This window comes from Miscanthus floridulus, chromosome 9, assembly GCF_019320115.1.
Source record: "Miscanthus floridulus cultivar M001 chromosome 9, ASM1932011v1, whole genome shotgun sequence".
Taxonomy (NCBI): domain Eukaryota; kingdom Viridiplantae; phylum Streptophyta; class Magnoliopsida; order Poales; family Poaceae; genus Miscanthus; species Miscanthus floridulus.
Genome location: NC_089588.1, coordinates 15,249,011 through 15,321,099, shown reverse-complemented (window position 1 = coordinate 15,321,099; position 72,089 = coordinate 15,249,011). Strand labels below are relative to the sequence as shown.

The following is a 72,089-nucleotide window of genomic DNA, read 5'->3' as shown; positions in this document are numbered from 1 at the left end:
TTGCATTTGAAATTACCCCTGGATAATGTCTATCATATCTTGGTATAGTGCCCGCTCTTTTCTCAACGAGTCCAAGCTTACTAACCGACTTGAGTTTAACTCAATGACAATGAGTATCCAGTGAAACCTGCATTGGTTTATACACACACGTACATGCATATAAGTTGTATTGATATTACATAAAATGTGTAGACTACATTATTATTAACACTTACTCAAAGTTGTACGGGAAAAGTATTGTTGTCTTGTCGTGCTGCTTCACGAAGAACCTCGTGATATTCTTCTGTGCTTCAGATACCCACTGCTCCTTAACAATAATATCGGTTTTGAATACGATATAAGGATCAATGAAGCCAACACTGGTGTCTTGTATTCTTTGGAGCTCTGATATCTGGAATCTGTATATAAATATAAGTTACATGTGAAGATAATTATATACACGTATGCATGGAAGTGAGTTTATTAAATAAAAGTAAGAATCACTTACAAACAAAAGCAGCTAATGATTGATTTGTCCAGAGCGTCCATGTGGTATAGTTGATGCAATTCTTCGAAACTAATATGTAAGATGTCATCGCCACGGAAGTAATGATGGTCTCTAAATCTGACAAAGATCCACTCCTCACCCCTGCCACACGCCTGCATGTACCACTTGTTGAGCAAGTACATTTGCGTACCCAATTCATTCAGAGCCGTAGGGTTGTACAGACTTTTGCCAAATTTATAAGTCTTCCAGGTATCAACTTCCAGGTTCTGGATTGGAGCTTTGCCCGTCAATTGATCCAAGGTTAAACCAGTTAGTTCAAAAAAAGCATTAAGGTCTTGAACCGATACTTCTCCAGAGTTGTCTGGTCGATAGACTTATATGTTGGAACCATATTTATTAGCAACAACAAGATTTTGCATTGGTTGCTTCTGTTGTCCGAGTTGTGGGACATCCTTCCCTGATGCTCTTTTCCTTTTCTTATCTGCATCATGTGACTTTACGAGGGAGCGGTCATAGTCTGATAGTGGCGGAGGCTTACGAAGTTTAAGCATCTTTTTCTTGTGAGCTTCGACCTTCTGCCTCAGCAGATCTCATGGTATGTAAAAGTACGGCTTCTCCTTAAGCTTCGCTTGTCTCTGCTTTTGGATATCTATAAAAAAATCTTTCACTTTTTTGTCTTCTTCAGCTGCTATTTGCTCATCAGTCTTTTCAGGAAGTATTTCTTGAGAAATAACTCTTTTTTTGGGGTCTTCTTTGCCACCGGGACCTTAGACGTCTCTGTAGTGCGTCGTTGTGGAGGGGGTGGGGGTGGTGTTGGAGACCGGCGTGGAGGCGATGAGGCCGGTGTTGGAGACCGGCGTGGAGGCGTTGGAGATCGTTGTGGAGGCGGTGGGGCCGGTGTAGGAGTTGGAGATTGTTGTGGAGGCGATGGGGTCGGTGTAGGAGTTGGAGATCGCCGTGGGGATGAAGTCGTCTCGCCCCCCGCGACGCTGTGATGAGATGGGGAATGAATGATTGGGCTAGGCTGGGGGGAGACCCTGCTACAAAAACAAATTGTGAGTCAATTATTTTTTCAGCTAATATAAAATTAATGGAAAATAATATTTCATTCACTTTCATTCGTACCTAGGGTGAGGTAGGGGAAGCGGTGGCGCCCCAGGAATGATGATGAAGCGTTTGCGCCATTGAATAAATGTCTTCTCTGCTTCTCCTAGTGTCTTCTCCCCATCACCGCCTTCAATGTCAAGAGGAACATTGCTGTAACCTTTGAGCACTCTATCGACCGAGACGCTAGCATATCCAGGTTGAATAACTGACCCATGGATTTTTGGTGTCTTCGTTTGGTCTATTGGAGATACAACCCCGACAGCCACCATGATTGATGCATTATTACCATCTAGAATGTGCAGCTCACATGTTGTTAGAGGCTCGGTAATGTCATCAATAGAGAAGTGCAACCCAGCGTCATCTTGAATAATTGGCAGCTTCGTGGAAGCACAACTGCTTTTCATCTGACCAACAGGGCTAATGGTGACTCCCGGCGTTGATTGCGATTGTATTTGACTCATTGCTAGCTGCACTTGCCTCTTGATCTCCTCCTGCATTCTTGCCTCAAGAGATTTTTCTCATTCACATGATTCAAGCAATGCTTGTCGTGACTCATTAACAAATTGCTCCAATACACGGATTCGGTCTACCTCCTCATCCTTCTTTCTGTGGTGGCTTCTGTAGGTATCCTTGTCTGCTGGGAATGCTTGTAGCCACGGAACCGCCCCATAGCCTCTTGTTCGACCACCGTGTTCGGAATTCTCTAGGGCATATGTCAATTCATCCTTCTCTCTATTGGGCTTGAAAACACCACTATCAGCTTCTTCCCTAGCACGAGCTAGTCTCTGTGTTGCTCTCTCAATTTTTTGGCCGAAAATTAGCTTGCCAGTGTCTGGGTCTAGGCTTCCCCCATAAGCGTAGAACTAATTCTTTGCGCGTTGAGGCCAGTTCTTCTCTATTGTTTCAGGTATGATTTCCTTGGCAGTAATCTCTGCTTCTAGGTTCTGCCACTTGGGAATAGCACTCCTATAACCACCTGATCCCATGCGATGATGGTATTGCTTCTGTCGGGCATTCTGCTGATTCCTCATCACACGTTCCTCACTCTCTTGAGATATCTTGTATTGTACGAAGTCATCCCAATGGGACTCCAACTTGACAAACGCCTTAGCATTGAAATCCGGTGTATCATTCTTCAAGATAAACTTTTTATACAATGTCTTCTTCCAACTCTAGAACAATGTTGCCATCTTCTTCATTGTCCAATCCCTCACTAGCTCCTTCAAAGCATCATCTGCTTGTAATGTGAAATGCTGAGTGATATCTCTCCAAGCTAGGTTCTTGTCACGATCAGATACAAAACTAATATTAGGAGCGGATATCTTCTGCTTCCATTCACGAGCACTAACTGGGATCCTATCCCTTACAATGAACCCACATTGATTGACATATGTCTGAGCATGTGGTCTCAATGGTTTGCCGGTGTCGGTGTTGAATTCTGATATTATGAAATGGCCCTCTAATGGCTTTTTTGGCCCTCAGACTTTCCTACTCTTGCCGGTGGTTGATGTAGATCCAGAGACCGGCTATATGAGTAGATACACAACGATTAACAACAAATATACGTACGCATGCATCTATAAGAGATGATAGATAATCGAATATACCTCGCCAGTATTTTCTTGCGCGATAATTTGTTGATCTTCAACCACCGGGATATTCAGGATATTCTCATAATCAGCAAAGTACTGACTCGTGTCATCTACATCCGCATTGGTGTCGGCGTTGATAATATCCGCCAATATGTCATCATTCAAGTTATCATCCAGAGCAGCCATTTGTATCTTCAAGATAACACATAGATATAATTACTATAGCACATAACATAAGTACATGTGATAACACATATAGAATTACTAAATCCAATTAAATATAATAACACATAATATTTCATAAGGATAAATAATAATAAGGTATAGGCTTTGGAATCGAATCAAAAACACTTTCGATCCAAAAACATGGAAATAAGTACATGTATATATACACATAGAATGATACAATTTTCTCTCTCTCTCTCAACACATAGAAATAAGTGCATATGTATATATCTCTAGATATGCATGTGATAACACATAGAATGTCTCTTTAGATACAATTTTCTCTCTCTCTCAACACATGGAAATAAGTACATGTATATATACACATAGAAATAATTAAGTACATATGTATACATATAGAATCTCTCTAGATATGCATGTGATATAGATAGAATTACTAATAAAATATCCAAGTGATATATAGATAGAATTACTAAAATAAAATATGCATGTGATATAGAGATAGAATTACTAATAAAATATGCATGTGTCAATTACTAAAACAAAATTAAATCTAACATATATATAGAGAGATAGAATATAATTACTAAATTCAATTAAATAAAATAACACATATATATCTAGATAGAATTAATTACTAAATCTAATTAAACCTAACATATATACATAGATAGAATTACTAAATCAAAATTAAATCTAACACATATATAGAGAGAGATAGAATAATAATTACTAAATATATCAAAAACTATAATAAAAAACTATCTAAATAAAGTACTAATTAAATTTTAATACATTTAAATCTAATTAACATATATCAAAAACTATCTAAAAAACTAACTAAAAAACTAAGAATAAACTACTAATTAAATTTTAATACATTTTAATCTAACATATATATCAAAAACTATCTAAAAACTATCTAAATAAACTAGTAATTAAATTTAACATACATTTTAATCTAACATATATATCAAAAACAATCTAAAAAAACTAGAAACTTTGTAAAAAAAATATGGCCGAGAGCAGCTAGCTAGCAGGCTAGCTGGGCGGATGGCGGGCCATGCAGGGCGTGCTGGCCAGCCACGGGGCTCGACGACGAGGCCGGGCGGGGGTAGACGATGACGGCGGCGCGGCAGAGACGAGCTCGACGGCCGGACGCGGCAGAGACGAGATCGACGTGTAGATCAAAAAGTAGAAGATGAACAGAACAGGAACCGTTCGATATATATAGGTCGGGACCGGGACTAAAGGTCCAATGCCATTTAGTCCCGGCTGGTAAGCCGAACCGGGACTAAAGGTCCAACCCTTTAGTCCTGGCTCGACTTACCAGCCGGGACTAAAGGTGCTTTAGTCCCGGTTGGTGTTACCAGCCGAGACTAAAGGTATTTTTGGGCGGGCAATTCTGCCCACCCTTTAGTCTCGGTTCCTGGCCTGGGCCGGGACTAAAGGCCTGAAAATTTTGGCAGCCCACCAGAGTAATTGGAAAGGCCTGGGATTTTGATTTTGTTCTCCTTGTTTAATACTAGGTTAATCAATTAATTCTATAGCAACTTCAATACTTTGCAATATTTATTTTAAAAAATACTATTGATTAACTAATTATTTATTGTAAATAGGAAAATTTTGTAACCTAAAGTTTTTAATTTCTTTTATGAATATAGAATATAAATGTTACTAATACTAAGTATTTTGTTAATGCAAAAATATATTTGTAACTTAAAATTAATAAAACTAATATTATTCGATAGGAAATTTATTATCACATTATTGTAACGTCAATGTTTCAATTTTTTCTCGGTTTTTGACCAAAATGACAGGAAATTTTTGTTGAACCTATAAAAATAAAGAAAATGTAGTATTTGTGTTCTACAACTTTTTTAAATAAAAAAATGGCCTATATAAGGATTGTAGATCTTGATGAGTTGAACAAACTTAATATTCAAAACTTTTCAATTTGAGACAATCTAGGGTTCCGAAAACTAGTTTGTAGGCGTCGAAATTTAAAAATCACAAATTTGAACCATCTAAACTTTCTCAAATGGAAAGTTGACCAAAACAACAATTGTATATCGTGATGAGCTGAACAAACTTGGTATTCAATACTTTTCAATTGGAGACAATCTAGGGTTCCGCAAAACTAGTTTATAGGCATCGAAATTTACAAATCACAAATTTGAACCGTCCAAACTATCTCAAATGGAAAGTTGACCAAAACAACAATTGTAGATCTTGATGAGTTTAACAAACTTGGTATTCAAATGTTTTCAATTTAAAGTCATTTAGAGTTCATAATACTAGAGTCAAAGTGTTGTTTTTTCATTTGACCAAATTTGACTTGGTTAAACTTGCTCAAATGAGACACTAAATGACCTCAGATGAAAAATCTCTGAATACCAAGTTTGATCATCTCAGCAAGATCTACAATTGTTACATAGCTTATTTTCCCATTTGAGAAAGTTTTATCAAACACTAGTCACAAATTCTGGAATCTCATAGACTTTCTAAAACTATGTCACACATTTGTAAAATTTGAACTACATTTTGTTCAAACTTTCTCAAATGAAAAAATAGACTATATAAGGACTGTAGATCTTGATGAGATGAACAAACTTGGTATTGAAAACTTTTCAATTTGAGACAATCTAGGGTTCCGAAAACTAGTTTGTAGGCGTCAAAATTTAAAAATCACAAATTTGAACCATCCAAACTTTCTCAAATGGAAAGTTGACCAAAACAATAATTGTAGATCTTGATGAGTTTAACAAACTTGGTATTCAAAACTTTTCAATTTGAAGTCATTTAGAGTTCATAATACTAGAGTCAAAGTGTTGTTTTTTTTATTTGACCAAATTTGACTTGGTCAAACTTGCTCAAATGAGACACTAAATGACCTCAGATGAAAAATCTCTGAATACCAAGTTTGATCATCTCAGCAAGATCTACAATTGTTACATAGCTCATTTTCCTATTTGAGAAAGTTTTATCAAACACTAGTCATAAATTCTTGAATCTCAGACTTTCTAAAACTATGTCACACACTTGTGAAATTTAAACTACATTTTGTTCAAACTTTCTCAAATGAAAAAATGGCCTATATAAGGATTGTAGATCTTGATGAGCTGAACAAACTTGGTATTCAAAACTTTTCAATTTGAGACAATCTAGGGTTTCGAAAACTAGTTTGTAGGCGTCAAAATTTAAAAATCATAAATTTGAACCGTCCAAACTTTCTCAAATGGAAAGTTGACCAAAACAACAATTGTAGATCTTGATGCGTTTAACAAACTTGGTATTCAAAACTTTTAAATTTGAAGTCATTTAGAGTTCATAATACTAGAGTCAAAGTGTTATTTTTTCATTTGACCAAATTTGACTTGGTTAAACTTGCTCAAATGAGACACTAAATGACCTCAGATGAAAAAACTCTGAATACCAAGTTTGATCATCTCAGCAAGATCTACAATTGTTACATAGCTCATTTTCCTATTTGAGAAAGTTTTATTAAACATATTACAATGTGAAGTCATAACATATTATATAATATCCGTCTCTAAAACATAATATATTAAACATACATCGTTGTATCATGCGGGCACAACAGTGAATTTCTTCTTGACGTATGACCCTTGGTTATGATCTTGCCGTAACCATGGAGTGTCTTCATCATTTAACATGATGCTTGGATCTTTCTTCACTATGAAGGGTGGAATTCAGACATTTATTTCATAATCTTCTGACATGTCTGACTTGTCTTCAATTCCCACTATATTTATTTTCCCAGAAAGAACTATGTGGCGCTTTGGCTCATTGATCATTGAGTTGATGTCTTCTTTTTTTCCTCTCTTTGATTTTATAGACATGTCTTTCACATAGAACACCTGACTCACATCGGCAGCAAGGACGAATGGTTCGTCTTTGTACCCAATATTGTTGAGGTCCACTGTTGTCATTCCATACTCTTTGTCGACTGTTACCCCTCCTCCGATCAGCTTCACCCATTAGCACCGGAACAAAGGGACTTTAAAATTAGGTGCGTAGTCTAGTTCCCATATCTCTTCTATACGGCCATAATATGTTTGTATATTCCCATTTGGATCTATGCCATCTATGCGAACATCACTATTTTGATTGGTGCTCCTTTTATCTTGTGCAACTGTGTAAAATGTATTTCCATTTATCTCGTACCCTTGGTACGTGAGGATATGCCATGATGGTTGCCTAGCCAACAAATACAGTTGCTCATCAATATTGTCATCGCCTTGACATTCTTTTCGCAACCAACCACTGAAACTTTCCATGTGCTGACGCCTAATCCAAGCTTCAGTCTTCTCTGGAAACTTGGATCGTAAGAACTCCTTATGTATCTCGATGTACGGATGCACCAATGATGAGTTCTGAAGAACTATATAGTGTGCTTTATTGAAATAATCGTCTTCCATGCCAATATATGTTTTCTTCCCTAAAGTTCCTTTACCACTGAGTCTCCCCTCGTGTCGTGATTCGGGACCACCAATCGGGGCAAGGTCAGGAATAAAGTCAATACAGAACTCAATGACCTCCTCTGTTCCATAGCCCTGGGCGATGCTTCCTTCAGGCTTAGAACAGACTTTCACATATTTCTTCAAGACTCCCATAAACCTCTCAAAGGGGAACATGTTATGTAAGAACACAGGTCCAAGAATACTAATTTCCTTCACCAAATGAACTAGGAGGTGTGTCATGATATTAAAGAAGGATGGAGGGAACACCAACTCAAAGCTGACAAGACATCGAACCACATCATTCTATAGAGTAGCTAGTTCCACTGGATTGATTGCCTTCTGAGAAATTGCATTGAGGAATGCACATAGCTTGATGGTGGCTAGACGTACATGTGGAGGTAGAATTCCTCTTAAAGCAACTGGAAGCAATTACATCATAAGCACGTGGCAGTCATGGGACTTTAAGTTTAGGAATTTCTTCTCTGTCACATTTATTATACCCTTTATATTGGAGGAGAATCCTGATGGGACCTTGATGCTGCTTAGACATTCGAACATGCCATCCCTCTCTTCTTTGCTAAGCGTGTAGCTAGCATGACTTAAGTAATGACGTCCATCATCTGTCTTCTCTGGATGAAGGTTGTCTCGTTCTTTCATGCCCTGCAAGTCCTGGCGTGCTTCATGTGAATCCTTTGGCTTCCCATACACACCCATGAATCCTAATAGGTTCACACAAAGATTCTTTGTCAGGTGCATCACGTTGATTGCGTTGCGGACCTCTAGGACTTGCCAATAGGGTAGCTCCCAAAAGATGGACTTCTTTTTCCACATGGGTGCGTGTCTCTTAGCATCTTTGGGAACAGATTCGCTGCCTTGTCCCTTTCCAAATACTACTTTCACATTCTTGACCATTGCGAGTACATCTTCCCCGGTTCGGTTGTGAGGCTTCTTCCAGTGGTCTGGCTTACCTTTAAAATACTTCCCTTTCTTTCTTACTTGGTGATTCAAAGGAAGGAATCGACGATGGTCAAGGTACACGACCTTTCGACATCTTTTCAAATATATACTATCAAGGTCATCAAAACAATGTGTGCATGCATTATATACTTTGTTTGTCTGACCTAAAAGATTACTTAAAGTAGGCCAATCATTGATTGTTACGAACAACATTGCTCGTAGGTCAAAGTGTTCTTGTTTGTACTCATTCCAGACACGTACACCTGGTTTGTTCCATAAAACTAGAAGTTCTTCAACTAATGGCTTCAGATAGACATCAATGTCGTTGCCAGGTTTTCTTGGACCTTGGATGAGGATCGGCATCATAATGAACTTCCGCTTCATGCATAACCATGGAGGAAGGTTGTAGATACATAGAGTAACTGGCCAAGTGCTATGACTAGTGCTCTGCTCCCCAAAAGGATTCATACCATCTGTACTTAAGGCGAACCTTAAGTTTCTAGCCTCATTTGCAAACTCTAGAAATTCCCTATCTATTACTCTCCACTGGGACCCATCAGCTGGGTGTCTCAACATATTGTCTACCTTACAGTCTTCTTTATGCCACCGCAACAACTTTACATGGTCTTTATTTCTAAACAAACGTTTTAAGCGTGGTATTATAGGAGCATACCACATAACCTTGGCAGGGATTTTCTTTCTAGGACGTTGTTCACCCTTGACGTCACCAGGATCATCGCGCCTAATCTTATACCGCGATGCTTTACATACCGGATATTCATCCAAATTCTCGTATTCATTGCCATGGTAGAGGATGCAGTCATTAGGACATGCATGTATCTTCTAGATTTTTAATCCCAAAGGGTAGACAACCTTTTTTGCTTCGTACGTAGTGGTGGGCAATTCATTTGGCTTCGGAAGCATCTTCTTTATGAGGTTCAATAAATTCCCAAATGCCTTATTGGATACACCATTCTTTACCTTCCACTATAGCAATTCTAGTGTTGTACCCAGCTTTTTTGCCCCTCTTCGGCCATCGGGTATATCAACTTCCTATGATCCTCAAGCATGCGCTCGAACTTAACTTTCTCTTTTTCACTTTCGCATTCTTGTTGTGCATCATGAATGGCATCGCCAAGAGTATCACTGAGATCATCTTCTGTTGCTACCTCTTCTTCATCTCCCCCATTGTAGTATCATCAAAGACACCATACTGAGCAATAATGTCATCAATGTCTAAATCTTCTCCTTCACCTTCTTCCATCATGACTCCGCTTTCTTCATACTTAGTCCAACATATATAGTTTGACATGAAATCTGACTTAAGCAAATGTGAATGAAGACTCATTGAGCTTGAATATTTCTTTAAATTCTTACATAGGGCACATGGACAACATATGAAACCATCCCGCTTATTTGCCTCGGTCACACCTAAGAAATAGTACACGCCCTCAATAAAGTCTTGGGAGCGGCGATCGGCATTGTACATCCAATGGCGTGATATAATCTGCATTACACGATAAATTATGAAAACCTTGAACATAATTAAGTATTTTATTACACAACATAGATGACACACACACGTTTGATTAATTAACTAAGCCTGGCTACAACGTAAGCAATCCCAACTATCACTAAACAAACTAAAACTACAATGCACTTTAGTAACATAATTATTTCGTGACTGTACGCAACTAAAACAGACAAATCATTCGTCTGTTGAATATCAATAAGCTTCTCCTGCTGGCTCACTGCCTCATCATCAGCAGCCGCTACCTCAAGCGCACCCGAATTCTGCACGTATGTAGCATAATCTTCCTCCCAGTACCAACCATCGCATCCATTGCCCTTCCACTGAAATTAAAGCCAAAAAATATTTAGTCAAAAATATTCAAGAAAAGCAGGTCAATTAGCCATAATAATCAAATGCGTAAGAAACTCACATCGTGATCCGGGCACTTGTAGAAAATACGACCCTTGTTGGGTCCCTGTCTCTTGACTCGGTACTCCATCACAATCTTCTGCTTACACTTGCCGCAGATAATTAGAGGGAGTTCTGGCCTCAGTCGTTTCGCAACCGAACGAGAGGGCGGGGATCCGGTACCAGTTGTCATCTACTTTCTATACTTATTTTTGCAAACTAGTGTAAATTTCACATTTTATAAAATAATATATTTAAACAAAACTAAAATTATTTATTTATCTAACTAAACCATGAAATATGTACTATGTATAATAGTAAAATATCAAACTATCAAGTGATTTTACTATTGTAAATCATCATGTGATTTTGAGCTAAAAATGACATAGAAATCATAATCAAATCCACCATATCAAGTTACTTTCTATACTTATTTTTGCAAACTATTGTAAATTTCTCATTTCTAAAGTAATATATTAAAAAAAATAAAAATATTTATTTATCTAACTAAACCATGAAATGTACTACATATACTAGCAATACTAAACTATCAAGTGATTTTGATGAACTAATTTAACTTTTGTTTATCCAAACATATATGCAAATCATCATGTGATTTTGAGCTAAAAATGACATAAAATCATAATAAAATCCAACATATAAAGTTACACATGCATCTACATCGCAAAATGAGATAAGCTACTGATAAAACATAAGAGAATTAAGTTTGTTACCTCCAAAATCGAAGAGCAACACCAATGGAGGGGGAGAGAGCAAGAACAACAGCAAGCTGAAGAACAGAGGCAGTGAGTTTGAATGGAATGGCTCGGGCTCAAGGAGGAAGAAATAAGCTGGTCTATAGGCCGGGATAATTAGTCCCGGTTAGGGAGCCAAACCAGGACTAAAAATTAATTTTTATTCTCGGGGCATCACCCAAACCGGGACTAAAAGCTTTAGTCCCGGCTGGTATTACCAACCGGGACTAAAGGCCAGCTGGTATTACCAACCGGGACTAAAGGTAATACCAGCCGGGACTAAAGATCCCTGCCCTGTGGACGACCGTTGGGCAGGAACCTTTAGTCCCGGTTGGTATTACCAACCAGGACTAAAGGAACCTTTAGTCCCGGGGGTAAAAAATACCGAGGCTAATGTCAAATTGGGACATCGTTCTAAAGTCTGTTTTCTAGTAGTGGAGGGACTACAAAGTATTGAAGCATTTAAATTTATCCTAAATTATATAATATTCTAAGTGAATTAACTCCCTTAAATCATTAATTACATCTATACCCTTCCATTAATATCTGGCTCAAAATATGGTGACTACAAGAACTTCACATAATTAAATGAGGATTATATACGGTCATTTGCTTTATTACTCTGTAGGATGGAGAAAATAACTCTAGAAAAACATTACCTTGCTAGTTAGGTTGCCTATGTACTTTTTCCTTCTGTAAAAATGTACAAGTGCAAAGGTTGTCTTCAATGAAAACTTGAAATATGTTTGTTTCTCTATCTATGTGGTTGATAATATTGTGAACTACAATAGATTACTGTGTGGTTCATGAGTAATGTGAATTGCTATGGATATTGAAAATGCTTGAAATTATTATGTGATCAATGCAAATTAAATAAATCTAATCATGTCAGTTTGTAGTGATGGATTGTTGGTCGCTAAAAATATATATATCATCAAACCATTGGTCGCTAAAACTTGTAACAGATCATTGGTCGCTACAAATATATCATTCAGTTATCGGTCGCTATAGACCCTGTCGGTCGCTATAGATTTATAGCAACGCCACTTACCGTGACTTTTACATCGGTCGCTATAACATTATAGCGACCGATCATCAGTCGCTATAACGACTTATAGCGACCGATTTGGAGTCGCTACAGATTGGCTGTGGTACGGTGATAGGTTTAATATATAAATATATTCTAGGATTAATGTAGTAATCATGTTCAATATTATAAATATCAATATATTTTCATAGATTTAATAAACATAATTTATTGAGTTGACTACTAAACAAAAGCTAAAACCACACTCTTTTTAGGTCCAGTTTAGATTTACTGGTTTATAATTTAGCCACTAAACTTTAGACCACTTTTAACTCTTGAGACTCCAAACCGAAGGGTTTAAAGTGTTCTTAAAATTTAGTCAACCTTAGAAAAAACTTTAGACCACACAAGTGAGTTAAAGTGGTCTAAAATTCGACCACCTAAAGTTTAGACAAAACAATCCGAACATATCCTTGGTAGGATGGACTCCATCCTGTGGAGTACACGTCATCGGATTTGCCTTATATAATCGCTGCCACACACGTAGTGGAACTGCACTTTACTTTTTCAAGATCAACATGATAGTTTCGTCCACCATAACATTCGCCGCCCAAGGTTGTGCCACTCTTGCCCCGTACACTAAAGATATGGCGGCGGGGTCCATACGGCTCGGCGGTGTGCTGCTTGGCCAATTCCTCGGCCTCCTTCAAATATTCTGCTCCGGCCTTTCCAAAATGCCCCTGCTTAGCTATATTGCTCTGCGCAAGTTCCCACCTCTTGACAAAATATTCGTTGCACTTATGAAAGGAAAACTCAACAATTCCAGACACAGGTAATGATCGAACTCTGGTGAATGCACGGTTGAAAGACTCCGAGGAGTTAGTGGTCATGATGCCATACCTGAAACCCCTCTTGTCATATGCTAACGCCCACTTAGCCTTATGTTCCATCTGCGCCTCTAACCAGGCCTTTCCCGCTTTTATTTAGCATCTTATCTAGTTCTCTCTTTATCTCCTTGAACTGGTGCTCTGTACGTACACAACATAGAGCATTTATCTTGTCACATACCTCCTTCTTTCTCTGATGCCGCCAGAAATTAGCGGCAAAATGTCTTATGCACCATCTATGCACTAGAGGCGAGAACCCATCTATATGCTCAGCTGCAGCATTAAGAAGCCCTGGGTGACGGTTCGAGATCAAACATATAGTGCGAGATGGGCCAATCACTTATACACTAGAAGCCGCATGAACCATGACCACGATTCATTATTCTCTCCCTCTGCCAAAGCAAAAGCCATGGGTATTATCTAGTTTTCAGGATCAACAACAGCAGCCATCATCAAGGTGCCCCTGTACTTTCTTATCAGGAAAGTGCCATCAACAAGTATGACTGGCTGACAAAACTGGAATGCATGTTCCGTTTGCGCGACGACCAGAACACACGATAAAGGACATGCCTCAACGGGTCCCAAAAATACATCCCTCTGGTGTCCACAAACCATTTCAAGCTAGGGTTGTAGTAATGCATTGCACATAAGATGCGGGGCACCCTGTTGTACTCTTCCTCCCAACTACCCCAACGAATCGCCAGGGCAATTTGCTTAGCACACCAAGCCTTTCTGTACTTCACATCATACTTAACGAATCCAGATATGGACTGTTGTAATGAAGATACCGAAATGTCGTTATTGTCATCAACGAGTACCAATATACGATGGGCAAGGTAACGTACAGTGAGCTGATGATGATTTTCCTTCCCCCTATTTGTTAGGCAAGTGTGGGGTTCGACCACTTTACTTATCCTCCACTTGTCATCACTCTGTCTCTTTCATGCATTTAACCTCCACATACAACCATTTTTGCATATCACGTGGTACCTCAACTCCTAGTTCGAATGAGTGACGCTGTACGGCCTATGGTGATACACAGCATAGTTTTGAAGGAAGAGCTTCATCTCTGACATTGTATTGAATATCATCCTCTTACTAAGGATTTCTTTCTCATGGTCATACAATGATTTCCTACACATCTGGAGACCGGTGTCACAAACTGCCATATCCATCATGCTGACATCCCTATAGTTCGGAACACCCCTGAAAGGTACGTTCATCGACCTTAGTTGCTCAAGCCCAGTCGCTGTGTAAGGTGGTGGTAGAGCATACTGCTGCGCTTCGCTAATTCTGCCCCATGAATCATAAGGGGTATCATCTGCTGGCAAATCTGTGACTAGTCTACCTAAGCTTGGATAGCATGCAAAACCTCAGTTGGTACTGGTAATGGCATACTATGAACATGTACTGGCATGGCATCAACCGGTGTAGGCATAACATGTCTACCTCCCTGGTCATCATCTGAATCATCCGAATCACTGCTAACTACATCATCGATCCTGTCCTTCTCCTCCTGCTCCTCCTTTTCCAGTTCGAACTCGTTCACATCGAAGTCATTACTTATACAACCTACTTGACTTGAATAAAACTGCTCCTACATCAATTGACGTCCAAATCCATGTTACCCTGAGTTGCTTCCCCTTCGACCCTCAATTCTTGCTCATTGCCTCCAACACCGTCAATGGACGTCCCGTCCAGGACACCCTGCATCATGTACCCATTCTCCACCACCACCTCAGCCATGGGCACATTGGAACCTTGAAGCACCCTATTGTAGTGGGACCAGTGAGCAGGGTCGCGCAAGGGCATCAGGACATAGTGTTCCCTAGTCTTCCCAGTATCAAATCTCTCCTTCAGTGTGAAATCACCGCCAGACTTTGTATTCAAACAGACACAAAGGTCATTGAAGCTAGGAGGTTCATCAAACCATTCCAATTCTTCTTCCATATCCTCAAACATACCATCTTCTCTCCTAACACTTCCTCCGTAGAAAACTCTAACACAACAATCCATCTACAAAAGCGTTTCAGAAACTTCATCAGGTCATTGAAATCGTCGTGCGTACTAACTAACTAACTACACCTATACTAACTAACTATACTAAATAATCTAATATTAATACATATACCAACAATTCTAACTAACTATACTAACTAACTACACTAAACACACTAATATTAATACCTATACTTACTATACTAAGTAACTTTACTAACTATACATATCTAGCTAACTACAAAACTATATATAACTTATATTTACTAACTTCACTAAATATCTTTGCTAACTAATTGTATAAATCTCTATCCAGTCAAACTAAATTTGAATCATAACCCTAGCAAAAAAATTGACAGAGATGCAGAAGAACATTACCTCGACAAAGATTATGGGTCACCACAATCCACCAATGCAAAAGAGATGGCCGGCGGCGGCAATGGCTGGCCGACAACGGCCTACTTCTGGAGGGCGGCGGTAATCCCCCTTCTGGAGGACGACGATGGGCAGCGCAGCAATGTCCTTCACGGCTCGAGACAGTGCGGAGAGATGGAGGGGCGGCGACGAGGACGGGCGGCGCGCGACAGTGGGGAGATGGAGGGTCGGCGACGGCAGTAACGGAGGCAACGAGACAAGAGAAGATGGAGTCAGGGAGGACTGACGCACGTCGTCGGGCACGGCGGGGGGCTCGGCGGCTGGGGTCGCGGCGGGCGGGAGCGTCGGGCGGGGTGCGCTGGGGGTGACGGCCGTGGGCTCGCCGGCCGGGCACGACCGCGGTGGGCGTGGCGTGGTGGTGGTGTGGTGGGCGCGACGTGGTCGCAGCGCGGCGGGCATGGCGAGTGGGCGCAGCGTGGTGGCACGGTGTGGTGTGGTGGCGCGGCGTGGCGGCACGGCGTGGTGGCGCGGCTCCTCTCTCCAACCGGTTCAAACGGGCCGAGTGAGACAGAGAGAGAAAGGGAAGCGAGGCCGGGTACAAGGGGCTGCCGCGCCGTAATATGTGGCGCGGCAGGCCCGTCGTGCCATGACGGGTGGCGCGTCATACCTGCCACGTCAGCGGTCGCCGCAGCCGTTGACTGCCCCCTGCCGCGCCTCCATGCATGACGCGGCAACGTGAATTAGCCGCGCCGTGCAAATATGCGCGTCCAAAAGTGTTAGTTTTAAAAAAAAATAAACAGTGTCAGTTTTAAAAATAGTTTAAAAAATGTGTTAAAAATAAAAAAAACTGTGACATCAATAGTGTGATTCCCAGGATCCACCGACGTATACAAGTTTGATCTCTGAGGATATATGATGCAACATAGAGTAAATAAATGTATTATGAAAGTTTATATAATTTTTGAATTTAACGGTACCTATTTGTTATGATAAATATTATTTTTATATAAATTTAGTCAAACATGCTATACTTTAACATGACACTATATTCTAGAGTTATATATATATATTTTTGGACAGAAAAGTACAAATGTTACAACTATGGCAACCGGATGAACCAAACACTCCCTGCTCCCTATCAACTCAGGTCTTAGGTGGTTTAAAAAAAAACTCAGGTCTTAGGTACATATTATATAAAATTTTACATTTTTTTGAGAAACAAGTAAATATACATTTATTTTGTTATAAAGATAGAAAAAAAAAAGAACTGGATGGGCCACTGGGTTCGGCCCAAAAGAAAGGGATCGTATTAATAAATCAAGAAGGGTTAAAACATAAAAAGAAGACGCCTCCGAATCCGTCTCTGCCTCTCTCCTCTCGCTCGCTCTCCCCCATCAACCGCACGCCCAGCCGCCGCGGCCGCCGTTCGCCATGGGCATCCTCGACGCGCTCTACCGCGTGGTGATGCGCCGCAACGCCGTATACGTCACCTTCGTCGTCGCCGGCGCCTTCGCGGGCGAGCGGGTGCGCCCTCCCTCCCTCCCCCTCTTCCCCGGCCATCAGATCCCAGATCTGCCATTTCCTCTTTGATTCCTAATCGGTTGTCTGTCGTTTACAGGCGGTGGACTACGGCGTTCACAAGATCTGGGAGATGAACAACCTCGGGGTAACATTTCTCCCCCCAGCATCCCTTTCGCGTTGTTGTTCCATTCTTATCGATTGGTTGCAATTGTTCATCGGCCAATTAGTGAAGGAAATCTAGATTCTTCTGATGATGATGAAACATCTGTTTGTTGTGATTTGTTCTGGATTAAGGTCGCTTGTGAGAGAATGTCAATTGTTATCTGTGCGCGATTAGGTCGCGTGTTTAGAGTTGCCTGATGATCGCATTTTGTCCTTGTCCCTTTTGGAGTGCGGTCCTCTCCTGTCACCCACCCTGCTGAATCGCTACCCTGGACGGAAGAACACCTGGTTGTGGTTCCCATTTTTCTCAACTAGGATTGTCCTGATGCCACAGGTTTTAGATGTGATGATGCGGCATCGCTTGCCTTTATATATGGGCTTGTCTGTGCAGATGAGTGACTATTTTGTTTAGTAGGTGATGATACTTGGAAGATACTGTGCTCATTTTTCATCTGTATCAGATTTATCATGACACGGTTTTCCTCGACAAGCACATGCATCTAATCATACTTATTTGGTTCTCAGCAGTCTCATACTGTCTATAGGTTGGTTTATTTTAGTACATCAAAGTGCCACATTTGGTACAGCGAATTAAGCATCTACAGGATGTGTCCTCTTTTGTCATTAGTTATTTAGGTCTCAAACAACCTTGCGGAATTAGCACTGTCACCACCACTTTCATTTATGTGATTTTGTCTCAACGTGTGTAGAGCACCTGCTTAACATTATCTTTTAAAGACCCAGGGAAAGAATAGAGTTGAGATTTGCTGGACATGTACATAGTGTTTTGTTGTTCTTGATTTATCGTTTCTGTAGAGATTTCATCCTGTCGTAATATGTGCAGAATGTGATGTAATAATTGTCGTAATATGTAATAGTTTTATGACAAACAATTGGAGTTACTTATTGCCTGACACTCAGTGGAAAATAGTTCAGACACTATCAAGCAAACTGTGTTACCATTATATTTTACTATGGATGTCCATTTCAAAACATTCCATGTCGATTGCATCTCCACATCACAAGGCAGGTAGTCAGCAATCATGCACGTTTGATGAATTTATGTTGATGTAGAGGAGTTATGTGGCTGCACAAATTAATGAGCAATGCAAAGATTATTGACAGACCTAGATGAATGTTAACTTGCAATTACATCTGAACTTGTAGCCCTTATTTTTTTGATTAATTAATTGTAATGTGCAACAGGAAAATATTTAGCAGAGTCAAATGCATTGAATTTATATGTCATTTATCAAAAAATATTCTGTGGAGCATATAAAGCTATCTTTGAGCAGATCCCATCCTGGTAAATTGATAAAATATGCATTTACCAGAGTCGAAAATATTTAGCAGGTGCCTCTTTTTAGCTTCGAGTACAATCTAATCTAACAATTATATTACAAGCATTATGCTTTTTTAACAAAGTTATTTGAATAGCTAATGTAAAATGGAGGAACACAGCCACACAGGGTCGTGATCTTGTTCAATTATTGATGGCATATCACTTACTGTAGTATTTATTCTTAGAAGAAAGGATCTGGATTGAGCATTCAAAATAGACACATGTGTCACAGAAAAAATGTGGATGTGCTGATTTCTAAATCATCTTTTCAGACTTGACCTGTGTTGGTATAAATCAGAAAGCTGGATTGCTCCATGTTTGGTTTGTGTGTAGTCTAAATTGGCATCTAATAACATATAGTGCATCATATTAGTTTGGTTAGGAGCCTTGCAGAGTTCTTTTTACTAGCAATCAGCCACTGATCGCTGATAGGGTGCATGCCTTCTGGTTCTATGTATGGTGCATAAAAAAAAGTTAGGCTGCACAATTAGATCGTAGTGCAATAAGCTTTTTACCATTAGCTTTTTGAGAGCAAGGAATGGAGCATTGAGATTATCTAGACACGTACATAATTGTGTTTGTTGTCTTGGTTTCCTATTTCTGTAGAGACTTCATCCTGTCCTAATACATGCGTAGTGTGATATAATAATGTTCTGCCAAACAACTGGGTTTACTTATTGCCTGACAGTGGAAAATAATATGTTTCAATGTTTCAAACACTACTAGGCCATGTGTTTTACATTTGTGTTTTGCTATTTACATTGATTTCAAAACATTCTATGACAGTTTCATTTCTAGATCACATGCCACATGGGTAGTGATCATGAATATTTTATCTTGAGTTATTTTGCTGTACAAATTAGTGTGCAAAATGCAAAGATTATTGCCAGACCTGGATAACTTGTAGCCTTGTTTGCTTATTTAATTGATTGTAATGTGCAACAGGAAAGTATTTAGCAGAATCAAATATTCTTAATTTATACAGCATTTATCAATATACCATTCTGAAGTCTGAACAGCATATAAAGATAATCTGGAGTAGAACCCATTAAGACATCATATACAGTGAACATACACTCAGCCTCTTGTTTAGCTTTGAAGTCTGACCTAACAAATATATTAGGAGCATAATGGTTTTTAACAAAGATACTTAAATAGCTAACCTCAATGGAGCAACGCAGGATTTTGGTCTTGTTCAATGATTGAGTAATTTATGTTCCACTTTTTATGCCTAATAGAAAGGATCTGGATTGAAAATAGACATACTGAAAAAATTTTGGTTTTACTGATTTCCAAATCATCTTTTTGAACTGTGTTGCATAAATCAGAAAGCATAATTGCTCAATGTGCTGTTTATGCATAATCCTTTTTTTTATCTAGTAACATGCAGTACGTCATACTATTTTAGTTGATGAACATTGCAGGCTTCTTGTTGTTTGTAACACCCACTAATTGCTGACAGCATGCATGGCTTCTGTTTCTTTGTACGTTGCATAAATAAAAGTGCACTTACAGTAGACATTTTCTTCTGTGTTTTGATTTGAAACCAAATCAGAAGGTGATCTCAGTGTTAGTTTTTTTTCCAGCTGCATATATATAACTAAAGTCGAAAGACCCCTCATTGTTCACTTTAGACATTACACTGTTGTCAATATTGTTCCGGATTCTTTGCTGACGAATTTTTGTTGTATGGAATTGCAGAAAAGGTACGAAGACATACCAGTTTTGGGGCAGAGGCCAGCCGAAGAATGATAAATTTTGGTCGCCATTTAGCTCCGGTTTAACTGTTTCATTTTGGCACAATAATAAGCGATGTAAACTTCTTACCCGGCTCCTGAGAGCTGCTTCTCATTCATTTACTCGAACATGCTGTGTGGGGATTTCGTGGTTGCATGGCTGAAACCTGTTATATAGAGCATGCAAATACAACTAGAGGATTCCTTTGTTATGTTTATTCCCAGTTGCACAAAAATGCGACATTATCCTTATTTTAGTTTTCATCATGACCCGGAGCACGTACGTTGCCCTTTCAAAATGCCTAGTAGTGCAGAAATTGGACTACACCATGTCACCGCTTCTGTTTAAAGTTGCGACGTACTACACTTTTTATCTTCACTCCGTTTAAAGATAATATATTATGGGTGATAAAAAAGATACGGAAACGCTTAGCCACGGGTGTCCATGGGCTCTAGTCCTGCTTCCTGTGTAGCGGACCAGCCTCTAAAAAGAAAAAATCCTCGCTCGTGGTGGCATGGCTGAGCGTTTTCAGGCCGCTCATCCGTCCACTCTGCTGCCCCCTTTCCCACTGCGCCCCGTCCCTTGTCGTGGCGTCACGTCATGCCCTTTCCCCTATCGTGACGCACACTCTTCGCTGGCTGCGCCGCGCCCCATCCCCTACGAGCGGACGGCGTTGGACGACTATGGTCGAGCGAGCAGCGTCGTTGGAGTAGCAGCAACAGGCCCGTGCCCCGTGAGCAGGCGTTGGAGAATCGCAGGAGGTCCGCGCCGCTGCTACACCGGCGAGCTCCATGCGCCGCCGCTGATCACCGCGACGCCGTCGAGCTCCGCAACGAGGAGCGCCCATTCGTCCAAGCAGCAAGGTGACATTGTGCTAAAGTCGCATGCTGCAAGCGTATATTTCAAGTGTTTCATATGTTTCAGAGGTATGTTGCAACTGTTTCATGGGGATGTTGTAAAAGTAAATCAGGATGTTGCACATGTTTGAATGGGTGTACACGTATGTTGCAAGCTTCTGTTCCCAATGTTTCATCTGTTTTTATGTTGCAAGTGTGTTTATTTGAATATTGCATATGTTTCACACATATATTATAAGTGTTTTATCTGGATGTTGCATATGTTTTATAATGGTTTTTAAGTGTTTTTGCAATTGTTTCAGGTGCATATTTCAAGTGTTTAGTTTGCCTTCAGACGTATGTTGCAAGTGTTGCATCTGGATGTTTCAAAAGTAGATTGGGTATTGCATCTCCCTCGTTGCTTTCTGCTGCCTCGCCTCGGTATCTCCTCCTTCTAGCGCTGGCTAGGCATCCGCCGCCCCTCTCTCTATCTTCTCGATGCTAATGACGTTCGGGACGGCACAGGCCCCGCATGGGCGCGGGAAATGGCTGCAGGCGTGGGCGTCCGGGACGTCTGGATGCGTCCGAACGGACGTCCGTCCACTAGCTAAGCCCGAAAAAAATAATATAGATGCGACAAGCTACACTTTTACACACATAAAATATTTGCGGCGTACTTCCAAATTTGGAACGTCACATAATCATATCAGAATGATGGCGTAATTTGTGCAGAATTAAATCTAGAAGACTGTTTTTTTTTTAAAAACGTCACATAATCAGATCAGAAATGATGGTTTACCGCAATTTGCAGAATTAAATCTAGAAGACTAGATTTTTTTATTTAAAAAAATGGAAAGAAGTCCGGGAATTTCTTGCTGAAAAAAGAAAGAAGATGGGAATTTCTTGCTGCAAAAGAATAGGAAGAAATCTCGGAGTGGCAGCTAAGCGCGTATCCCATTGTTTTCACTTTCTGTTTTCTTACATTTTATTTTTCATTCTTTGTTTTCATATGAACTGAGTAAACAACTTTCTGTTCTCATACACTCGTGTAGTATATATGAACGAGTGAACAACGTTCCCCTAAGAAAAAAAAATCCAAGCACATCTAATATGTACCATTAAATTAGGATTATTTAAAAGTAATGACTAATTAATATTAATATCAATAAGCACATCAGTGCTATTCTACACCCTGTGACCGCATATTACTGCCAAACCGCGTTATACATCAGTACAATAGCACGAAATATTGAACACTACTGACACGCAACTACTGAATAGCACTGAATTTTATTCAGTATGGCTTCGTTCGCATCGCTGAAAAAATAAGCCGAAATACTATTCCGACTGATTTGTTGTGAGAGAAAAATACTGTTCCGGCTGAAAAAACAAGCTGAAAAGTACGGATTATAAGAGAAGCGAACAGGGCCATCAGTTTGGTGTAGAATATTATTTCTACGCTTAGGGTGTAGAATAGCACGTGTGATAAGAAGCATATATAAATTTAAATTTAATTGATTTTTATATAACTAGTGACATGGATTTGAAATGGATAATTATGTCACTTTTAGTTAATACCATATATGACCAATGATATGTAATAATAATATTAATTTAATTTTGGCTAATTATGTTACTTACAATGTAGTTTTTAATAGTTCACATTCAAATTGAAAAGGACGAAACTATTTAAAAGTTATGTCTACGAGTAATTAGTAACCTGTGTTTTATCTCAAATACTAATGATGCATACTGAATTAATATGATTATTGATTTATAATTCATATTGTTATTTGTTAATATGATTATTGATTAATTATAATTAATAAAATAATTAGTATGACCAACAGTGTAGTTTTATTATTATTTAGTACTCAATTTAATATGAGTATACTTATTAATACCTCACTACACAATTTATTGTGTAAAACGATTGGATGGATATGTGTAGACTAGGGATGAAAACGGATCGGATACGGACGAATATCACTGATATTATATTTGTTTTTATATTTCTGTCCGGATTCGGATTCGAATACGGATAGTGTCAACTATGTCGGATAGGATACGATTGGATATCGACATCATAAATATACGATTTGAGTATTCGGATACGGATACAGTATCGGATGTTGGATATCTGGACTCGGATACGGACAAATCTCAACCGCTCTAAACGGATTCGGTTTCGAATACGGTCGGAAAATATCCGTACCGTTTTCATCCCTAGTGTAGACAGCAAAGCTAAATGGATATCCGTGTTATATCAGCGCGCATCTTCGGATTCGTAGCCCTATCTGACCAAAAAATATGGTAAATAGTGGCATTTATTTGTATCTCTTCCGTTTCTATTCCTAGTTGTAGCGGACCATGATTTTCCACTCTTTCTTTTCACACTCGTGATGAGTATGAACGAGTGAACAATAATGTTCCGCTAGCTAAAATATAAGAGAAGTAAAGATTCGGAACTGTCGTCACACAAGCATGCAGCATGACAAGCGAAATAATCACACACGTGCCATACAAGTACGTGCATATATGCATGCACGTCTTCTAGACTGTAGCTAGAGTGCATCAACGACGAAATCGTCCGTCAACCCCTTTCCAGTCTAAATTATAAATTATTTTAACTTTTTAAGAATATCCATTTTATTATGCATCTAGATATAATAATATGTCTAAATATATATATAGCAAAATAAATAAATAAAAAATCAAAGCGAATTATAATTTAGAATGGAGGAAGAATATAATACACCTACGCTCCGAGCTAACAAACAAATCAAAAGATTATTTGGCCTACTACCAGTAATAAATGGGTCTTAGTACTCCGCAGTAGACACATGTTCGCTTATGCTGAAATTTGGCTTATTATGAGATAAAAATACTGTTCCATGGCTGAAAAGTAGCTCAAGTGAACAGGGCAAATATAATCTCCAGACTAGTAGAGAATTAGGCCCCGTTTGACAGGGCTTCTCCACCGGCTTCAGGAGCCATTTGGAGCCGTTTTCTATCAAACGGGGTAAAGTAAAATAGCTTCACTTGTGAAGCCCCTAAAAACATGTTCTCACAGTGATTTGGGGTGGGATGGAGCCAAAAAAAGTGGCTTCTCCCGGCTCCTCCTCCAGACCCCTAAAAACATGCTCTCACAGGGAAACCATTTTGCCAAACGGTTTACCAAAACCGCTTCAGCTCCACCGGTGGAACTGTTCGTGAAGCTGAAGCAAAAAAAAAAATGGCTTTACTAGCAAAGTGAAGCCCTGCCAAACGGGGCTTAATGCGTTAAACAAATCAGCATCGGACTACGTACGTTCGATCGATCTTACTATATATCTATTTGACCGATTATATTATATATAATATAGAGTAGAGTAGAGTAGGTACGTGTATTTGCCACTGAAATACATACATAGATTAATAGATACATAATCCATCACGATTAATTCACTTGCCGTTTGGCCGTTTGGCCGTTTGGGAGCACGTACGATACGACGCAAAGTCGGTTGGCCAACGGATCGAGTTGGATCCGGATTCGGGAGTTGATCGGAGCTAGACTCCGAGTCTGCACCGCACACAACACCCGATCCAATGCACATCCACACACGCTTGCGGCGCGCGAAACCTCGCTGGCAGCTCTCTCTCCGACGCGCGCCCGCACGCAACCCTTGCCCTACTTTTCCGCGCGCCGCCATATAAGGCGCCGCACTGCCGCTGCCGCCGCTGTCGTCGTTCCAAACCCACCCACAAGAAGCAAGAAGACCCAACACCCCACCCCACACAAGAAACCCTAGCTAGCTAATCCTCCTCCTACTCGAGCAAGCGAGAGCGCGCGCGGCCGCTCCACCACCCCACTTCGACTCCGATGTCCAATCCCTCGCTGCCGCCAGCGCCAGTCGTACCACCGATGGCCGCCGCCTCCTCCTATCCTCCCCTCCGCCGCCGCGCCCGCGACCCGGACGACGACGATGCCTTAGAGGGCGAACTGCGCGTCGCCGTCCTCGGCGGGCACGAGTCCTCCGACTCCGACACCGAGGACGACGACGACGGGAGGAGCTACCTGTTCCAGCCCCGCGTCGAGTACGACTACGACCCCGAGGTCTTCCGTCGTCCGCAGCACCATCGCTCCCCTCCCGGCCGCCGCCCCCTCAACGCGCTAGACATCCTCCTCTTGGGCCCAGGCGCAGGCGGCGCCCTGCCGTCCCCCACTCCGTCGGGCGAGTGCGAATCCGACGCGACGCTCAGCGACGACGACCACCACGGCCGCGGCGGCGGCAACCCCACCGCGGTCGGTCGGGGTCGGGGCTGGGCCTGGGCGGCCACCGGCAAGCGAGGATGGAAGGCAGGGGGCAACAAGAACAAGAAGCCTGCCGCGGTGGTTCTTGTGCCTACACCTGTTGTATCTGATCTGAACACGGTCTCCGCCAACGACGGCCAGGCCGGGACCACCACCAGCATCATCTCTCAGGCCGCCCCCGCCACCCACCACCACCACCAGCCGCCGCCTCTACCGGAGCAAGCAGCTCAGCCACCGCGCGCGCCCCAGCCGCGTCCTCCGCCGCGGCGGGAGCGACCGCAGGCGACGGAGTACACGTGCAAGGAGTGCGGCAAGTCGTACCCGACCAACCAGGCCCTGGGCGGCCACGCCGCCGGGCACAAGAACAAGCAGAGGGAGGCCGAGGCCATGGCGGCCGCCATGGCAGTCGCGGCAGCCGGCGGCGGCGGCACCGGCGCGTCCCTCGCCGCCGCATTTCCTCTGATCCACCGCGGCGGCAAGGCGGACCAGCCGCACGAGTGCCGCATGTGCGGCAAGGTGTTCGCCACGGGGGTGGCGCTAGGCGGCCACATGAGGGTGCACTACACCGGCCCGCCGATCGTGCCCACCAGGAAGAACAAGAAGAGGTGCCTCGCGCCCCCGCCGCCTCCGACGCCCGCGGAGGGAGGCATCGCGGTCCCGGCGGGACTCTCGCTCGCGCTGTCGATCAAGGCGGAGGAAAACATCGCGGCGGCGCCCCCGGTGGCGGCGGCAGGACTCTCGCTCGCGCTGTCGATCAAGGCGGAAGAAGAGCCGCCGTCGACGCCGCCTGCTGCCACGGCCGGAGGAGCTGTTATTAGAGCGGTGCGTCTCTTTGGCATTGATATTAGCCCGCAAGTGCAGCAGGCGCCATTGCAGCAGCAGCAGCAGCAGGGCTCCGGCGGCACGACGGAGGATTCTTCGTCCACCGGTCAGCAACAACATTAGACTGTCATAGTATAGTGCAAGGGAAGGATTTCGTATGGGGTCGCTCCCGTTTCTTAAGGAAGGTTTAAGTTTGTTCGGATAGTTATAGTAATTGGCATCATTCGGTTATTAGATATAGATACCATGCATGCTTAGCATATATAGATCGAAAGTTCTGATACACATCTTTAGTACTAGTTAGTAACCCAAACCAAGAACCTACTTTGTACTACTGCTCAAGATAGACGAAAGGAACTTTTTCAGATGTAATTCAACTAGCTGAATGAGAAGTTGTGCGAGAGGCATACATTTTGCCAAATGCTTATAAGTCAGAGCTAACGGCCTAGCGCCCATCTTAAGTCATTTAGCTACAGATTGACTGTAGGAGCTCAAGTGAAAAGTAATCTCCCCTTCCCTATCTTGTTCTTGTCTGGGTGATTCAAGAACAAACTCATTGTCGCCCTCTGGCGTTTCTATTCAGTATTCACGCGTACATACCCAATAAATCAAGCTCCGAGTTTGAACAAGAAACTGATGAAACATGCATGCATGCCACAACTGTACAAGATCGCTACATCAATCGAAGATGACGACTGCAGTGTGCCCTTGTCAAGAGACACGCGCTCTCGCCTTGGGCTGGGCCCGTTCGGTTTGATTCGGTCCATGAGACAAACACGGGAGAAGGGATGGGTAGGTGGGCTGGGCCAAGTTTAGGTGTTGGGTAGGTTTAGGCCCGTCTGGGTTTGAATTTACCCAATCTCAACATATCACATGCAACTGAAAAATTTAGAACGGTTGGCTTAAAAAGACAACTTAAATCACATCACTTGACTTATGTCTGGACTCCGGAGAGGAGAATAATACATAGACAAGTGTGTGGAATTTCATGGCCACGTCTTTCACTAGGCGACCGCATCAGGCATGAACGGTCTTGGTTTTTCAGGTCAAGCCACGCTGAACAGACGACAGCAGCAAAAAGGACATAAACGTGAGCCAATAATTGGAACCCAGACTAAATAAGGATAAAGCAATGCAAATTCTTGATGATTGTTTACAGACATCGTCAAGCAGCTTTCAAGTTCACATCAACAATATCCACTGATGGAAACATGCACATCAGGAGGATTAATGACACAATAGAAACAAACATAAGATGGGGGCTGAATTAGGTAGATGGATCAAATCCAATTCATTTCCATTACCTAATGTCCTAAAGATCAGCACACCAGTGAGAAGGGAAATGTCAACAGCAAATCAACCAATGACCAAAACTGCTAGAAGTACAAATAAATACAGAAGCATAAGATGATCAAACAAGTAGCCGCCATACATGGAATGAACAAGAACGAGACATATATAAGCCCCTGTTAAAAATATGCATCACTGTGAACTTGCTTGGACTTCTGCAATCTGCACCAATCGTGATGAAGGCCAAATTAAAGGTCTGTATGGCAGTTGCACAGATATATGTGCTGAAGAGTGAAGACGGTGAAGCGCAGCAACACTGACAATGGCAACACCTCTACAACATCTCGTGTGAGTGCAGTCCGCAGAACGATTAATTAATCACTAATTTTACTTCAAGCAAGAGGAGGGTAGGGGTGTTCATCTCTTCCGAAGACAAAATTATCTGGTTGTGTACATACCTTGGAAGGTAGGTTAATTCATAGTCTATTAATCATCTCCCTTCTCCATCGCTCCCATTCTTCGCATGTGTAGATAGCTCCTGGCTACAATTGTACACATAGCTGATAGATTGTGCATGAAGCTGCCATTTCCGACATCCCTGAGATGCTCAGACAGAATGAGATCCTCAGGACCTTGAGGGAGACAAGGAGGAGAAAAAGGTCATATACGCCTCTGATCATAATATGCAACACTTCAAAAAGAGGGCTTCTGCAATCTGCGCCAACCGTGCTTACATATTAATCCATCAAGGACAAATGTCTGTATGACACGTTGACACCTGCACACCAAAATATTTGAGCTGAAGAACTAAGACGGTAGGTACAGCAGCACAGGCAGAGGTAGCATGTACAAGGTCTCATCTGCAGAGCAATTAATTAATTAATTAATTAATAATTACGTTATATTCTATAAGCGAGGGGAGGGTGAGGGTGCCAATTTATTCTCAAGAGTCAAGACAAAAGTGTACCTTGGAAGTGACCGCTGAGGTTAATGATTCACAACCTCATGAGCAATCATCTCCATTCTCCGTAGTTCCCATGCTTCGAATCGCTGAGCTACCTCCTCGATGGAACTGTGCACATAAATCTCATGATCAATCATCTCCCTTCTCCGTAGTTCCCATTCTTCGAAACGCTGAGCTAGCTCCTCGCTGCAATCATGCACATAAAGATCACATGAAGCTGTCATTTCCGGCAGACCTGAGATGCTTGGACAGGAATAGATTCTCAGGGACTTGAGGGAGACAAGGCTTCGCAGATCTGCAGGAAGTAACAGGAGGTTCGGGTAGCCCCCAAAGTGTAGCTCTCGGAGGGAGGTGAGAAGCTGGAGCACTCTCTCCTGTTCCTTCCGTTAGGCTGACCATCGGGCTCGTTCTTTTTCCCCAGAAATCTTGGTATCATAGAGAAGTGAGCTGTTTGCAGAGGGACATGGTAAGGACAGAGGTGTCCCCAATAATCTCAAGTCTTTTCAGTCGAGACAAGATCTTACAAGTCCCTTGCTGTTGCAACAAAAGCTCCATCCATGGAGGTAAGCTCGAGGAGGCAGATACTATGAAGGACGTCAGATTTGGAATAGGACTGGAATCCCTCGATTAAAGCAAGCGACTCACAATCTATAATTTCTAACTCTGTCAGCTCCATGCAGTATCCCAGCTGTAGAGAAGCAAGCAACTCACAATGTCTAATGTTTAACTCTGTCAGTGCCTTACAGTATCCAAGCTGTAGAGATGTCAATTCTGGACTTTCCCATATCCCCAATTTGGTTATGGCAGGGATGCAGGACAGCAAACTGGACTGGACATTGTTTGAGATTTGAGATCTAGAGTCTGTCAATTGATCGAGGGAGCAGTTCAATCTGATTTCCACCCTGTTCTTGGTCCTGTAGCTTAGGATTCATCTCGATCTCCAAGTTTCGAAGACAGCTGAGGAACTGCAAGCCCTCCAATGTACCCAGCTGTTGACACTTCGAAATTGTCAACCTTCGAAGAGAGGTGAGGAATTGCAAACCCTCCAATGCACCCAGCTGTGCACACCTCAAAATTCGAAGCTCCTCCAAGGCCATGCACGAACGGAGCTGTACACACTTCAAACATGGGCTATCCATGAGGCTCAAGTATCTGAGGTAGGCTAAGCCTTTAGGGAAGTAGGACGATTCTGGGAGATGACTAAGAGAAAGCACTTCAAGTGACGACGGGAGTAATCCAATGTGACCCAGCCCATTGGGCCAAGTTGGGCCGGACCGAACTATGCTACCGCAGCACCGAGTTACTGTAGCTGCGGAAACACTGTAGCTGCGAAGTTCAGTAGGTACCGTGAGTAGCGCAAGGACGCATACCATTTTACACGAAGCGAGAACGAAAACACAAACGAGTTGCTACGTAGGTGGGCCCCCCTCGATAGAAATGGCCTGTGCCGTGTGCCAGGCCTAGGACGTTACATCCAACGTCCATGTTACTACTATCAACATCTTTAGTGCCGCTCGCCAACAATGAACTCAGCTTTGGGCAATCATAGATATCTAGCAGCTCAAGAGTGGTGAATCCTCCAAAGCCTCTCTTGCCACAATAAAACTCTAAATCTACACATCCATAAATAGTTAGCTGCTTTAGAGAACAGAGGATGTTACATGGCACTTTCAATAGTATTTGGTCTTCGGCTGACAGCATCACTGCTGAAGCCAAACTGTTGCTTCCTTCCGTTTCTTTAGGTTGACTGATCCATAACCATTTTATTTGTGGACAGTCACGTAAGCTCGATTTCTCAAGGGACCGCAACTGGGGAAGCATTTTAGTCAACCACCCTCCTGGTATGCTGGAAGACGAAATATCAAGATGTTTGAGAGATGGGAGAGCGGGGATCTTTCCAGATGAACTCTTTTCCGAGGCAGCCTCTAACGGGATGGGTGGCTTGAGCAAGTTAGAGCAGTTGCGTATACTCAAAGACACTAAACCGGTGAGCTGGCTGAAACCTTCACTTGAAATAGAAATCAATTTTGGAGCAATTCCACATGTCCAACCATCTGATGCCCCTAAGATTATGGAATACTAAGATCTGGTCATCCAACACACTCAACTCATTGGATTTTATATTGAGCGATTTGCCATCTATATTTATTGATAGTTTTCCTTTGATGGAAATTTTCTGTATATGAGCAAAAGGTGGAAGCGGTAGAGTCTTACCGCCTGTGACCGGAAGGTCCTGGGTTCGAGTCGCGGTCTCCTCGCATTGCACAGGCGAGGGTAAGGCTTGCCACTGATACCCTTCTCCAGACCCCGCACAGAGCGGGAGCTCTCTACACTGGGTACGCCCTTTATGAGCAGAAGGTGGAAGGGGACGAGAGATCATCAGATTAGGGCAATCATGGATGATGAGTCTGTTGAGACTAGATCACCTCCTGCTCTTCTTGTGAAAGTGAAGATGGAGGAGCCATCAGCCCACTGCACCTTTCCAGGCTTGGCATTTTAATCAACTCCAACTTCTCCAGAGGAGGAACTGACAACTCTCTCACAAGATGCAGGTCCATTAACTTCAGCTCCTTGAGTGCCCTCACTCCTCTCAGTGGAAGGATTTCCCACTTGCTGCAATATCATTCATCTAAGTATGTATGCCAAAATTTGCAAATGAGTACAACTATTCAAACAAAATTAAAGAGTAGTAGTTACATTATATGAGGACAATAGCAGATGGTGAGTTTCCTGAGAGACGAAAACCATGACTGCTGCTCAACTTGGAAAAGAAAGTAACTCTGGAAAAGAGTGAACTCGCTCAGCCCTTGATCATCATTACCCTTAGATCGGAGGTTAATTCCTTCCTATAAGTACCAAGACATTTTTCCAATCTTGGCATCTCAATCAAGATCAACTCTTCCAAGGAAGGAATTGAAATTTCTGTCAACTTCCACATCCTGATCAGTTTTAGCTTCCTAAGGAACGGAAGCATTTGGAGACGAAGAATTTGCCATTCCCTGCACTTCTCTAAATGAAGTATCCGCAGCATCTTAACTAACACATTACTGGCAAGCCAGGTTGGTAAGTTAGCACCGTTATACCTAGATATATGTATGTTAGTTTGATCTCCACCAAACAGCTAATTGGGCCCTTGGATCCGCGCCCTGATCGGGAGCGCCCAACCTCTCCATGGTTGGTGGGCCCCCGTCACACAGCGCCATAAAAAGGGAGGTGGGGGCCGGGGCACAAGGCACGAGGTTCACCTGAGCCGCCAGACGCCCCACCTACATTTCCTAACCCTAGCCGATCTAAGAGGGGGTGCTGCCAGCGACGGAAAGCGCCGCCACCGCCTCTACGCCACGCCCGATGACCACCCCGTCGTCGGACTTCCCTACTACTACTACTACTCCGACATCCTCCGTGATGACTACGCCATGGATGCCTCATCCTCCACCAAGCCTGACGGTCAGATGCTCCTACATCTCCCTCTCTCTCTCTCTCTCTGTCTCCCTCTCCCGAAGCATGTTCTAGGTCTAATTGATTCAACCATTAAGCAATTCACCCTCCTATCTACACTTAGATAATCCTTAAGGCCTAACAATGGAATCAGAGCCCTCGATCTAGTGTGTAGATCGTGTCAGGGGTAGTAGATAAGAAGAAAGTGATTAGATCCGGTTCGGATCTAAGAAGAGAAGAGGGTTCATCGAACCCTAAACCCTAATCGGGTGAAGAAAAGGAGTAAGAAGGGGGTCTCGGTTTCAAAAAAGCACTCGAACCTTAACCCTAACCCGTCGGGGAAGATAAACAGTAACCAAACCCTAACCCTAGCTAGACCCGAACCCAAACCCTAACCCCAAATCAGACAAGATCTGAGAAAAATAGAAGAAGAACCAAGAAGAAGAAGGGAAAAAGGGAAGGACTTGGGAGGCGGCTTACCTCGCCGCTGCCGACACTGCCATCACACGAGAAAATCACCGTGCTGCCGCCTCACCGGCGCGCGAGAAGAAGGCCGAGCCGCTGGCGCGTGAGCTCCGGCCAAGGGTGCCGCCGCTAGGCCGCTTGACGGTGGTGCGCTCACCCGCTGGGGAGCGCGCGCGCCGGCGAGGGGGCCGGCGATGGCGCCATCACCTCTCTACGCTCTGTCGCTCGGTGTCTGCCGGGGCTGAGAGAGAGAGAGAGAGAGAGAGAGAGAGAGAGAGAGAGAGAGAGAGAGAGGGGAGAGGAGAAATGGCTAGGGTTTAGGAGCCGGCCGCCATGCGCCATTTTTGTTCTGCCGAGACGCACGCTCGACCGTCGATCTGAGATGGACGACTGCGAGAAAATGGGCTGAGATAGAGCCCAGGCGAGAGCGCGCACCGGGCCGCTTTGCTAGCCCAGGCCCAGGTTGCGGCCTGGGAGGCACAGCGGGCGCGCACGGGCGTGAGCAGGCCGAGCCGGTTTCTTCCGCTGGGCCGAAGAACAGTAGAGGATTGAGTCCAATTTCCTTTTTTCATTTTCCAGTAATATGTTTATTTCCTGGAAATTGATTAATGGCTCAATGAAAATTAGAAAAAAGTGTTTTTTCCTGTGGGTAAAATTCACTAAATTGAGTTAATTTTTCCGCTGCAAAGATAAGTTTATCCTCTGATTAATTTTGGAACCAACGAGAAAATTTTAATTGGAGGAGTAGCCAAAATTTATTTAAGTTAATTACGATATTGTTATTTTCTGACCAACGTTGATGATAACAATATTGTAATTTTATTTATAGGTTTCACATGCATTAATTTTATTTCTGCCCAGCAGTGATGTAGAATTAATGTAGAATAAGTTTATATTTATGATATTGCTATTTTTCTGACCAACGTTGTTAATAGCAATATTATAATCCATTTATGAGTTATTTATGCATTAATTCTATTTCTGCCCAACGGTGATGTAGAATTAATATAGAACACATTGTATGTTTTAATTTTGACCAACGTTAAATTAAGGCATGCAATTGTTGTATTAAAAGTTTCTCACTTTTTTCTGATTCTGTTTTTAGGCTACAACCCAATGTCCTTTATCTCGGCCATTCCGTCGCTAAATGGTAGCAATTATGGCGTATGGCGAGAGAAGCTTGAGATGACACTTGCGCTATCCGACAATGACCTAGCACTCACCACACCGTGTCCCATTGTTCCTGAGGACCCGGTGCAGGGAAGAAAACGAGGCTGAAGCAGCTTTCGCTACTCGTCAGCGTGAGCATGCTACAGTGAGAATGAAGTATGATCTTGATCATGCGAAGTGGGTCAGCTCAAACCGCAAGTGTTTGATAGTGCTCAAAAGCACAATTGAGGATCCCATAAGAGGGGCAATCCCAGAATGCACCACCGCCACAGAGTATCTCAAGAAGGTGGAGAGTCAGTTTACTGGCTTTCAAAGGCTTATACTAGCACTCTTATTAAGAGGCTAGTAGATGAGAAATACACTGGCAGTGGGATAAGAGAGCACATACTAAGAATGAGCAACACTGACATCTAAGTTCAAACCAATGGACATGGGGCTCAAGGATGAGTTCCTAGTTCATTTGATTTTTGCTTCCTTGCCAAAAGAGTATGAGACCTTTGTTGTAAATTACAATTTACAACTAGAAAAGTGGGATATAGAGAAGCTCATTGCAATGTGTGTGCAAGAAGAGGAGAGACTCAAGAGCTCACAAGGTGACCATGTCAACCATGTGAAGCATAACCAGAAGAAGAATTTCAACAATCAGAATTCTAAACAACAAGGGAAACCTCAGTGGGATAGTAGCTCCTCCTCTAAGTCACAAGGAAAGGCCCCACAGAATGATCACTACCAGAAAGACCAAGTAGACAAGGACACCTGCAAATGGTGCAGGAAGAAGGGACATTACCAGAAGGATTGTCCAGAGTTCCTGAAGCACCTGATGAGGAAAGGTGAGGATGTTATTACATTCATAGATGAATCCCTGTATTTAAGTTATGCAAAATCCACTTGGTGGATTGACTCAGGTGCAACAATTCATGTTGCAAATTGATTATAGGGATTCCATACGAGGAGGACCCTACGAAGAGGAGAAAGATGCATTAAAGTTGCAAACGGAGTCGAAGCTGAAGTTGAAGCCATAGGAGAACTCCCATTAGAACTAAAGGATGGCTTTGTACTTAAGCTTAGAGACATTCTTTATGTATCCTCTTTGCGTAGAAACTTGATTAGTGTTTCATGTCTTGATGATGATGGATATGATTGCCATTTTGGTAATGACAAATGTAAGATAATGTTTAATCACAAGTGTGTTGGTCTTGCCTTCCGACAAGATGAACTTTATTTATTGTCACTTTGTGAGAATGTGAATGATGTGAACACTGAGAATGTGATTGCCTCCTCATCTATGAATGTAACAAATAAGCAGAAGAGAATTGATCATGAATCTTCAAAATTATGGCACTGTCGTTTAGGCCATATTTCGAGGGAGAGAATAGAACGATTGATTAAGGAATCAATTCTTCCGCCATTAGAATTTTCAAATCTAGAACAATGCATTGATTGCAGTAAAGGAAATTATGTAAAGAAAATAAAGAAATACGCCAAACGAAGCGCATGAATTTTGGAAATAGTTCACACAGATATCTATGGTCGATTTCCTGTGAAAAGTGTGGATGGTTATGACTCTTTTATAACATTCACAGATGATTTCTCTCGTTATGGCTATATTTATCCAATTAAAGAAAGAACAGAGGCATTAGATAAATTTAAGATATTTAAGGCTGAAGTAGAAAAGCAGCATAATTTAAAGATTAAGATAGTAAGATCCAACCGTGGGGGAGAGTACTACGGTCGTCATACCCCATATGGCCAAGTTCCTAGACCTTTTGCAAGGTTTTTGCAGAAAAATGGCATAGTTGCCCAGTACTCAACACCGGGCGAGTCTCAACAGAATGGAGTAGCTGAAAGACGTAACCGTAACTTAATGGATATGGTGAGAAGTATGATAAGCTACTTCACCCTGCCGATAAGTTTGTGGATGGAGGCATTAAAAACCGCCATTCATATTCTTAATCAAGTACCAAGCAAGTCGGTGCCCAAAACACCGTATGAGTTATGGACAGGAAAGGAACCCTCACTTAACCATTTACGAGTGTGGGGCTATCCAGCTGAGGCTAAAGTATTTAACCGAAACATTGGAAAGCTGGATTCTAAGACAGTCAGTTGTCATTTCATTAGCTATCCAAATAAGTCATAAGGTTATCGCTTCTATTATTCTGACAGACATACAAAGTTTGTAGAAACAAGACACGCTGTGTTCTTGGAAGATGCAATGATTAGGGGGAGCATGCTACCCCGAGAAATTAGCCTCGAGGAGAAGCGGGTATACGTACCCACTTCGATGATTCAGGACCCATTTTTCTCGCTACCTGTTGTTGCTGCACCAACAGTGCAAGACACTGTAGTGACAACACCTGTTGTTAGTTCTCCCATTGCAACAACAAATGAAGATGAGGAACCTGTCCTTCAAGATCCTATAGAACCAGTTGTTGCACATGAGGAAGAGCAACAACAACCTCAAATGGAACAAGTGCCAACTATTGAGGCCCCTAAAAGGTCTCAAAGAGCCAGAAAGTCAGCTATTCCTGATGACTATGAAGTCTATGACTGTGAAGAATTTTAAATGGAAGGTGATCCCACCTCATTTGAAGAAGCCATGAGAAGTCCTCACTCATCAAAGTGGCTTAAAGCCATGGAAGATGAAATGAGATCCATGAGTAGAAACAAAGTCTAGGAATTAGAAGAAATTCATAAAGGAGCCAAAATAGTAGGCTGTAAATGGGTCTACAAAACGAAATATGACTCCAAAGGGAATACCGAAAGATATAAAGCCTGACTTGTAGCAAAAGGCTTGACACAAAGAGAAGGAATAGACTATAATGAGACATTTTCTCCAGTCTCATGTAAGGATTCTTTTAGAATGATAATGGTGTTAGTGGCACATTACGATTTAGAACTACATCAGATGAATGTAAAGATGACTTTCCTTAACAGGGATCTAGATGAGAATGTGTATATGGCACAACCAACAACGTGTTTGGCTACACTTCTTTTGGCTAATTTGGGCCTACTGCTGAAGCAGCCATAGTGCAAGCTTCAGCCGAGCAAGCAGCCATCAGCCAGCAGCAACCGAAGCGGTATCCAATTCAAATGTCTGACATCAACCAATTCAATTCAAATTCTAGCGGGAATCATCAAATGGCGCCACAACTTGTGTGCCCCATTACAATGGCTAATTAGTCATCACCAAATATTTCCAAATGTCTACAGTCCTCCACATCTACAGTAGCCATTACGTGGAACAATTACAATATTCTACAATTCAGTACATCTAACAGATAGCATCTAAGCCTACTAAAATCCACCAAGTACATAACGTGAAATCGTTCTCCATAACATCACAGGTCGAGCCGATGAAAACTAAGCACACGAGTTGTGCAGTCACAAAAGAGTACATATTCTCTTTATCATCTTCAAACTTTGAGAACAGGTCTGCACAAAAGATTACACAGATAGGTCAATTAATAATGAGGATAACTAATGACTATTTCAGTAAAGAGGACAGTGAGGCAATATATGCCCAGCAAAGTGCTCTATGGGTGATTTCACATTAACACTAAAATATTATCTCATTCTAAATCATGAATTATAGGAAAGTGTGTGTGACAGTATAGGTACAGCACATCAACATACGGTTCCATTTAGTAGCTGCAAAACTGCTAGCAGATTAAGCATCCTTAGGTGAGCTTGTTATAGATTTCCTCTAATGATAATTAACAAAAAAAGGCAAACGACACAACTCATTTGTGGCCACAGAATATCTGGAGTCAAGATCTAAACATGTCATATTCAAGATGAAATGGTAATCATTCCAGGCCAGCATATGCATGATGAACAAACTAAGGATGGTACCAGGACTGCTCAAGCATGACATGAGCTAAGATAAAGATATGCAAGACAATAACGATATAGCATATCACAATAGGTATCAGCATATGCCTCAGTGTACATACCTATGCACTACATAGCCCATAGTCCCATAGCGATCCAATCTCGCACTTGTGACATATCTTCACTTTCAACTGATGCCGCCCATGCTAACAGGTTGTAATCTACACCCCTATGAAGATTCCTCGCTGCAGCCCTCCATCCGTTTTCGCCCTCCACAAAATTGTGTAGAGCAAAACATGCAATTACCACCTTCACTTGCTTAGGTCTCACATAATTTGGGACTTCGGACAGAATGTGCCACCGAGCTTTCAGCCTCCCAAACGACTGTTCCACAACATTGCGCAACCTTGAATGTTGGTAGTTGAATTTCTCCATATATCCATCTGCCTCTCTGGCTTTGAAGTCATCCAGATGGTATCTTGCATTCCAATATGGCCCCAAATATCCTGCGCGCATGGTGTATCCAGAGTCCACCAGGTAGTATCGTCCTGCAACTCATCAAGTCATTTCACCCATTACTCACAAAGGTACTCTTACAAATTGAGAACGTAGTCAACGATAATGCAATATTGCCTGCTGGGGGATGCGGGTAATCTGGTCGCCCCATATAATACGTCAGAACTGACATGTCATGAGAAGACCCCGCCGATCCCGCACCAACATATGTGAAAAGCCTATCCATGTCCACTATCCCTAACACATTCATGGTAACATCTCCTTTTCTATTCATGAAGTCCACCCGTGACTTGCGACTAACTTGCACTTTGATGTGTGTTCCATCCAAAGCCCCTATGCACCCATCAAAGTAGGGTCTGAATTCGTCGAACCTAGGATGGATTTTTCTATACTCCGGATCCTTTACCGCAACAACCATCTGGGCAAATGAGTACATGGCATCTGCAACCTCACCCATCTTCTCACTAACTGTGCCCAAACCCCTCCTAAATCTTTGGGTTATATGTCTAGTTGCCTGCTTTGTCGCACACACCCATAGGAACATAGCTAGTGACTCATACGATGACATGTCTTGTGAACTACCTAGCCCATGATACTGCACTAACTCATTGTGCAACTTTATGAAAGAGTGAGGATACATCCAAAAGTTGTCGAAGCAATTACGTTCATTATGCAAATTTGCTTCCACCCATTGTCGTCCGGTCAATTCTTCGAATGGGCACTGAGGATTCGGCATAGGACTTTGCCTCGAACAAGCCACAGCAGCAAGCGCAGCTCCAAGACCCGCCAACTTGACTATGTTTGCCTTGAGTTTCTTCTTTGGGCCATCACTGGAAGTTGTGCTCTCGCTGGACTGTTCGTCGGAATGTTCAGTGCTGCTCATTCTATAAAACAGGAACTGAATCATTGAAAGAGAGCAATTGGAGGCATACAAATTGGAGCTGGAAAGGATTAAATCAGCATTAGAAGCTGAAAATGAAAGAATATCAGAAGAGAAGAATAATCTGAAACTCACAGAGCAAGAGAGGCAGGAGCATAGCTTGCTGACAGCAAAACTTAAGAAGGAGATTGAGGAATACAGAATGTGAAGCAACTCCGTATCTGAGGAGATGGAGGATTTGAGGAAGCAACGATAGGAAAATACAAGGACCAGCTGGAGAGTTTGCGGAGGGAGACAACAGTCTATAGACCCACTCAGCACAAAACAGGTTGCTGAAAAGAATAATCAAGATACTTAAATAATGGCACATGGAAAACCCCTATCTTGATGTGGCGTGTAGTGTATATCATGGGCAAACCAATTTGCCCAAAAATAAGAGACCAACTAACTCTCACCGATTATATTGTACACTGACAAGAAGATACTCCATCCGTTCCAAATTATAAAACATCTTATAGGATGAACTAGATAATAGGGAGTACAAAGTTACAACTGCATAATATTGTTGGCGAACATTCAGATTACCATCAACTAAGTATAAAAAATAGGTGATAGAACATAGGAAAATATCCACTGACCTCTGGTGCTCCTTAGAGCGCTCAATAAACTCGGCGGTGATATCAACACTTTGATAGGATGCAAGAACAGCCCTGATGCAGGTCTTACCGCTGCAGTTTTCAAATACTGTGGTCTTTCAAATACAACATCCAAACAGGCCTGAAACTATATGCCATATATTTCCTTCAGATTCACTTATACCATGTACGACAGTATAATGAGTTACTCCAGATCAGCAATTTATAGTAATGTGTTCCCAAAAAAAAGGCATACCTCACTGGCGCATGCAGAGGAGGATTTAAGTTTTCTTTAGCCCAGTTCAAGACAATCTGTGCAACAGCAAATTATTATACAAATTAGAGTGACAGAGAATGTCAAAAGCCATGTTGAATATTAATCAGAAGCAAAAGGTCAATGGACAGAATGCCCAACCTTAGAAAATTCTGGAGTAATTGCAAGTCTGGGATACCGTTTTGTCAAGGACAGATAATCCCTCTCTTCATCCACGAAGCGAATGGCAAAACCTGCAAATAACATCATAGTTAGCATTAAGTTCACAGCGTTAAGTTCATTTACAGTTCAATACCCGACAACATTCCAACTCACTGTTCAATATGGAATAGATCAAGAAAAAACATACAGGTCAAGAAAATAGCATGACCCTTGAGAAGGAACAAATGAACAATCCTCTGTTGTTGCCTTTTTATGCAAATATGACTAAATAAATAACATAAAAGAAGGAAACCGGGTAGAAGTTTATTATGATGCAGTACACATAGAACAAAGAGTTCATGCCAAACGCTCACAGTACATGAAACGAATTCGAACAAGCAAACACACATCAATTGAAACATTTGAACACTCATGCAAAGAAATTAAACGAAGGATGCCTAAACATCAGCGTTGCTGCAGTTCCATTTGTCTACTTGTTTTCCCAGTTAAAGGTGATCCAAGTCAGTCGGCCTTCGCGTGTTTTCATGGTTAGGAACGTCCTACGGTTGAGTTTCTTCCTGCATAGGTACATGGCTCTCAGGAACTCCTCGGTCCCCTCTAGAAAACCATCTTGTTCTAAAATCTGACGCACTTGGTCCATCTCCTTTTCCTCCTGGCTGAGTTGTGGACCACTCGATGCCATCTCTTTCACGGTGTCTGAGATGTCTCTCATGCAGTCCTCCAAGCTGGCACTCTTCTTTTTCTGCGGGTTGTCCACCACGTGGTCCCTGGTGCGCCTTTTGGACGACTGACCAACACTGGATCTAGCTACGAAGTCCTATGACATAGCTGCAGGAGTGGCTTCGGTCATCCGTGGCGGTGTCCTCTCACGGTGCCCATCGGCACTAAGCATTGTGCCCCTATCTCTGGGTTGGTGCTCGTACAGAGTGGTTAGTTCGTCAAGGAACTCTAGTGGAGCCCCAGGATCCACACCTTCATCAGTATGGTCCTGCAGGTGAACAAGATAGTTATTCAAACAGTACATGTCATTGCACGAGTAGACCCAAAGAATAGATAAAAGGAGTTACCTCTTCCTCTTCTTGGAACAAGCTAGGATCAGCTGTGACACCTCCAGTTTGTGGGTCACGTCCGAGGCCTATATGGGTGATACGGTCGTGCCAGGCGAAGTAGTGTCGCCGCATGGCCGATAGCTTGTTCTGCAGCTTCTTATTGTCCAACTGAAGGCCAGTTTGTGAGGCGAATCCGCGGTACACATTTCTCCATCCTAGTTTAGTTAAGCCCCACTGGTTGAAGTTCATTTTGTTCTTCTCAGCAATGCAAAGGTCCAGGAGAATTTTTGTATCCTCATAGCCCCAATGGGCTCGGCCACTAGACGTCTGTCCATGATTCCCCGACATCTGTACCCAGGTGCAGTTACTATGGTGCTGTACTTACACTAGATGTATGTGGTGCTACAGTAAAGAAATGGGCATGATGCACAAAACATACATGCAACATAAGCAAGGAATAAACATGAGTACACTAGTCTCTTAAGGCCTGATAGTTTTGAAGGAACTAATGTCCTATTTTTTTAGTTTTGTATGTATTACAGTGCTATACTTTGGGCAGGCCTATTTTTTTAGATTTATAGCTGGGCTGCTGCTTCTTTATATGAGTGAGGAGGATGCATTCTGGTTTTGGGATGTGTTTATGCTAGCCAATGGTTTATCATAGTTTTCACATATTCCTTCCCATTTTATCTAACTCTTAGAGTTTGGGATGTGTTTCTTTATGAGGTTAGAACTTATCCTGCCATATGTGTATTTCGTGTTCAGATTGCATCTTGGTTTGTTTGACTTTTCTCTAGGCAGTATTGCTTCATAAATAGTATACTCTCTTATATCTTTACAACTCCTTTCATTAGGAAACCCCACTGGTTTACATAAAGAGTTTTGACTTAAGATATACTACCTCTGTGCACGAAACATACAGGTAAGATGAATGTGGGGATACATTGAAGAAATGGGCATGATGCACGAAACATACAGGCAAGATAAGTAAGGAATAAACTAGAGTACACTTGCCTTTTCAAGCAACTTCGCGTGTTTGGAACGCCGGTAGTAATGCCTGGCTTCAGGTGGTGAGCACGACGAAGAGGACGATTGTGCCAGTGTGGACACCGTTGCATAGAAGACGTTTAAAACTTGAACAAACCGCTGAGAGGGGATCCGTGGAGGCCGAAGGCGATGACGACGAGCTGCAAGGCGGAGCCGTTGGCGTCGACGAAGAACACCCGGATCTACCCATGAGGCGGTCAGAACCGGACAGGGGGGAAGAAGGCGGCCTCGGATCCGGCGGCGGAGTGGGGCGGTACTGCGCAGCTGGCTACGGTGGCTGGCAGCGTGGCGACGAGGAGAAGGGGCGACAACGATGGGGAATGACGTTCAGCAAGGGGAGGATGACACCGTTGGATCCGGCGGTGGAGTGGGGTGGGGGTGTGCCGGTGGCGATCGTGGCGGCTGGCGTCGAGACGAGAAGACAGGGCCAGAGCAACCCAAACCCTAGGTGCGGCACGATGGGGATGATATTGAGCGAGGGGGAATGCCGGTGTTGGATCCATCGGCGGCGTGGGGCGGGGGTGCGCCGCTGACGGCCACCGCAGTTGGATTCGCGAGGAGAAGCCGGGGAGAGAGCGGCGCAGAAACCCTAGGCGCGACACGATGGGGAATGGAATGAGGGAGGGCGCGCGGGTGTGGTCCTCCACTTGTGGGTCTATCGAACGGCCGTGGGAGCTAGCTGATTTCGCTTTCCTGTAGCAGTAGGTGTAGCCAGCCGACAGCAGCCAACCATGGGGCAGCCAAACGGGTTGCAAAAGGTTTTGTTCTAGAAGGAAAAAGACGTATGGGATGCTGCCTGAAGAAATCCATTTATGAATTAAAACAAGCTTCAAGACAATGGTATTTTAAGTTTGATAGTACAATAAGAAAGTTTAGGTTTCAAGAAAATATAGAGGACAATTGCATTTACGCAAAGTTTAAGAATGGGAAATTCATTTTCCTAGTTTTGTATGTGGATGGCATCTTGCTCGCCAGCAGTGATGTTGGTCTACTACTAGAAACAAAGAAGTTCTTGTCCTTGAAGTTTGATATAAAGGATCTCAGTGAAGCTTCATTCGTTCTAGGAATAGAGATTCACCAAGATAGAGAAAATGGGGTTTTAGAACTATCGCAAAAGGCATACTTAGAAAAAGTTCTAAAGAATTTCAGCATGCATGCGTGTAAGCCTTCACCTACTCCCATAGTCAAGGGTGATAGATATGGGGAATTTCAGTGCCCCAAGAACCAATATGAGATCGATATAGTTCCATATAGTTCAGCTATCGGAAGTTTACAGTATGTTCAAGTGTGTACTCGCCCTGACTTAGCATTTGTTACCGGGTTACTTGGTAGATATCAGAGTAATCCATGAAGAGAACACTGAAAATTAGTAAAGAAAGTTTTGCGGTACCTGCAAGGTACGAAGGGTCTCATGCTAACATACATAAGATCTGATTCCCTGCACATATAGGGGTATACAAATTCAGATTATGCGGGAGATGATAGAAAGTCCACATCAGGATACATATTCACTCTCGTAGGAGGAGCTATATCGTGGAAAAGCTCAAAGCAAACCGTCACTACATCGTCCACAATGTATGCCGAGTTTGTAGCATGTTATGAGGCCACGGGGCAGGTGAACTGATTAAAGAAGTTCATACCCGGGTTGAAAGTGGTAGACGACATACATAAGCCACTGAAGTTATACTGCGATAATAATCCAGCAGTATGTTATGCTCACAACAATAAGTCAAGTGGTGCTGCCAAACACATTGACATAAAGTATTATGTTGTGAAAGATAAAGTCCGGGATCATATAATTAGTCTTGAGCATATAAGTACAGAAAAGATGCTCGTGGATCCGCTTACAAAACGCTTACCACCCAGTGTGTTCAGAGAACACTTAGCCGGCATGGGTTTAAGGGAAAGCCTATGATTCCTAGACAAGAAGAGCCTAGTTAAGAATCTATTTCAAAACAGAGAGGTACATCGTAGCTGTTTAATCTAATGGCAACAGACTGTGACGATGAGGCACGCTCTATGCACTGATCTATGATGGAATGGAAACAAGAGAAAGTAAGTAAGTTAAGTTTAAGTCATAAGGTGAGATCAAGAGGGAGAATGTTAGTTTGATCTCCACCAATTGGCCCAACGATCAATTGGGCCCTTGGATCCGCGCCCTGATCGGGGACGCCCAACCTCTCGATGGTTGGTGGGCCCCCGTCGCACAGCGCTATAAAAAGAGAGGTGGGGGTCGGGACACAAGGCACGAGGTTCACTTAAGTCGCCAGACACCCCACCTACATTCCCTAACCCTAGCCGATCTAAGAGGGGGTGCTGCCAGCGACGGGAAGCGCCGCCACCGCCTCTGCGCCATGCCCGACGACCAACCCATCACTGGACTTCCCTGCTACTACTACTCCGACACCCTCCATGACGACTACGCCATGGATGCCTCATCCTCCACCAAACCCGACGGTCAGATGCTCCTACATCTCCCTCTCTCTCTGTCTCCCTCTCCCAAAGCATGTTCTAGGTCTAATTGATTCAACCAGTAAACAATTCACCCTCCTATCTACACATAGATGATCCTTAAGGCCTAACAATGTAGACTTTTGAGGTTCTCATGAGGCTGAAGACCCTCAAGCACATCTTCTATTTTCCCAGCTATAAAAGAGTCAAGGTCCATGCCGAAATCGTTCCATGATAAGGACAATTCTTGCAGATACTCTTTGTCTATCAGCGAAGGGCGGGCATGGTGCAAGCGGTAGAGTCTTACCGCCTGTGACCAGAAGGTCCCGGGTTCGAGTCACGGTCTTCTCGCATTGCACAGGCGAGGATAAGACTTGCCACTGACACCCTTCCCCAGACCCCGCACAGAGCGGGAGCTCTCTATACTAGGTACGCCCTTTACTCTTTGTCTATTAGCCTAGCTCCGCTGGCCTGTTCTTTGGTCTTCACATTTTCAAGTTGAGAAATTTCAAGAGTTACAAGCTCGCTCATGGATCGAAGTTGTATTATCTCAAATTCACCAACAATTTGAACCTTGAATTTTATTCCCTGAAGAGAGGTCAGCTTCCCTACACTAGCGATTTCTGAGTGCACTTTCTCATGGGCAACAATATTCCATAAATTAATGAGATTATTCATACTTGTTGGTACAGAAATATTGCATCCAATGCCGGCATTGAAGAATTGAAGGTGATAAAATTTTATCAAAGCTTGAGGAAGAACAATATTCTTCTTAAGGTCTACATTTGTCCAAATTTTTGTGTTGGAGAACACACCGATAAATTCAAGATAGCGAAGATCATATGGATTTAACAAATCAGATGTAGTGCTGACATCATTATGCATCACATAAATCCTCGCGACTTATAAACTTTATGACTCAATGCATAAAGTGTGTAGAACCTTAATAAATGTATGCTGCTTCTGCCAAAAACCATCAAGGTCCTCAATTTTTCCGAGGACCCAATATTCTGTAGTATGTTCTGAAACTTGTCACAAGGGATACTGCAATGTCCATCTTTCTCATAAGCTGCTTCAGCGAATCCTTCACCAAATCAGTCTCATTGACCATCTTGGTGATGATACTTGTGGTTGTTAATGGTACTTCTATTTGCAATTGTGGTTGTAGATGATGGAGCACTTGGATTACTTGTGAACTTATTTGTGATATATTGTGAGACATGTGACGTTTGTGATATATATGTGACGTTTGTGATATATATGTGGTGTTGGTGATATATATGTGTTGCTGATGATATATATGTGATGTTGGTGATATTTGTTATATATATCTTCTGTTTGTTTGGATGTGATGTAAAAAACAAATAAAAAGTCTGTTTTCAGTCACTTTGCCGAGTGCAATGGCCATGACACTCGGCAAAGTGACTACCTGGGCACATGCTTTGCCGAGTGCAACGGCCATTGCACTCGGCAAAGGTCGCCTGTTTGCCGAGTGTCTTGCCGGTGGCACTCGGCATAGTGGCCACCTTTGTCGAGTGTCTGAGTCAACGGCGCTCGGCAAAGCAACGACCTTTGTCAAGTGCTTGACCTTGACACTCGGCAAAGCCGTCATCACGATGGCGCTCGCCGTCACAGCAACTTTTCTTTGCCGAGTGCCCAATAAAATGCACTAGGCAAAAAGGTCTTTGCCGATAAACTGTTTACTGAGCGTCCTTTGCCGAGTGTAACACTCGACAAAGTCTTTGCCGAGTGTATATCGGCCTTTGTCGAGTGCCTGAGGCACTCGGCAAAGAAGCTGAATCCGGTAGTGTACGACGCAAATAGGCTTGGTTGCCTAGGCCATGACATAAGTGGTGGGGCGCTAACGAATGTTTTGTAGCTCCAAACTTAAATTGAAAAGGTTAGGACTTAGGAGTGAGGGATGGACAGATATCGAGAGTGTGAGTAGAAGAAAGATATTTTCACTCTTTAATATTAATATTAGATGCATACATAGGTTACTAATTAGAGGTGAGTGTCTTATGTTAACCCTCACGAAATAGGTTAGAGTTGATCATGAGATTTCTTTGCAGTCACAAGCCAAATTGATGAAGTTATGCAGTCACAAGTCAATATTAATATCAACTTGAGTCTAACATTATTGATCCCTCGTAAATCTCAATTCAAACTCTAGTGTTATTTCTTGAGCACTATGGCCTAGGCTTAAACGTCCGCATATACCATCCGAAGTGCAATCTACAACCTAAAAATCTTTATTTCGAATAAAAATGAAAATGAAAGAAAGATGCAAGAAACACAAATTTCAACTTATCGTGAGAATTTAAAAATGTAGCAACTAACAAGATAAAAAAAAGTTAAAAGTCAAAATCTAGATATCACGAGACATATTCCGAATCAAGTACCAAGATAAGGTTTTAACTATATGCATAGCTAGCGGGAGAAAATTATAAATACAGATAAAAAAAATAGAGTAATTAATATATTTTTCACAACCTGACGTAGATTACAGGGTATCTACTCTCTTGGTCCCAAATTATAAGTCATGTTAGATTTTTTTATAAATATATAGCTTTTGCTATACACCAAGATACACGCTTCTTTTTTCGCAAACGTGCCTGAGCATGTATTTCATTAAGAAGAGAGGAGCTTACCTGCACCCAGAAGTGGCTCAGGCAGCACAAGATTCAAAAGTCAAGCAACTAAAAAAACCGACCCATGCCTAAGCTAAGGCTAAAAAGAGAACTATCCATGTAAAATGTGAAAAAGTCAAGACGACCTGAGGGAGTATATATTTATTGTGTTAAAATGGACAGAGAGAGACAATAGTGGAACACTCGGCAAACGGTTTGCCGAGTGTAGCACTCGGCAAACGCCACTCGGCGTAGGTTTTAACGGCAAAGAGCTATTTGTCGAGTGTCAATCGTCGGGTTTGCCGAGTGCCAAAAAAAAAAAAACACTCGGCAAATATTTTTTGAAAAAAATAAAAAAAAACAAGCACCCTGCTCCGCCGACCACCACCACCGCCCATGCCGCCGCCACCGCCACGCCACGACCGCCGACACACCACGTCCGCCGGGGAAGGAGGGGGCGACGGATCCGTGCCGCCACCCTGCCGAGGAAGGAGGGGGCGCCGGATCCGCGCCGCCACGCCGCCGGGGAAGGAGGGAAGGGGGGCGCGCCGGATCCGCGCTGCCACGCCGCCGGGGAAGGAGGGCCCGCCGCCACGCCACCGTGGAAAGAAGGGGGCACCGGATCCGGGGAGGGGGCGCCGGATGAGGGGGCCGGGAGAGGAGGGGAGGGGCGGCGGCCGGAGGGGAAGAGGGCAGCCGGGAGAGGAAGGGAGGGAGGCGGCGCCGGCGGGAGGAGAGGGGGGGCTGGGGGCCGGGAGGAGAGGGGAAGAAGAAGGGGTGGGGACGGGAGGGGTGGGGCGCTGGGGGAGGGGTGGGTTAAGTAGATATTTTTTGTTTGTCGAGTGTCCCAGATCGGGGCACTCGACAAAGTTTTTTTTTCATTTTTTTCTTCTCTTTCTTTTTTTTGCCGAGTGTTTTAGATCTGAGCACTCGGCAAAGTTTTTTTTTTCATTTTTGTCTTCTCCTTCTTTTCTAGAAAAAATATTTTATTTCTTTACCGAGTGTTTTTTTAACACTCGGCAAACCTCCTCTTTACCGAGTGTTTTTTTTGACACTCGGCAAACCCCCTATGGTTTGCCGAGTGTTTTTTTTTTCGTGTGTTTTTAGCGCAGCACTTGGCAAAGAACTTGTTCGCCGAGTGTTCGAGGGAATACACTCGGCAAACATAAAAACACTCGGCAAATTTGAGGATTCCGGTAGTGGAAGAAGGATGAAATAATGCAGCTTCTTCTTCTTCTTCTTGAAGATTGTGTACAAACAAACATCGTCTGCCCTTAGTTAACAGGAATCATACCTGCTGGCCTAAATATGCTCATGGGACGATTAAATAATGGCACAACAGAAACAAACATAAGTAGCAGCAGATGGGGCTGCAATCAAATTCATGTGCACCGGTAAAAAATCATAACTGAGCTTCAAGATAGGTAAAACATCATCAGTATCTTCCTGAAGATATTTCCATTTGTTTTGAACTGTCCTCCAGTGCTCGTAGGTAACATTTCTGTTCAAAAGTGCATCGACACTCCATGCAGCTAGTGGACAACCCTTTAGGGCCTGTTTGGCAGGGCTCCTCTCCGGCTCCGGCTCTGGCTCCTCCAGAGGAGCTCTGCCAAATGTTTTTCTGAAGGAGCCGTTTTTCAGTAAAAAATAGAGGAGCCGGAGCTATTTTGGAGGAGCCACAATTTGTGGCTCCTCCAAAACGGCTCTGGCTCCTCCGGAGGAGCCCCTCAGGAGGAGCCCTGCCAAACAGGTCCTAAGTGCTATAACAATCTGCTGCCCAATGGACTGCAGACTAGGATGGCCCTCATAGCTGTCATTACCAAATGCACATGCCTTGAAGAAAAGCCAAAATTCTTTTTCATCCAGACCTTTAACTGATATCGGATCCATCGTTCCTATCATTTTTGCAACTGATGGTCTTCGGGTTGTTGCTAAAATCATGCAACCAGGTACACGATTGCGTTTTAGTGGAGCTAAAAGGCTAAACCATCCTCTCCTGTCCTTTTCCTCCCACATGTCATCAAATACAAGCAGGAATCTTTTGTTTTCAAGGTTCTTCAGAAGGAATCTTTTGTTTTCAAGATTCTTCAGAAGGGCCCATGCTTTCATCATTCCAGTGAAGAAACTGCCAAGGACGCTTTGCACCAGCCATCCGATTGCAGCATCCACTACAGCAGTTCCCACCACATCCATCGCCTCCCAGTGCAGCTAAGGCAGCAGACACGAGGGAGGAGAAACCAAACAGACCGAGTCAGAGGAATGAACTGGTTGCTTGCTAGGTTGGTATGTTTCGTTGAAATGTCTGTGTGGAGTATACAGGGCAATAGAGGGTAGAGGCCGGGGAGTCAAGTCTTGGGTCCACACCTGCACTAATGATTCGGTTCTGCAAAGCAGTTTAGTGGAAGCTGACTGAGGCCTTCTTGCGTTGCTTCCTTCTTCTTTTCCAGATAAGCATGTATATATGTAGTAGTCAGCACCTAACAACACGTATTTGCATGAAGCAACAAAGGGAAAAACTACTGCTAGTCCGGGCATCACAAAGCTAGACTTTGTCCCAAAGCGAAGTATTCCGTTATGACACCGATGGAGCAACAGGCAAGGCAGTGGAGTAAAAAAAAAAATTCTTTTTTGCAGCAGATGTAAACAGGGAACAGTACCTGAAGCTGAAGAACGGGCATCCCACCGCCGCTGCACGAAAGCAGGTGGGAGGGGGTGAGCGTGAGACGAAGGGAGGCACTTCACGCAGCAGCCGCCGCCGCTCACCTGGCATTGCCGGGCCCGCTCGTGCGGCTGCTGCGTGGGATCTGGCCAGGGAGGGGCGCGCCAGCGGGTGACGACGACGAGCTAACGCCTCGTTCCGCCCCCCTTCCGTTGATTAATTCATCCCAAGACCCAGGCGGTGAGGTCTCCTTGAATGGACGACGACGGGGCGGAATGCGGCGGCGGCGCGGCGACCGCCGCCGGCCGGCGACATGGACGCGTAACGCTTTGGTGGTACAAGACGGCGGTGAGGGGTTTGCGCTGAAATCTAGCAGGCTCCCAGTGAAGTTAACTGGGCTGATGAATGAAGAGGCAAAAATATCGATTTGGGCTGAAATGTAGCAGGGATCAATGAAGCTAATTGGGTTGCGTATAGAAGAAAATTAAGTTCGAGTTTGCTTCTGCAACACCAACACAATGTGGAAAGAACTTTGCCATCCTCGCTTTCAGCTTGATAAAGACCTTAGTTCGTCGTATATTATAAATCTTTAAAAAATTGATTGAAACTACTTAAAGATGTATGTACCTGTGACTAGGTGACTAACGATAGTTACTAACCTCCATCGATCTCTAAATATTTTGGCACCTTGGACTAACACATGGTTACGACTTACGAAGGTGATGTGCTTTCTAGAATAAATCACTAAAATACCCTTATAAAATTATTATTTTTAAGTATTTCTAGGACATTCCTGTAGTGTTGTACCGCTAATTGGGTACTCTCTCCGTTCCTTAATATAAGCCATATAGATTTCTAAAGAAAATTCTAAAATATAGGTACATATCAGCTTCCACGTCGATTAGTTTGGAAACCTTCCCACCGCACATAGCACATGCTCCAACCAATCATTTAGATTTAGGAAGCAATCTGATTGGGAGAGAGAAGATGGTCTGATTTTCCTTTTTTTTCCTCGGTCCCACGTCCTTCCCCAAGCCGTGCGTTAATATTGATGCTAAAAACTATATGGCTTATATTAAGGAACAGAGGGAATAATATGGAATGAAAAAGTATGTTTAGGTTAGTCTCAGTGGGATCACTATTTCCAAGACTCTCATGCGTTGAAACAATGTATAAAAGTTTCATCTCCATCCCATAAAATTTTTATCATGTCTCTTATCATCAATATTATGCCACATCAACTTATTTAATGCTCATGAAACTCTTATTTATTTTATTTATTGAGACCGGATATTTGTGACTCAACTGTCTTCTCCGGCTCTTCCTCTTCCCTTCGCTGTCCTACTCGTACAATGGATGTTGTCGGGCTCAATCATGGTAGGATAACCAGAAAAGAGATTAGTTTTACATTAAAAAAAGAAAAGAAAAGAAAAGAAGAGAAGAGAAGAGAGAGTTGTTCGGAGATGCAGCTGGGAAAACCGCGATGGCATTAGCAGCCAGCAGCCAACCACAGGCCTGTAACTATGAGCGTTGATGATATGCATATGCAGTGGGCAGTGGTGACTCCACAGTGATTTATTTGCACGTAGTTTACATGCCTTCTTGATGCAATAGTTTTGTTTCTTGTCTGGATTGTTGTACTAACCATACCTCAGAATTCAATAACCACCTTTCACAATGCAAGGCGATTGCATCAGGCTGCAACACTGTCTTAAACTTTTCATTCAAGCCACGTAATGGCTTACTGAACCGAACAGACAGCAGCAGCAAAAAAGAAAATTGTGCAAGTGCAAATAAACAGCAGCAATAGAAATAGTCGCAGCCCATAGATAAATAAAGGATAGAATAATGCACATCCTAGAATTGAATGAAGATTGTGTACAAACATGCATCGTCTGTCCTTGTAGTTAACAGCAATCATACATGCTGGTCTAAGTAAGCACATTGGACGATTAATGGCACAACTGAAACAAATACAAGATGAGTGCTGAACAGGTAGCACCGGATGTCTCCAATAATCCCATTCATGCCCGTGAGAAGGTAAAATGGCAGCGACGAATAAACCAACGAACAAAGATAGCAGTAAGACAAACTAGGCAGCCGCAATCCAGGAGATGCACAATATCTGCACCAACCATATTGATCAAGACCAAATGTCTGTATGACATGCACGTTGACACCTGCCACGCACAAATATTTGAGCTGAACATCCAAGACGGTAGGCGCGGCAGCACATGCATGTACAACGTCTCGTGTGAGTGCAGTCTGCAGAACGATTAATTAAGTGAGTAATTATTACTTTATATATAAGTGAGAGGAGGGTGAGGGTGCCAATTTATTCTCAAGACAAAGCGTAGTACCTTGGAAGTTACCGCTGAGGCTAATTGCCCCGTTCGCTTGATCGTATCAGCAATGCTTATCAGTCATGATATAGTGTTTTTCTCTCACCACAAATCATCATGCAAGGTTGAATAGTCCCTTCTCCGGTCCTCCCATTCTCTGTATCGCTGAGCTAGCTCCTCGCTGCAATCATGCACACGAAGCCTACATGAAGCTGGCATTTCCGGGAGCCCCGAGATGCTTGGACAGGAAAGGATTCTCAGGGACTCGAGGGAGACAAGCCTTCGCAGATCTGCAGGAAGTAACAGGAGGTTCGGGTAGCCCCGAAAGTGGAGCTCTCTGAGGGAGGTGAGAAGCTGGAGCGCTCTCTCCTGTTCTTCGGTTAGGTGGACCATCGGGCTCGTTCTGTTTCCCCACAAATCTAGGTATCGTAGAGACGTGAGCTGTTTGCAGAGGGACATTGTAAGGACAGGGGTGTCCCCAAATATCACAAGTCTTTCCAGTCCAGACAAGACCTCACAGGCCCCTTGCTGCTGCAACAAAAGCTCCATCCATGGAGGTAAGACTGAGGAGGCAGCTACTGTGAAGGACGTCAGGTTTGTAAGGGACTGGAAGCCCTCGATCGAAGCAAGCGACTCACAATCTCTAATTTTTAACTCTGTCAGTGTCTTACAGTATCCAAGCTGTAGAGATGTCAATTCTGGACTTTCCCGTACTGCTAGTTCAGTTATGGCAGGGAGACAGGATAGCAGACGGGACTGGACATTGTTTGTGAGATTCCGGATCACAAGTCTGGTAATTGACGGAGGAAGCAGTCCAATCTGATTTCCACCCTGTTCTTGCTCCTGTAGCTTTGGATCCCGCTCCCATGCAGCAGATAACGCAGGAGTCATCTCTATTTCCAAGCTTCCAAGAGAGCTGAGCAATTGCAAGCCCTCCAACGCACCTAGCTGTTGACAGCTTGAAATTGTCAAACTTTGAAGCGAAGTGAGGAATTGCAAGCCCTCCAACGCACCCAGCTGTTGACACCTAGAAATTTTCATGCTTCTTAGAGTGGTGAGGAATTGCAAGCCCTCCAATGCACCAAGCTGTTCACACCCCCAAATTTGCAGATCCTCCAAGGCCGTGCACAAATGGAGCTGTACACACTTAAAACATTGGCTACCCCTGAGTCTCAAGGATCTGAGGTCGACCAAGCCTTTAGGGGAGTAGGACTGCAAGTTTTCTGGGAGATGATTAAGAGAAAGCACTTCAAGTGACGACAGGAGTAACCCAACATCCACGTTACTAGTATCATCTTGCGTATCCCTCACCAACAATAGCTGCAGGTTGGGACAATCAAAAATTTTTAGCTCCTTAAGGGACGGTGGGAGTAATGCAACATCCATGTCATCTTTCGTCCTGCTCATCAACAATGAACCCAGCTTTCGGCAACCATGAATAACTAGTTCCTCAAGAGTGGTAAATCCTCCGAATCCTCCCTTGCCACCATAAAATTCCAGATCTACACATCTAGACAGAGTTAGCCTCTTCAGAGAACAAAGGATGTTACATGGCACTTTCAATAGTGTTTGTTCTTCTGCTGACAACGCCACTGCGGAATACAAACTGCAGCTTCCTTCTGTTTCTGTAGGTTGACTGATCCATAACCATTTTATTGCTGGACAATCATGTAAGCTCAAATGCTCAAGGGACGGCAAATGAGGAAGCATTTTAGTCACAACCCTGATATGCCGGAAGCAGAAATGCTGAGTTCTTTGAGAAATGGGAGGGCAGGAAAGGTTTCCGGTGCTGCCTCTAATGTGGTGGGTGGCTTCAGCAAGTTAGAGCAGTTGTGTATCCTCAAAGACTCTAAACCAGTGAGCTGGCTGAAACTTGCACTTGAAATAGAAATCAATTTTGGACAATTCCCTATGCTCAACGATCTCATGCCCCTAAGATTTTGGAATGCTAAGATCCGGTCATCCAGCACACTCGACTCACTGGATACTATGTTGACCAATGTGGTGCTTATATTTATTGATAGTTTTCCTTGGATGGAAATTTGCTGTACATGAGCAGAAGGTGGTAGCGGACGGGAGACCATCAGACTAGGGCAGTCTTGGAGGATGAGTGTATGGAGACTAGATAGACACACATTCTGTTCCTCCAGTGAAGGAGGAGATGGAGGAACCGTCAGCCCGCTGCACCTTTCTAGTCTTGGCATTTTAATCAACTCCAAGTTCTCCAGAGAAGAATGAACTGACAATTCTCTCACAAGATGCAGGTCCATTAACTTCAACGCCTTGAGTTCCGGCATTCCTCCCAGTGGAAGGATTTCCCAGTTCCTGAAATATCATTTATCTAAGTGTGCCAAAATTTGCAAATGCGTACTAATACAATACTATTCAAGCAAAATTAAAGAAGAATACTTACATTACACGAGGACAATAGCAGATGGCCAGTTTGCGGAGCGAGGGAAACCATGACTTTTGCTCGGCATGGAAAGAAGAGTAACTCTGGAAAGGAGTGAACTCGTTCAGTTGAGGGCAGCCCTTGATGATAATTACCCTTAGTTCAGACGTCAATTCCTTCCCATAAGTACCAAGACATTTTTCCAATCTTGGCATCTCAATCAAGACCAACTCTTCCAAAGAAGGAATTGAAATTTCCACCAAGTTCAACATCCTGATCATTTTTAGCTTCCTAAGGAACGGAAGCAATTGAAGACGGAGAAATCTCCATTCCTTGCACTTCTCTAAACGAAGTATCTTCAGCATCTTAATAGACACATTACCGGCAAGCCAGGTTGGTGAGTTAGCGCCCTTGTACCCAGTTATACATAGTCTTTCGAGGTTCTCATGAGGTTGAAGACCCTCAAGCACATCTTCTGTTCTCCTAGCTGCACAAGGATCAAGGACCACACTGATATCATTCCATGATAAGGACAACTTTTGCAGATACTCTTTGTCTATCAGCCTAGCTCCGCTGGCCTGTTCTTTGGTCTTCACATTTTCAAGTTGAGAAATTTCAAGAGTTACAAGCTCGCTCATGGATCGAAGTTGATCTATATCAAATTCATCATCAATTCGAACCTTGAATTTTAGCTTCTGAAGAGAGGTCAACTTGCTGACACCAGCGATTTCGAAGTGCACTTTCTCATGGGCAACAATATTCCGTAAATTAATGAGACTATTCATACTAGTAGGTACAGAAATATTGCTTCCACTGCCGGCGTTGAAGAATTGAAGGTGATAAAATTTTGTCAAAACTTGAGGAAGAACGATATTCTTCTGAAGGTCCACATTTGCACAAGCAAATTCAAGGTAGCGAAGATGACACGGATTTAAGAAACTAATTGTAGGGCTGACATTGTCATGGGTCACATGAATCCTCACGACTCGTAAACTTTTTGACTTCATACACAAAGTGTGTAGGAACCTTAATAAATGTATGCTGCTTCTGCCGAAAACCATCAAGGTCCTCAATTTTTCTGAAAACCCAACATTCTCTAGTATGTTCTGAAACTTGTCATAGGGCATACTGCAATGTCCATCTATTGACAAATGGCGAACACTTGGTTGGAAGTCCGTAGAGTTGGATCCATTTATAGTGGCACACTCATTTAGCGAAACCATCTGAGCCAATTCATGCATTAGGTCATGCAAGACATAGTCCGAGTCAATCTTTTGGAAAAAGCCAAAATCCACTAAGTTATCCAAATATTGCATCCCTGTTTCCTCCAATCTCTTGGTAGAGTCTTGACACTGCACAAAATTTTGTGATATCCAAACACGGACCAAAAATATCCCAGTAAATCTATAGTCCTCTGGAAACAGAGAGCAGTATGAGAAACACCGCTGCAGGTGAACCGGTAAAAAATCATAACTGAGCTTCAAGATAGGTAAAATATCATCAGTATCTTCTTGAAGAGATTTCCATTTGTTTTGAACTGTCCTCCAGTGCTCGTAGCCAACATTTCTGCTCAAAAGTGCACCGACACTTCGTGCAGCTAGGGGAACACCCTTTAGTATTTTAACAATATGTTGCCCAATGGATTGCAAACTAGGATCGCCCTCATGGTTTTCATTACCAAATGCACAAGCCTTGAAGAACAACCAAATATCTTTTTCATCCAGACCATTCACTTGGACCGGATCCATTATGCTTATCATTTCTGCGACAGATGGTCTTCGAGTTGTTGCTAAAATCATGCAACCAGGTGCATGATTGTCTCTCAGTGGAGCTAACAGGCTAACCCATCCGCTTCTGTCCTTGTCCTCCCACATATCATCTAATACAAGCAGATATCTTTTCTTTTCAATATTCTTCAGAAGCATCTGCTGCAGTATGTTGAAGTTAGTGATTCTTTCGCACTGCTGTCTATCTGTACATACATACTCCAAGATCTCACGTGTTAGCCTCACTTTGTCGAAGTTGGTCGATACACAAACCCACATTCTCAAATCAAAATGGTCTTTGACTCTTTGATCATTGTACACAAATCTGGCAAGTGTTGTCTTCCCAACACCACCGATGCCAACTATAGGCAGAACTTGTAGGTCTTCAGATTTCCCATTTATTAACAGCTCTATTATCTTGTCCCTCTCCGCATCCCTTCCGTATACCTTGTCTTCAATTGGAACAGAAGTTGTCAGACGTGTGTTCATGGCCACATACTGATTCTGGTTTCTCATTGCAATGGGGCTTGAGATCTCTAGATGAAGAACCTCCCGCACAGAATTGCCAAGCTTGTGTAAACAATTTACTATCCCCTTGATCCTCTCAGAAATGTCAAGTTGAATATCATAAGGCAGCTTGGTGCAATGACTTGGCTCCTCCAGATCTCTCTTCCTTTTTCTGCCATGCAAGGCCGAACTAATAACTCGGCTCGCAGTACTACATGCTCGTTGAAAAATAGATGGAGTGGAAGAAGACGCAGGCCTCTTCTCAGGATTCGTACAACCATCCCCTGCGTAAGCAAATTGGCAGTTGTTATGTGAACAAGCAAAAGAAAGGCACTTAAGAAAAAACAGCCATTACTTTAAAACAGCTAACAATTGGCACAAGTTAAGGCATGTGAAAAGGAACCACATTTTTTTCTCGAGCACGCATCAGAACTGCGCATCATTATATTAAGATAGAAGAAACGATCCGATTACAAGCCGAATCCACGGCATGGGTCAGTTTTTTTTTTTTTTTGACACATTAGCGCCCTTTGAAGATCTAAAAGAAACCACAATTAACCAAGAGAGATAAACTCAGTAGCAGGATAAACAGAAGACTAAGTAGGCGTGACAATTTGTAAAAGGCAGAAGTAAGGCAAGAAACATGGAACACTAGTACAGGACATCCATGATCTGAGTGAGGTACCTTGTTCGATCTGTTGTTGGAGGCGGTAGTAGTCGAGCTCGTCCATCACATCTTCGGCATCATAAAGCAGCTCTTTGAGCCCTCCCAGGGACCGGGCCAGTGGCTTGTTGTCAATCCTCCTCCCCTCGGCTGCAGCAAGCACCATCTGCACGTTCCTCATCTCAGACTTGAGGTTCTCCACATCTTCGTCAAGCCCAACACCACGAGCCCAGGCTTTGATCTGTTCAGTGAGGCTCCCAAGGATGGTTTGCACCAGCCACCCTATGGAAGCATCCACCACCCCCATCATCTCTCAGTGAGGAAGCAGGAAGAGGGCGGAGAGACTGGTCTTGTTTGCTGAATAGCTTTGCGGTATAGTACAAGACAATGGACTAATATCTGAACTCAACGCTGCTCAATGGTAATGATGGCCACTTCAGTGAATGACATGTAGGTCCACCCGACTCAATGACATGTGGGCCCAGTGACAAAGGAGCTGTGGCCTCCAAACCCTAGGTCGTGATGTCACCTACCCACCACTACTAGTTGTCCCTAGGTCGTGATGTCACCTACCCACCACTACTAGTTGTCCCTCGTAGAGCAGCTGCCTGTGATTCTGCAATGAAGTTACTTGGAAGCTGCCTGAGTGAGCTTGGTGGATCGATAACCCGGAGAACTGGTCCTCACTATAGCTTGAAGTCATTATGTTTCTGAGAACACATGCGAAGACGCCCAGAAACGAAACGACGCGCGCGTGCATCAGTGCGAGGCACCGGACCGGCGCCGCGTGAAGCAGTTGGGAGTGAGTGAGCATGAGATGGAGGGAGGGAGAGAGTTCACAGGCTCAGCACTTGAAGTAAATTACCTGTCAATGGCTGGCCGTTCGCGCGGCGGCTGCGTGGAATCCGGACGGGGAGGGGGCGCCGGAGCGGAGTCAGGACGGTGAAGTCGACGAGACAGCGCCCGAGCGCCGCACCCCGCTCTCCTCCTCCTCCTCCATCGATTAGCTCTCTGTCCCAGACACGGGCAGCGAGGTCGCCTAGAATGGATCACTGAGGTCCCAGACCACAATGATGGTGTAGGAGAATCGCAATTCTCAGACAGTTCAGCTCCGTCCTCTCTCTCTCTCTCAAAAAAAAAATAGAGAGAGGACACTTCAGCTCCGAAACCGAAACCTTTGAGATAGGATAGGAGTATCTGCTTGCTATCTCAAACAAGTTCTGAAACTATCGCTGAGATCCAGCAGTAGCAATCAAATCAAATAGTAGTAGAGGCCTGGAGGGCCTCAGGGCGCTGGAATTCTTCCCGCGTTGATGACAAAAAAAAGTATAGTTATTATACCATGTGGTCTTTTGGTTTTCCTTAGCTACATAAATATAAATATACATTTTTTTTTACCAAGAGATCAAATCCTGTGTAACTATTGAATTGGGGGTCTATAGTTGAACTGAACCTGATTTATTTTTTGAACTCGTTTCTGAAACTGAAGTTGGGCTCAAGAGATGCCATCAGGAGGGTAGGGATTATATATCCAATCCCATTTAAGCTAGGTCAGTGATATTCCACTCTCAGTTTACCAAACTTTTTTAATTAATCGGGGTCAGTTAAACACGCCTAGCTAGATCCGCCCCTGCTCACGGTTGATGGTGAGGTTTTGTTATTTCTCAATTAAACTATGGCTGAGACGCTGACCAAACTCTATCGACGATGACAAGGGTCATTAACAACAAGCCCATTCTATTTTATTTGCAGGCGAGACAACAAGTGCAACACCACAGCCGCTTCATCCATGATCCGTGGCAGTAAAATCCACACCGTCTCTGCATCCATTCGTCGTCCCTCCTGCAAATTAAAATCCCTGATGACGACGTAACCCGTGACGGAACCGCTTTGGCGCGGGTCACCAGACCAAACCAAGCCTCACCATCGCAATCTCCTCCTCCATTCAACCTCGCTCCTGGCGTTCTTGCGTGAGTTCACTTGGCGGCTCTGCTCCTCTCCTGCTTCTCTTCTGTGAAGAGCGAGCCAATGGAGGAGGAGAGCATCACTTCGCCATTGCTGCAGGAGGAGAAGGTTTACCACCCGGGCTGCCCGGGCTGTGCCAACGACCGGAGGAAGGAGCTCCAGGAGGGCCTGCCGTACAGGGAGTTCTTGTATGTCTGGATCATCTGCCTCGCGACTTGTAAGGAGTTTCTCTGTCCTCCCTCTCCCTGCATGCCCTTGTGTATGTCGCTTGGTGTTCCTCTATGAAAGCTTCTGTTTTTATGCGCCCAAAACTGTCTAATTTGGGGTGATCGGATATTCAAATGTAGTACCAACACTCCAACAGCATAGTCCGGGTAGTTGCCCATATAAGAGCGGCATCACCGGTAGTACTAGTACTAGTACTAGAACTAGCTAAAAAGGACCCTGGTTACATAAGTCAGGGATACTTTCCTGTTATCCTGTACATGCACAATGACATGTAGACTCATTTGTCAACATGTGGACTCATTTCTCAGGGTGTGTTTAGGTAGCCTCCTGAAAATGCTGACATTGAAAGAGTTTTATGGATACTAAGAATTATTTGGTTTCATGAATGATTCTTAGTTATGGAAAATTATGCACAAACTCTCTACAATCTACTTAAACAACAAAATATCAATATTCACTATAAAAAATATCTTAGGACACACCTCAGCTCATTTCGGAGGACAGAAAAAAAAATGTTGCCTCCGTTAATGCGTAGGGACGCACAAGCAACACCTGCATCTATAAAAAGATTTTCAGAGGCAAGGGACTAAAGAAGCCTGCCTCTAAAAATCGATGCGGGCCTCTTCATCCATCTGCCTCTGAAAAAAAATATCGAGACCATTTATATATATTAACTAACCCTGATACCTTTAAAGAGTTTTATGGATAACTGAAAGGTGCACTGAAAGCTGCTAGAATTAGCCTTAGTGGATAAAAATAAAATTAATAAATATAGCCATAAGCACATATTGATCTAGAAGCATTATTGGGAACCCTGTATTTTATAATTCTTAACATGCACCTCATTATATTCTTTTCGCACACATATATTAATTGCATATTTAATACTTCATATTTCCCCTGCCTATAATTTGTCAGCTTTACCGGTGTCATAATTATTCCCCTTCTTGTACTTCATGGTACGTATTTCATCATGCCCTCTTACCCTAATAACTGAAGATATTTTTTTGGTTACTCAACAGTAATTGTTAACTAATATTATATAGCATTTGATCCGTAAAGATTATTCGATCCATTCATGTTCTATCATACATATATACATGCACATGTACGTGCACATATTTGAAACATTTTTGGCTAACAAGTTTGTCACTTACTAGATTAGAGACTTGCATGTTGCAAAAAGAACAGAAGACATTGGATTCTATGCTGGATTTGTGGGTTAGTCCGCACAATTGTTGTTTCTCATTTGAGATATTCTAGTATAAATGGTGTTTTGAACTTTTTTATGGATATTTTCAGGTGCTTCATTTATGCTTGGTAGATGCTTGACTTCAACTGTGTGGGGAATAGCAGCAGATCGATTTGGGAGGAAGCCAGTTGCCATACTTGGCGTTTTCTCTGTGCTAGTAAAAGGAATTGCTTCTACTACAACTATTGATTAAAGTGTTATTTTATTTATTCCCATTTTATTTTTTTCCTTTTTATACTGTGTTCCGCTAACTTAATTCTTGTTAATATTCAGGGTCGTATTCAATACTTTATTTGGGCATAGTACTAGTTATCGGATGGCAATAGCTACAAGATTTCTCCTTGGTGCTTTAAATGGTTTGCTTGGGCCAATTAAGGTATTGTGAATTGGGATTTTGTTCCATGTGAGATGTATTGCACAACTAATATACTTTATACTAATGTGTAACTTTCACAGGCTTATTCTGTCGAAGTTTGCAGGCCTGAACATGAAGCATTGGGAATATCACTTGTAAACACAAGACTATGCTGATGAAATCTCAACTTTTCTTGTTCTATTTATATTTTTTATTCTAAAGTTCCCTCCTTATAACTCTAGGTCGGCACAGCTTGGGGAATAGGTCTGATCATTGGGCCTGCTTTAGGAGGCTACCTTGCACTGGTACAATAGACATCCACTAATTTTAGGCTATGACAATTGGAAATGCATTGTGACCTAATTATATTATGACAGCCTGCAGAAAATTTTCCAAATGTATTTTCACCTGACTCGTTCTTCGGGAGGTATTCTTTCTTCAGTGGAGACTTTATTATATTGTGTAGTATACTTGATTTCTAGAATACTTACATTCAATAAAAACTTAACAGGTTCCGTATTTTTTGTCATGCTTATGCACCTCACTCTTTGCTACTGTTGTTCTTGTGAGCTGCATATGGATGCCGGTACGTGAGATCGCATTGGTTAGAAATATCATCTTTGGAATTAGAAATATACTTAACAATGAAGGCTATTTACTGACCTTAGTGTAGCTTACTGATCAACCTGCAACTTGTACATGATGTTACAAAACAAACTTACCCATTATAGTTGCAAATGGTTTCATCCGATTATATCCATGATCAATCACAATACAACGATCTATCAAGATTACATAGAAGAAATCTCAACTATCTTAATAGATGGTATGCCTCCTTTAAATTTCATAAAAGGTCCTAACAATTCGAATTAGACCCCTTGCAAAATAAGCAAGGATGAGAATGTCTAGAAATTTCCTTCCCTAGACCTCACATTGTGTAGAACATATCAGCACAGGCTGCATCCGTTTCTTCTAATAAAATGTAACACATTTTAAGATATTTCATTTGCACGATGTTGACCTTTTGTCCCTCAAATTTATTCTTCCTCATTCTATAGTAAATTATCTTGGGTTTATTTTAGGAGACATTACACAAGCACAAAGTTCACCAGAATGAAAATAAAAATGTTGAAGCTTTGGAGGCCTACCAGAGTGACTACAAAGAGAAGGATGAACAAATTTCAAGTTTGGATGACAAGAAGAGTTTATTCAAGAATTGGCCCTTTATGTCATCCTTAATTACATATTGTGTATTTTCCTTTCATGATATGGCTTATTCGGAGGTACTATCCTCGATCTCAGTTTCTTATTGTTTTCGTGTACTGAAATGTGATGGCTAATTATGCATTCACCAAACATGTGCTAAATGTAGAATATAATTAGTAGGCACAGATAAAATGTGTGTAAACTAACATGATACAGATAGAGATGGACCTAGTATAACAAAATATAATGTGTTCTTAATAGTACAATTATCTTTGGATGGTTACAACCACTGTGGATACCTGTAGTTAACTTTGGATGATTCTGCAATTAATTGAACTCTCTTGAACCATTTTACCCTATTGTTAGACGAGGTATTTGATGTTTTCAACACTGTTTTTTAAGTGGATAAATATGTATTAATTGCAGCTATAAGAAACGAGTTATCTAGATGTTAGTATAACACAATTTTTAGCCTATAGAATATATGTCCTAATAAATCCTAATATGCAACCTGTACATGTCACGACCCAAGACCTTACTCAAAAAACTTGTACCCACAAGAAAATTTGACGTGTGGTGTCCAATGATAAATCTACTACATTATTACTACAAATACATGTAATAAGCAAACCTTAGATTTTTGTCAGTAGTTAAGAGTAATAATGACATAATTTGAAGTCAACTCCAAGTGTTCTCTTTATGGACTGAAAGTGATAAGAAGTTTGGTGGCCTCAGTTTATCATCTGAGGCTGTAGGTCAAGTGCTTTCAATTACAGGTAACATTTATTTTGATACTTTTTGGGGGGAATCTATTTTGATACTTTCACCAGCCTTGATAGTGTAATGTATGTACTTACCATTCTGTCAAACTTAAGTTGCTAGGAAATAATGGACCTCAACATTTTTGGCCTACCCCGCTGGGCCAGGCCCAGCCCCGAGGCCCTTGCTGGACACGGCCTGGGCAGCAGTGACCGAACCCAAAAAAAAAAAGGCAGGCCTAAAACATTTATTCCATTTAGTTTATTATCTAAACAATAACAATCAGCCCAAGCTCAGACCACAACTCCAGCCCAACAGAGCCCGTGGGACATTATTGGACATGATTTTCAGCCTTTCAGGCCAGAAAAATGTCAAGATTTTTTTTTTTTGCCTGGCCCGACTTTTGCACATGTCTATCACAGAAGCTCAAGAACAAATATGCTACCACAACATTAATATTTGTGGCTGCTCATCATCGATATAAAGTGGAAAATAACTTTAAAATTTTGCCCCAGAAGCTGGACAGAGCATTCAAAGTATTCCCTGAGTCTAGCTATCGTTTCTTTTCCTCAATGTTTTTTTTCTGGATCGGGTGTTCAACCCGTTTTTCATTAAGAGGGAGCTTTTCCTCAATGTTATTTACACCTTACTCTTTTCTATGTAACTTTATACGTGTATCAGTACTGACACATGGCAGTATTTTTGGCCCTTGCATTTCCAGGTGTCAGTCTTCTTATATATCAACTCTCTGTATATCCTCACACTAATAAAATTCTTGGACCTATCAAGACTTCTCGAGTTGCAGCTGTGAGTAAAAACTGCTAGTGTTCAGCTGCAGATATGCTCTGTCTCTTCTGCCTGCATGTCTTATGCTGTGCCTGATCTTGCAGATTCTGTGCATACTTATTCTCTTTGGCTATCCCTATATGACATATCTGTCAGAAATTGGACTATCGATCATTCTGAATATTGCATCGATCTTGAAAATCAATCTTGCTGTGAGTATTTTTCTTTTCTCCAACACCTTGACAGATTCCATATAACTTGGAGAGCACCTAGGATCTGTATATACAATTCATGTTTATAGTTTCATCCATGATATATTGTATCAGGCTACCATCATTTCGAGCAGTTTCATCCTTCAAAATAATGCTGTGGTATGTATGTTCCCATAAGTTAAGATGAATTCAACACCAATCTATAAAAAATGACTGGTGCAAGAATTATGTAGCTGACTGATGAACACCCAATTGCATATTAATAGCCTCAAGACCAAAGAGGAGCTGCAAATGGACTGTCAGTGACAGTAATGTCCCTATTCAAGGCAATTGCTCCTGCAATTGCAGGCACTGTGTGAGTATACTTACTTACTAACTACTTTTGTGAGAATAAAATTTGGATTGTAGCACCACATCCCTACTTCTATGTTCATTCCTAAAGCCATTGCGCCAAACTTCTTGGCATTTTGGATCCTCATGACTTGTTTGTTAATTACCTACAAATGCAGGTTTTCTTGGGCACAAGCACGGCAGCATGCTTTCTTCTTTCCAGGTCAGTTTTTTTTTAAGTACTAGAGTTAATGCAAGATTTTACTGTGGTGTGATCTTTCGTCTTATTCCATATACACCGGTGATCAGATGGTGTTTTTTCTTCTCAATGCCGTCGAGTTTCTTGGACTTATCCTCACATTCAAACCCTTCATGGCCGCACCAGAGTCCATAGCAGTATGAATAGGAATTAGTCTTTTTTTCTTCTTCTGTTTTTTAGTTACAGAGACATTGAATCATTTAGATCCATAGTGGGTCATACTAGTCATAGACAGCTGCTTTAATTTAGTCATGAAAAAGAGATGAAAAGCGAGAATCAATTCCTCTATATATATTTTTATATGGGTGGTGGCATCTAGTTGGCTATTAACAAGTAGTTTGTAGTTAGAGGATTAACTAAAAAAGTTACCCTTTCTAGTTTCTACTAGCCTTCTCTTTGGATGAATTTGGGCTAAAGGAATAATTGGCTAGCCAATAATCCTATGCATCAATCAATGCCCAAAATACGCAATACTAAACTAAATAAGTCATGCGCAATACTAAAGTAGATCTTGGTGTTTCACATGTTGCAATAGCTACATCCGCATGTTTCAAGAGCATATTTCAAGTGTTTAATCTGTTTTCAGATTTATGTTGCAAATGTTTTATTTTGATGTTTCAAATGTAGAGATCTGGTGTTGCACATGTTGCAATGGCGCCGGTGGCTGGCGGACAACGACTTGTCGTAGGGCTTTGGCTCCTACCTCGCGTGGCGCGCCTCAACCTTTCCTTTCTTCTACCTTCCCTTCCCTCCATCTTGCCGTGACAGTTCGAGCTCGGCGGAGAAAGCCTACCTGACGAGCGCATGAATGTCGGGTAGGCGTAGTAGCAGGCACGGGGCGGCCAGGAAGCACAACAGGTGCGGACAGGCGCATGCAGCAGCGTGCGCAGCGGGCGTGGATGGCGCAGGTGTTCGGATAGGGGCTAGCATCCGGATATTCGAACGGGGGTTGGCATCCAAACGTCTAGACAGCCACGCCGATCAGGCAAATGCTAGTCGGTGTGGTCGCTAAACTGGGATGTGTCATTATTATGTCTACCAGTTGAGCTATTAGCATGGGATCCATTACGTACGTGGCCATCAGCCCATCAACATACATATAGCCATTAGTATAGTGGGCCGTAGAATCTGTAGGTAGCAGCAGTTCGGCCCACGCCGGAGACGCTGGCAGCTGGGCTACTGACGGACCTTCTTCGCTCGAAACAAATCGCAGTTTCCAGTCAAACGCAGGAGGAAAGAAAGTTCTGTCAAACGCATCCTTATAACTGTATAATATACACACACACACACTCCGTCGTCCTTCCAATTCTAATAGTACTATCACATATATGTAGCAAGTGACGTGACGTTGCCCAGCTGTCGATCGAGAATATTTTACGTGGTTAACAATGCAACCCCTCTGAATTCGTGCGTGATAGGAATGGCTAGTTAGAGCATCTCCAAGAGTTTGCTATCTTAACTTGACATCCATATAATTTTGATAAAACAAAAAAAAATAGCCTCTAACAATTTGGCAAAACAACTTGGCATCAATAGCAACTTGGCAAATCTTCCCTCCGCGCGCGCAAATATACGCGCGCGTATACGGCTTGGCATCCGGGGCTCTTCGTTTCTTAGCGGGGCTCTTCGTTCTTTTAGCGGGGCTCTTTATTTGCTTAACGGGCCTCTTCGTTTTGTTAACAGGTTTTTTTATTTTACCAAATCAAAAATACCAAACTCTTGGAGATGGATTGTTTTTTTACTTGACATATAATTTTGGGAGTTGGCAAATCACAAGATTTGCCAAGTAAAATTTGACAAACTCTTGGAGATGCTCTTATATATTACTTTGAAAAGACCAATGTAGTAGTAGTATTACTGAGTAGTATGCATGTATGCGTACGTGTCTGATTAGGCTAAAAATAGACAGGTGCTTCTTCTGGTGTCAATCAAATGGTCATATATACGTAGATGCTATCTCTTGCTCACTGCCCTCATAGTATGTATGTGCACCATTCATAACGTGTATACAGGTTGTTGTTTGATGTACAAACCAGGTCACCTTGATGCCGATGTTTTCTATTTTTCCTTTTTTTGCTCACCAACTTTAAGCCAGCCAAATTGTTGGCAAGGCAGCGAGAAAATCAAACGTGTGCCCGATCTCCTTCTCGAAACCTATATACACTTTGTCCCACACCGTCTGGCCGGATCTCTGCCTCGATCCGGTCCTCCCAGCGACCCAGCCGCAACGCATTAATTAACTGGAGTAATGCGCGTAGAGCCATCAGCCTCTGGAGACTGGGGGAGTAGTGCAAGTTCATTGCATGCGACTCTTCTTCGTTCCTCTGCAGTAGTAGGAGAGCATCAGATCAGATCACATCGAAATTATATTGAGATGATGCATGCATGATGATGATGAGAAACGAACCCGCGGCGAAACAAGGGTACGGTTGAGCGAGCGAGCAACCAGCCTGTTTGGAAGGCCGTATCGTATCGTGGATTATTTACTGCTGGCTGGTTTGGTGTGAGAGAAAAACACTGTTCCTGACTGAAAATTTACGATCATTTACGAGCAAGCGAACAGGCTCACGCACCTTTCAATCAAATCAAACCAAACCAATTAAGCAGCAGCTAGCAACAGCAGTAGTACCCAGCACGCAACGCAAGCAGCCAAGCAAACAACCTCGACCTGACTGCTCCCCTGATGATGACGCAAGTGCTGACGCCACCGCCTGGTATATATGGCACTGTGCTGTGCTGGCGTCCGTGTACAAATTATACTACTCCTCCAATGCTGGTTGGTGTCGAGGACGACGGCTGATGAGGCCGCTACGACATTCATTTTGTTGCTGTATGCAGACAGGCACGCTACCCACAGTAGTGGTGGAGCAAATATAAACAAATTATAAGCAAGCTGGAAGTCAAATGAGAAGTCACGACTGGAGTATGCTATATGCATCGAGCGTCTCCAGCAAACTACCTAAACAAACTATATATCCTTAATTTAGGTAGTAGGAGCAAAAAAAAAAAAAAAACAGCTCCAGCATACTAGACCCAACAAATTTATTGGCTACCCGAATCCCCTCCTCCCCTACCCATTCCTGTTCGGCCAGGAGGGCTGCCTAAAATTATGTTCGCATGTTTCCCACCCCGCGCTCTCCCGTCCGCGCCCGCACCCCATGGCCGCCGGCCTTCATCCCAACCACCGCCGGCGCCCCAGGCGCGTCGCCGGACCTTTGGGCGGCCAGATCTAAACCGCCACCGCCGGCGCTGGCCCTCCTTCGCCGCGGCCGGTGTAACACCCTAAAAATTTGACCTAGTTTTTAAAAATCACTAAAAATTTAAACTTTTTAATTTTTGCATAGGAGATAACAAATATAACTAACCTAAATATTTTTTTTAAATAAAATAACATAGGAACATAAAAATATATGTGTGAAACTTTGTGTGAACGATTGCATGACTTGTTGAACTTATGGTGGCACCCTTTTTACACACTCATGCATTCAAATTTAAATTTGAAATCATTTAAACATATGCATAATTAAGTTAGGAAATAGAAAAAGGAATTGGAAATTGGGAAAAGCCTCACGGGCTCATTCTCTCCCTCTCCCTCCTCTCGGCCCCACAACAGCAGCCCAGCCCTTCTCCTCCTCCCTCCCTTCCTCCCGCGCGAGCCGGCCCAGCAGCACCGCAGCCTAGCTCGGCCCGGCTTCGTCCGCTCCCCCTTCTCCTCCATCTCTCCCACTGACGCCCGAGCCCCGCCTGTCGACTTCGTCGTCCTCCTCGCGTCCGACGGCCGTACGCGGCACAGCCACGGCGTTAACTCCCACCAGCGCCACCCCGGTGCCAGCGGAGGCATGGAGACAACGGGGCCCCACTGCGCCCTCCTTTTTCCTCTCTTCTCCCTCTCCTCCCTCACTGTGAACACGTCCACAGTCGACGCCATGGTTGCCGCCGTGCTAAGCCACCAGAGTAGCCGCCAAAGCACTCTAGCGAGCGCATGGATGAGCACTAGCCTTGGCGATGTGACCAGACGAGGTCAGCGGCATGCCCGCATGATGGATAAGGATGGCAATGAGAAATATCTCGCCGCTGGGACACCAGCCTAGCCGCCTATGAATAGGCCCGGCCAGCGACGCACTCGCCTCGCCCTCTCCACCACCAGCTCCACCGAGGGAGGGAACACCCCATCTCCCCCTCCTCTTTCCCTTTCCCCTCCTCTTTCCCCTTTTCTTCCACCTTTCTCCAATCCGGGAGTTCGCCGGTGCCATCAGCGCCACCCTCTCTCCTCCTTCTTCGTTGCGTCTCTAGCCGATTGGAGCGACCGGTGAGTCCCCAAGCTTCTCCTCTTCCATTTGCTGTAGCTAGTAGGTAGCTTAGGCCTTTGTGTTGCGTTTCCTGCGTGAGCCCCACTCCGCCGAGCCGCCATGACCGTCGGTCATCACCAGAGAGGCCACCCCAGGGCACACCACCATCACCACTACACTCCTCTTCCGCCCGCATGCACGTACACATAGTTAGTTGAGTAGAATAGGGCCTCTAGGGCCGAGTCTAGTGCACAGTGTCGCTGCAACCACTCCGGTGAGCCGCCACCGCCGCCACGGGCACCCGTTGCCAATGACGATCCCACCACAGGCTGCGGCATGACCCCACGGACCTCGTCCACCCTTCATCCACCTTCCCTGAAGGCTGACGCTGCCGTCGTAAGCCGCTCCAGTGAGCCCTGCTCCCCCTCCCCTGCTCTGTTATCGGCGCGAGCACCTTCGTCCGTCGCCATTCCCCTCTTCCCCCTCCCCTGTCTCTGCCAGGTGGGACCGAGAGGAAACGGCGTTGCCATCACCCTCTGTCCCTATCCATCTCTCTCTCCCTCACTGACACCTCCGTCCCTATCTAGCCTCGCTCGAATGCCTAACCAAGTCCAGATCCAAAGTACCACTCCGCCCGGTCTCCAATTATCATTCATATATATTCCATGTGATAGTAATGTAATAACAACAATAATAGATTTCCTATCTCTCGCGAGTGATAGGTAATTACTCGACTTCTACCGGATCCTACAGCATAGCAATCTACACGATCCTGACATACTAGTAGGACTCATAGGATAAGAATATATATATATATGTAAGTGGTTTTTATTCAACTCCTTAAAACTTAATGTACAGGCATAAGATAAAGTGCAGAATAATAGGGGTTATGCACTAGGACTTGCATAGATAAGATATAACCAAAAGTTAGCATTCCATCATGGTGACACGATCATCAAGGCACCATCTTTTTCGCTACCTCAGTCGACTCCATGATCCATCGTTGTTCTTATTATGATATACGTGGATGCAACATAGAGACGCAATTAATCAATGGTAATTGCAACTCTTAAAAATACGATTACGCTCCACAAGCTAACGAGCTAGCTTAAATGACTAACGTACTAGTCTACGTATCCGCGTCGTCAAGTAAGGCTTTGTCTCCGAAAAAATGTTATAGTTTAAAAATCCCAAGGTGTTTCGGCATTTTATTGATTAAACATATATTTTTGAACTAGGGCTCATTTAGCTACCTTAGCAAACTAATTATTATGGAGCTACAAAAATTACAGTGAGCACCTAATAATATGAGGAATTTACTATGAAAGTTTCAGAGCCAACACTATCATCACTTTATCACAAAATTCCTACAAGTTTATATCTTATAATATTAAGCATCTTAAATTAATTAGATAACTCCTGAAAATATTATAAAACTATATGAACAAAACATACTAGCAAATAGATCATGATTTTAGGAACCTAACAAAATTGGTTTCACAATTTTAGGTTAACTACATAATTTGATATTGAATTTATAAGTTTACCTTAGAAACTAAATTAGAAAATACATTACAAAAAGGAAAGGGCCGGCAGCGACCCTTCTGGCCTTACAGCCCATCGTGGCGCGGTTGCGCGCGCCGTGGTAGCCCAGTACGGCCCCTGAGCTTTTAGAGATTAATACGACTACTATGCGCACTATTACTATCGTCAGTAACTTTGCAACCAAACCCTCAGATGTTTTTACCTTTATCACGGGAAGGTCCCTGGGATCCCCGCGCGCGCTGGCGCAGCGGCCGACGGCACAAGGCGGTTACGCCGGGCAAACTAGGCTCTCAATGACAGAATTAAGGGACCGACCACCATCTACATCTAAACGCACAAGGATGGGTGGCGGTTAGGGACTCAGAGGTGCAATGTCGCGGGCTGCAGCGGCGAGTGGCTGTTCCGGCGAGCTTACGTACGCTCGGTAGAGTAGAAGTGGCGGATAAGCATCAGTGGCTCACCGTGGTGTACGCCCTACTGACGGTTGAAGCAGGGAAGCAATGCGATGGTCTAGCCACGTGTGACCGTGCGAAGCGGCGGCGCTCTGCGATGGACACCGGCGCATCACCCCACCGACAACGAGCACCCTGGCCAAAATAACGCGAGCAACGGATGGAAGGAGTCACGGCAAACTCAGGGTTACGAGCAATTGAACTGTTACCACTCCTACAGGCCTTACCCCAACCCTCTGGTCACGGCGGCGCACATGACCGGTGGCGAGCAAAATCCAAAATTGGCCGTGGCCAGACCACCGCTGGACCCGATGAGACTGGGGCATCTAACTAACTTCCTCTGCTTCTCACTGATGCTAGGAATTGAGCTGGGAAGCTTTGAGTTGGTTATTATGAAGGGAAGAGGGCGGAGCATCGCCCCTGCTACCTCACGCGACACAGCCCCAACAGAGGTAACCCGGCCATGACCCGACAGGGTACAACACGTGGACATGGCCGCACGAGCGAGGGCAATAGGCATGTCAGGTAGAGCTAGATGGAGCAAAGAGGTGTGCTAGCACGCAGGGCACTTGAATGCGGTAGCCGGGCCCGAGTGGCTCACCGGCGTCGACTAGCGGAACAGGGCGAATTAGGGAGGCGTCACCGTCACCCTGAAGCTGGGGTCGGCTGACCTAGCCGTGGCAGGCGGCGGCATGGGCTTGCGGTAGGTGAGACGTAGGGTAGGGTGACTGCCACATCGACATGGCGACAATGGCCACGACCTTGGCTCAACCCCGCGCGTGGCTCAGCGGACACGGTGGCGCACGCATAAGGCGACAGCGGGGCACAC

General features: G+C 43.4%; 1 protein-coding gene and 4 pseudogenes across 1 annotated transcript; 1 reads left to right on the top strand and 4 right to left on the bottom strand.

The window, feature by feature from the left end:
• Positions 1–28,568: 28,568 nt before the first annotated feature.
• Positions 28,569–29,841, bottom strand: LOC136479315 (putative disease resistance protein At4g19050; annotated as a pseudogene).
• Positions 29,842–30,570: 729 nt separating this feature from the next.
• Positions 30,571–45,340, bottom strand: LOC136479314 (disease resistance protein RGA2-like; annotated as a pseudogene).
• Positions 45,341–48,615: 3,275 nt separating this feature from the next.
• On the bottom strand, positions 48,616–49,514 carry LOC136479313 (disease resistance protein RGA2-like). The gene is made up of 2 exons (XM_066477221.1): positions 49,054–49,514; positions 48,616–48,846 (listed from the first exon to the last, which is right to left on the bottom strand). Exons 1-2 carry the CDS (start codon positions 49,483–49,485, stop codon positions 48,616–48,618), a joined length of 663 nt encoding a protein of 220 aa, XP_066333318.1. The 5' UTR covers positions 49,486–49,514.
• A 2,285-nt stretch (positions 49,515–51,799) lies between these two features.
• Positions 51,800–57,983, bottom strand: LOC136481409 (disease resistance protein RGA2-like; annotated as a pseudogene).
• Positions 57,984–59,650: 1,667 nt separating this feature from the next.
• Positions 59,651–65,121, top strand: LOC136483468 (protein ZINC INDUCED FACILITATOR-LIKE 1-like; annotated as a pseudogene).
• Positions 65,122–72,089: the final 6,968 nt, after the last annotated feature.

What these genes read in the sequence shown, in the direction of transcription:
- LOC136479313 (XM_066477221.1), bottom strand. Translation starts at nt 49,485, where the DNA reads ATGGATGTGGTGGGAACTGCTGTAGTGGATGCTGCAATCGGATGGCTG. An exon ending in TTGGGCAGCAGATTGTTATA is followed by an intron (nt 48,847 to 49,053) that starts GCACTTAGGACC and finishes CCTGCCAAACAG; the next exon opens with GCCCTAAAGGGTTGTCCACT.